This window comes from Arachis stenosperma, chromosome 10, assembly GCF_014773155.1.
Source record: "Arachis stenosperma cultivar V10309 chromosome 10, arast.V10309.gnm1.PFL2, whole genome shotgun sequence".
NCBI lineage: Eukaryota > Viridiplantae > Streptophyta > Magnoliopsida > Fabales > Fabaceae > Arachis > Arachis stenosperma.
The window spans coordinates 111,999,248-112,060,195 of record NC_080386.1 but is presented as its reverse complement, the minus strand read 5'-3'; the positions used below and the strand labels follow the sequence as shown (position 1 = coordinate 112,060,195).

At 35.0% G+C, this 60,948-nt stretch overlaps 3 protein-coding genes and 1 non-coding gene across 4 annotated transcripts; 1 reads left to right on the top strand and 3 right to left on the bottom strand.

The window, feature by feature from the left end:
* Positions 1-777: 777 nt before the first annotated feature.
* LOC130955026 (dirigent protein 4-like) lies at positions 778-1,344 on the top strand. Its single transcript, XM_057881800.1, has one exon. It carries the CDS (start codon positions 778-780, stop codon positions 1,342-1,344), a length of 567 nt encoding a protein of 188 aa, XP_057737783.1.
* A 14,708-nt stretch (positions 1,345-16,052) lies between these two features.
* LOC130954884 (ankyrin repeat-containing protein BDA1-like) lies at positions 16,053-18,290 on the bottom strand. Its single transcript, XM_057881659.1, has 2 exons — positions 17,557-18,290; positions 16,053-16,991 (listed from the first exon to the last, which is right to left on the bottom strand). The coding sequence occupies exons 1-2, from the start codon at positions 18,154-18,156 to the stop codon at positions 16,197-16,199; spliced, it is 1,395 nt and encodes a 464-aa protein (XP_057737642.1). The 5' UTR covers positions 18,157-18,290; the 3' UTR covers positions 16,053-16,196.
* Positions 18,291-20,610: 2,320 nt separating this feature from the next.
* On the bottom strand, positions 20,611-24,121 carry LOC130954109 (uncharacterized protein At1g32220, chloroplastic). Its single transcript, XM_057880848.1, has 10 exons — positions 23,885-24,121; positions 23,667-23,784; positions 23,479-23,567; positions 23,339-23,394; positions 23,188-23,243; positions 22,387-22,480; positions 21,890-21,969; positions 21,626-21,668; positions 21,336-21,427; positions 20,611-21,077 (listed from the first exon to the last, which is right to left on the bottom strand). Exons 1-10 carry the CDS (start codon positions 23,938-23,940, stop codon positions 20,898-20,900), a joined length of 864 nt encoding a protein of 287 aa, XP_057736831.1. The 5' UTR covers positions 23,941-24,121; the 3' UTR covers positions 20,611-20,897.
* A 30,537-nt stretch (positions 24,122-54,658) lies between these two features.
* Positions 54,659-54,766, bottom strand: LOC130959653 (small nucleolar RNA R71). Its single transcript, XR_009078723.1, has one exon. It is a non-coding gene; the product is annotated as a small nucleolar RNA R71 (small nucleolar RNA).
* Between the last annotated feature and the right edge of the window lie 6,182 nt (positions 54,767-60,948).

Sequence of the window (60,948 nt, the reverse complement as noted above, 5' to 3'; positions counted from 1 at the left end):
TTAAAAAATATCTGTTTAAAGTAAGAATATATAAAATAATATTTTAATTATTTTTAAATTTATAGTATTTATTATTTGTGAATCCTATTCTTTTAATCAATCATTTTTGAGAGACTATGAAATTAATTTAAATAATTTAAAATTATTTTATTTAACATTTATTAATTATCGATAAAATAATTATATAATTTTACGGTTCCGCTACGTTACCAACAGCATATCTGCCAACTTCTGCCAACTCTTATTTATAATTGTGTTTTATAAAAGTGTGTTTGTAGATGTGTCTAATAAAAATGTCTTTTTTATAACTGTATTTAATAGAAGTGTCTTTATAGATATATTTTCTGTATGTGTCTCTTTATATATGTATTTAAAATATATTAATTATTAGACATATTTACGAACACAGTTCCATAAAACACAAATATAAATAAGAGTTGGTAGAAGTTGGCGAATAATATGATGGTATCCTATACTTTTCCATAATTTTAAATATAATAAATATATAATTTAAAAATTATCGGTATAAAAAATATAAACATAATATTATATAAGATAATTTTAGATATTAAACATTTTAATTCATTAGTAATTAGAATATCACTTTATCATGTTTTTGTCTTTCCATTTTAGAGGAAGTTGATCTATATCAAATTAAACCACATATATCATCCATTGCGGATTTGCGGTTGACCAAAAATCTAAGCATTAATTACTAGTTACTACTATCACTAAAATAAAAACCCCACACAATTCAATTGTCCATGTATCAGAAAAATGGAGAAGAAAACAATCCTCCTAGTTTTGGCTTTGTTATTTTGCTGCATGAGTGTCCAAGTTCATTCGAAATATCACTCGGAGAACAAGAACGGTTTCCATTACAAGGAGAAAGTGACCAATCTCCATTTCTACCTCTTTGACTTCCTCACTGGGAAAAACCCCTCCGCCGTGGAGATCGCGCGACCCAACCGTCCCGTGGGGGCAAAAGCTTCCACTCCATTCGGCCATATTTATGCCATTGATGATCCACTGAGAGAAGGGCCTGATGAAAACTCAACCGTCATTGGCAATGCGCGGGGTTTTTACTTGTCAACAAGCCAAAGTGAGGATCTAACCCTTCTTATGAATGTGGATTTTGGGTTCACCAAAGGAGAGTTCAACGGGAGCTCCATCAGTGTGGTTTCGAGGAATCCGGTGACGGAGCCGCATAGGGAACTGGCTGTTGTCGGAGGGAGAGGCAAGTTCAGGCTCGCTAGAGGCTTCGCTGAGCTTACAACTTATTATCTCAATACAACAAATGGTGATGCTATTATTGAGTATAACGTTACTGTTTTACATTATTGATAAGGTGTAATATTATCCTAACCTCAAATATGACGGAATGATTATCATTATATTATTTTCTCCATTTTAATTTAGGCTGCAGTTAACTTGACGTTGATAATTGAAAATCGTTAAATGAAATTTTAGTCAAATTAATCAAATTATTTAATATCTTTTAACTATCAAACATAAAATTGACTGCACCTGAATTTTCAACTTTAATTTATTACGTTTCATTATATTGTGTTAAAATAATAAAATTAATAGTAAAAAAAAGGAAAAAAGTTCAGGAGAGGATTCATAGATATCATGAAACAATGAGGTTTCCTTAATTTTACTTATTGGAATGTTATCATAATATGTTATTATGGATTTGGAAGGAAAATCTGCAATTAAGGACACTACGTTAATGTGTATCTTCCTGATTTAATATAATGAGTAACGTCTTTTTGTTAAGATTTCGTCTTGTAATATGTATTAATTGGCTATTCGATATGGAATTAATGGCGTATATATATTCCTTTGTTCATCCGTTGAGATTCCGTTATGAATTTCTGATCATTTGTAATTTTGCTGCGCTTTGACAACGTCTATAATTCCAGATCAGATGCCTTAACGAACAGTTACTTTTGATAAATCACAATTAGCAGTTTAACTTTTACGGAAACAAAAAATTGTGTCTCAGACAATGTATGACATATATGTGTAAAACACAACATGAGAGAGGCAAAAATTAGTTACAAATATTCAAATACCTCAATTCTCATTAATATAGATATAGATTTATATATAATTACTTACTATATTTCTATCCATAAAATTTAAAAATATATATATAGACAAAGTTGAAAATGAATTACTCTAATTAAGTATTTAAAATACACTACTAGAAACATACAAGTCGTATTTTTTCTTAATTTTAAAAAATATGGCATAATTCTTCTTGAGGACCAGTAGATTGATTTTCCACAACTCTTTTTGAATGGTAAATTTTTGTTCTGATACTCTTTTTCTATCATTTTATATTTTAAAGCTTAAACGGCCTTATTTTACGGTCAAAATCACATTTATTCTCCCTCTAGAAGCAATATAGTATTTGGAATTAAATATTTGAGATTTCATTTCCAAATTACTATTTACAGATAGCATTGAAAATTTGAAATCCAGCAAACCGCTTTCAATTTACATGGAAAATAATCTGTGTCCCTTCTCCCTTAGATAAAAATGAAGCTTGGATATTTGGAAGGATTGTTGATGTCTTAGTAGTATTTAATTTTTAGTAATTTTTATATTTTTTATATTTAAACTAAAATATTTTTATTTTAATTAAAGTTTTCATAACTGATTTATATATTTGGAGTTGCTTTAAAATTATTGTATATTCAGAATTATTCTTTAAAAAATCAGATAAAAAAATAATAAAAAATAACACCATGAAAGAACTAAGTTGAACGTTTAAAAAAATGGGCACCCAGCGTCCAACAATCAATCAAAATGGGTGCCCAGTACCTACAAAGAAAGAAGAAGGAGTGGCGTCTAACTTCAGGATTAGACGCCCAACTCCAGTAATTATACATAGTATTGGACGCCTAGCGCTTATGCTTTGGTGTCCAACTCCAAATAATTTTTTACTACAAGGGTCCAAAGTCAAGCGCCAAACCTTGGGGCTCAACGTATTCGAAGAAAAATTGGACTAATTCCATACATATAATGATCTCATGCATGCTTGTTATATGGTGATGTATTTGCATAAATGTCTTCATGAGGAGCTAATAACATAACAAGTATTTAAGCACATTTGTCATAAAAATTTATGATTCGGTTTGAAATTAGAATGCTATGAGAAATTGTTAGAATGCTTTGAAAGTTAGAATATTTTGATTGTCTATATGCTGTGACTCAAGCTTTATTAATATAATTACTGTGTTGAGTGTATTAGAATGCTTTCAGAATTAATGAATTTAAAATTATATTTTTAAAATTGTTATAATAAATTATTTTTGAAATTATATGTATATATTCATTCTGGTTCTTATGAAAGAAAATATGCTACATTGCAATTAGTGCTTGTTATGTTATTATTTGTTGATGCTTTTTATGTTAATAGTATATTGTTAATATATTCGTTGTATAGACATGACAACAGACAACAGAGATAAGTTGAGTGGAACACGTGTTCGTGGTAGAGCTGGGAGGACTTCCACCGAATCTTCCAGCGCTGCCTAATCATCGCTCTCTACCCCGACTTACCCGTCAACCCCTATGATGTGGCAGGCGGATCCTGATAAACCACTATTTTATGGTCTATCTTGTGCTCAATTGGATGGTTTTTATCAAGTCTTTGTACACTTATTCATACTAATTGCATGTTTTACATTTTCCTTCCTAATTCTGTACTTTGATTGAAAACATGCTTCTTTAGCCTTAGATTTGCTAATTATTAATCCTCTCTTATTACCATTTGATACCTTGATATGTGTGTTAAGTAATTTCAGAGATTACAAGGTAGGAATGGCTTGGAGAACGGAAAGGAAGCATGCAAAAGTGGAAGGAATACAAGAAATTGAAGGAACTGCAAAGCTGTCAGCCTGACCCTTTCACACTAAATCGATCATAACTTGAGCTACAGATGTCTAAATAAGACGGTTTCAGTTGCGTTGGAAAGCTAACATCCGGGGCTTCGAAATGATATATAATTTGCTATAGTGCCCATACAGCTAGGTGACGTGAACGCGTGCTCTACGCGGACACGTCACAGTGACGAAAACCAGCATGACAGAATTCGCAATCAGCGATTTCTGGGCTATTTTTGACCCAGTTTTCGACTCAGAAAACACAGATTAGAGGCTATAAAGTGGGAGAATCCAAAAAATTCATCATCCTTCATTCATAATTCACAATTTTTGTTTTTAGATGTAGTTTTAGAGAGAGAGAGAGAGAGAGGCTCTCTCCTTTCTCTTAGGATTAGGATTCCTCTTAAAGGATTTAGGATTTCTTCTTCTTAATTTTCAGGTTTAATGTTCCTTTTATTTATTTTTCCAATTTAACTTATGAACTTTTCCATGTTAGATTTGATTTCTTTTATTAATGCAATTTGAGGTATTTCAGATATATGATTTTTATTTAGCTTTGTATATTATTGGTTCTAGTTGATTAATTGGTGACTCTTGAGTTGTCAAACTCATCGTGATTGATAATTGTTATATATGCTGATTGATTTAGATTCCTATAACTCTAGTCTTTTCTTAGGAGTTGACTAGGACTTTAGGTGTTAAATTGATTTGTCCACTTGACTTACCTTCATAGTTAGAGGTTGACTGAGTGGGAGCAAAAATATAATTCTCATCACCATTGATAAGGATAACTAGGATAGGACTTCCAGTTTTCATACCTTGCCAAGAGTTTTCTTTGCTATTGATTTAATTTCCTGCAATCTATTTTCCTTGTTCAACCTTTCAAAAACCCAAAAATATTATTTTTCATAACCAATAATAAATCATATTTCCCTACAATTCCTTGAGAAGACGACCCGAGGTTTGAATACTTCGGTTTATAAATTTTACTGGGTTTGTTACTTGTGACAACCAAACTTTTGTACGAAAAGATTCTCTGTTGGTTTAGAAACTATACTTACAACGCGATTATATTTGTGAAATTTTTTACCGATAGAAAGTCCAATCGTCAAAACGGCGCCGTTGCCGGGGAATTGCAAACGTGTGCCTTATTATTGGTTATTGTAAATATTAGTTTTTTTTGCTTGTTTGTTAGTTTTTGTTAGTTTTAGGACTTTGTTGCTTATTTTTATTAGTTTTGTTTTTATTTTCTCTTATTACTATGAACTCTCACCCCTTTGGCTATGAGTTTGGTTATAATCATGTTGCAGGAAGAGGAGATTACAATAAGAACATGCATCAAGGATAGGAGAATCAAAGGTGGGAGGAGCCACAGGGATTTGATCAACCCTCTTGGCAACAGCCTCTGCCAACATACTATGACCAAGAGCCATTCCAAGAAGCATATCAAGATAATGGCTATGGTGAGCGCTCTTTTGATTATCAACAACCACCACCATACGCCTATGGACCCTCTCCTCAACATAGCTTTGAACCACCATACTTACAAGCCCCTTACCACCAAACACCCTATATGACCCTAATCTATATCCACCATACCAACCACACTATGAGCTGAACGAACCATATATAGAATCACCCCAATTCCAAAATAATTACTCTCATGAACCACCACCTCCATATTTATCATCTCCATAACCTTACCAAGAAGAACCACCTTCCTATTATGAACCATTTTTCCAAAATAATGAACCCTCCTATCCACCCCAACCTCCACTGGATAACAACACTCTTAGTGTTATGCACCAAAGACAAAAGACCATGGAAAACACACTTACTGGTCTGACCTCTACTATACAAGCTCTCGTCTCCCAGATTGGGTCATCGAATACCTCCAATATTCAACCCTCAAGCTCTAGTGCGCTTCCTTTTCAACCACATAATGATCTTTCCATCCCATTACCATTCTCCATGGAAGAGCACCCACATCCATCAATCCAAGAGCAAGATGATCCCAATTATGCTATTAATATGGAACAAGAAAGAAGGAATCATCTTCACAAATCCATACTTCATAAGAAGCTAGAGGAGGCCCTAAGGGTAGCGGTAGGAGAGACCCTTGAAGATGAAAGAATAGTTGAAAAAAGTTGTCATAGAAAGAAAATCATCAAGGAGGAGTACGATTTTATACTAAAACAACTGAACAAAGCCGCAATAGTTAAAGAGGAAGTGGTTGAAGACTTAGGAGATGCTGAACCTCCATGGGAAACTCAAGTCATAGAGCCTCCTTCAAAAACGTTTGAATTTGTTGTTGAGGAGGGTGTACAACCTCCAAGGCATATCATGGTTGAAGACTTTGAAGGGGATGATCAAGAGATGAATTCAATCGTTAATGAATTCTTATCTACATTTGAATCCTCTCCCATTGGACTTGACATGGAGATTAAAGAAGAAGAAGCACAACATCCCATGCTTTTGGTGAATAATGAAGAAGAAATGGAATCGGAAGAAAGCTACTAAGAGGAAGAGGTTGAAATTGAAGAAGCTTGCAAAGAGGTGAAAGTTGTCAGAGAAGAGCACAAGGGAGTGGAGCATGAAAATTCATTAGAAACACCTCTCCCAACGCCATTACCGTCCAACACAACGTTCAAGTGGGTAAAATTTCTATCCTTATCCTTTACTTTCCCACTTGAATATGGGCTACTGCAGACGGATGGTCAACTTAGAGCTCTTTGTGGCATTAAGAGTAAGAGGAAGATGGTTAGTGTTTGGAGTTGTCAAGCAAGGTTCAACATGGTTGTGTGCTCAAGGTTTAAACACAAAGGTTGGTGTAGAGCTCAATTGAATGGGTCTAGGATGTTGTTTGGCCGCTTCAGTGAGAATTCAGACTGCTTGCCACCCAGATGGAACAATATTGCTCAACAAGAAGACGGGTGCAAAAGCAAGATTTGGGACCCCGGAATTCAGTCTAGCAATCAATACTCTTGGGTCCTTGTCACTTGCTTTAACTTGCTTGAAGGCTTTCTGCGCCTAGTTTGGGATCCCGGAGGCTACTGGAATCCCAAACATTGGTGGAGATTTTTGGATGAATTCAAGCACAAGCCACCATAGCAGGGAGCTCACCAAATGTCCAACTTAAGGACTTTAACTAAAAGTGCTAGGTGGGAGACAACCCACCATGGTATGATCATTCCTTTTTCAATTTCAATTTTTATTTCGTTTTGTTTGTTTTTAAGTTTTATTTTATTTTATTCTATTTTATTGAACCTGGAATTATTCATAACATCCATATCAGCATTGCATTCTGCATACTACACAAAAAAAGGAAGCACGCGACGCGCCAGCGTCGCTGACGCGTCCGCCTCATAGGTGCGTTTTGAAGAAAAGAGAATTGAACAGAAAGTCACACGAAAATGTGGCTGGAGGCGTGCCCCAGGCACAAACACGCACACGCGAATGCGTCCCTGACGCGTCCGCGTCATTTGCAAATCCAGCCCTCCACGCGTGCCCCGTGAAATCGACGTAAATGGGTGCGTGGCAGAAAGTTAGGATGGAGTGGGGATGGAATGGTGCTAGAAGCACAAAGCCCCATCGCGCGAACGCGTACCTCACACGTCCACGTCAATTTGGAAGTAAGGGCATCCACGCATGCGCGTCACCTACGCGCATGCGTCACCCTGAATTTTGGCAATATGTGTTGGAGACAGAGAGTTGCACGAACACGAGGCTGCTCTCGCGCCACTAGCATAAATCAAGTCATACGAACGCGTGACCCACGTGTCCGCGTCACTTGAAAATATTGCCAATCACACGAACGCGTGACCCACGGTCCGCGTCAGCTGCGCCGCACATCTTATCCAGATCAGCGCCACTTATTTTATCTTTTCTTTTCTAATCCTAATTTCTTCTATTTTCTCTTCTTTCCTCCTCCTTTCTTCCTTACTTCTTCTTCCTCTCTTTAACTTCTCATCCTTCTTGACTTCCATTCTATTTTACTTAATTTATTTGCATACTTTCATTCATTGCATTTTAATTTTGTGCATATTCTTATTTTCTTCTCTAAGTTGTTATTTTACCATTGGTGTTAAATGTTCTTATTCCACTGTTGTATCTTTTCTGGTACTATTTTGGTACTTAGTGACTTGTATTACACTGTTGGATGATATTAATTATCTGTCGATGCCAATCTTTTTTATGATCCTAGTATTCCTTTTGCATTGACATGAACTTATACTATCTTGCATTACCCACACTCTCTCCCCCTTTGTTGCAACTTTTGCACTGTTGATATGCCATGTGCCCCTACTATTTTCTCACTTGCATGTTGTAGCTATCATGTAATTAAGACCCTCATTTTTTGGCTTTAATCCACCCATATTTTATTTGTTTCCTATCCTTGTTTTTGGGTTACTTTTCTTCTTTTCCTTTTCTTTCAGGATGGCCACCGAGAAAGGGAAACAGAAAACTCTTACATGGGGCAACAGACAAGTCCATCTGCACATTCTTTGGAGAGAAAAGCGTCAGTTGGAGTAACCCGTCCACTTGCACATCCAAGCATGCACCGAGGACGGTACAATCTTTAAGTGTGGAGAGGTCGATACCGACTTCCATGGGTTAGCCATTTCCTATTTCAACACCAATGCTTTATTTTCCTTGTTAATTATTGCATTTGCATGTTTGTTTGCATATTTGTTTGATTTTGTGCATTTAACTACTACTTGGTTGAAGTAATATTTTCTTTTTCAAGAAACTTTTTATAGCATTTCACTAATTTGAATTAAACTTTTTGAAAAACTTGTTTGAAGAAATTTTATTTTGGAACATGGTTTTAGAGCTCGAACACACAAAACCAGTGAGATTTTGAGCCTATTTGATTGTTTGCATTTTATCAACCAATATTTTATTTTTAGTGTGTGTTTTTCTCTCTAAAATTGTTATCTTTGTCTTGCTTAATTTTGTATGTCCATTATTTGATGTATGCATGCACTTATATGATTGAGGCCTTTGTTTCACTGAGCCTACATACCCATATGGCCTTACCTTTCATTACCCTTTGCAAACCAATGTTGAGCCTATTATACCCCTTTGTTCTTTAATTTAGCTCATCACTAACTCTAAGCGAAAAATAATAATGTCCTTAATTTGAATCTTTGATTAGCTTAGACTAGTGAAAGTGCTCATGAATTAAGTGTGGAGAAAGTGAGTTTGGAAACGTTTGGTTTGGGAATTGAGTATGTTAGACTTTCTGTGAAAATGTGAAAAATATTGAGAACATGTTTATGCATTTAATACCTTAATCATATGCATTGAAAAAGGAAAGAAAAAAATAGATTAAGAAAAGAAAAAGATAAATAAAGAAAAAAAAAGAGAAAAAGAAAAGAAAAAGAGCAAACAATAAAAAGGGGACAAAATGCCCCAAAGTAAATGGTGAAAGCAATGCATATGTACTATACTCGAATCAGGATGCATGAATATGTGGAAAACATGGTTAATGGGTAGTTAGGTTTTGTATTGTGATTACATGGATTGTCTTAAGTTAGGTGGGAAAAGTTTAAGTTAATTAAGGATTCGGAGTTTAGTCCACTTGGCCAAATACAATCCTACCTTGATCCTAACCCCATTACAATCCTTAAAATACCTCTTGATTTGTGTATTGGTGCATTAAATTTTTGTTGATTGTTAGATGAAGAGCAAGCCTTAGAAATCAAGATTAGTAGAGAATTGAGAGAATCGAACCTCAAACACCTGAGCGATTAGAGTGTATACACTTCCAGTGAGGGTTCGATGCTCGATTCTTTGTTCCCGGCTTTCATGAGCTATTTTCTTCTGCAAGTTTACCTGTACTTTATTTTATGATTTAAATTAGTGAAATTCAGTTCATATTTGTTCTTGAAGGATTTGTTTACTTTTAACCAAGTAGAAAAAAAGTATTCTGCATTTAGTTGCATTCATAGGTTGCATTTCATACATTCTACCATTCCTCTTCACTCTCTTATAGCTTCTCTTGAACTTAGCATGAGGACATGCTAATGTTTAAGTGTGGGGAGGTTGATAAACCACTATTTTAGGGTCTATCTTGTGCTCAATTGGGTGGTTTTTATCAAGTCTTTGCACACTTATTCATACTAATTGCATGTTTTATATTTTCATTCCTAATTTTGTACTTTGATTGAAAACATGCTTCTTTGGCCTTAGATTTGCTAATTATTAATCCTCTCTTATTACCATTTGATACCTTGATATGTGTGTTAAGTGATTTCAGAGATTACAGGGCAGGAATGGCTTGGAGAACGGAAAGGAAGCATGCAAAAGTGGAAGGAATACAAGAAATTGAAGGAACTGCAAAGCTGTATGTCAGCCTGACCCTCTCGCAATAAATCGATCATAAATTGAGCTACAGAGATCCAAATGAGGTGGTTCTAGTTGCGTTGGAAAGCTAACGTCCGGGGCTTCGAAATGATATATAGTTTGCTATAGTGCCTGTACAGCTAAGCGACGCGAACATGTGCTCCACGCGGACACGTCGCAGTAACGAAAATCAGCGTGACAGAATTCGCAATTAGCGATTTCTGGGCTGTTTTTTGACCCATTTTTTGGCCCAGAATTCATCATCATTCATTCATAATTAACAATTTTAGTTGTTAGATGTAGTTTTAGAGAGAGAGAGGCTATCTCCTCTCTCTTAGGATTAGGATTCCTCTTAAAGGATTTAGGATTTCTTCTTCTCAATTTCCAGGTTTAATGTTCCTTTTATTTATTTTCTCAATTTAACTTATGAACTTTTCAATGTTAGATTTGATTTCTTTTATTAATACAATTTGAGGTATTTCAGATATACGATTTTTATTTAGCTTTCCTTATTCTTGGTTCTGGTTGATTAATTGGTGACTCTTGAGTTGTCAAACTCATCGTGATTGATAATTGTTATCTTTGCTGATTGATTTAGATTCCTATAACTCTAGTCTTTCCTTAGGAGTTGACTAGGACTTTAGGTGTTAAATTGATTTATCCACTTGACTTACCTTCATAGTTAGAGGTTGACTAAGTGGGAGCAAAAATATAATTATCATCATCATTGATAAGGATAACTAGGATAGGATTTCCAGTTTTCATACCTTGCCAAGAGTTTTCTTTGCTATTGATTTAATTCCCTGCAATCTATTTTCCTTGTTCAACCTTTCAAAAATCCAAAAATATTGTTTTCTATAACCAATAATAAATCATACTTCCCTACAATTTCTTGAGAAGACGACCCGAGGTTTGAATACTTCGATTTATAAATTTTACTGGGTTTGTTACTTGTGACAACCAAACTTTTGTACGAAAAGATTCTCTGTTAGTTTAGAACTATACTTACAACGCGATTATATTTGTGAAATTCTTTACCGATAGAAAGTCCGATCGTCAGGTCCATCAGACTAACAATTTATCATGGTCCCCAACTCGAACCGGGTGCCTCCTTCTGCTACGCCCCTGCAGATGCAGCGATCCCGCCGACATAGCCTGTAGTGGGTGAACCTCCAATGCCCCTGAGTAGGAAGTCCCTCCACTATCGCCCGTCATCCGGCTGAGGATTTGGCCCGATGGCATCGTGAGTTCAGTTTTATAATATTAAATTTGTTTATCTATCTTTAGTTTGTTTATGTTAAGTTTGTTTATCTTATGTGATTGTTATTGTACGGTTTGATCTATAATAGGTTTGCACCGAACCCCAATTTAGTAGTTACTTGAATTAGTTAGTAGAGTTTATGGTGTTTAATGTCCTTTATCATTATCATGTTACCCAATTTAGTTAGTAGATTTTACGGTAACTAATTTTCAGTTTTAGTGGAGTTAGGTGGTTAGGATAGGTTAATTAAGATAGGTTAGATTAGGCTCTGATATTGCTGGAAAATATTGGATTATTTAATTGTTTGCTGATTTCTACTGCTGAAATTGTTTAAAAAATGCTTGACTGTAAAAATAATGATGTTAATTTGGTTTAGATGGAACCCTTCAATGGTGGCTAAATCTGAATTTCAAGGGAGAGTTTGTCAAAAATTTTATAAGATTTTCATTTAAATCGAAACAATTAAAATTATGTTTACAAAATTAGAATAGAGATTTCCAGCTTCATATATATATTTCCATTATTGTTTAATTTGTTCATTTATTTTACTATTTAGTTGATATATTAATTTGTAATCTAAATCATTGGATCGTGAGGTGACACTAGTAGGGACCTTCAAGTATACCTAAATTTTAAAGGCAAATAAGGAGAGATTTGCTTACGAGCGGTTGGCGGCCAATTATGTGAGTTTAAATTAATTTTAAATTTCAGCTTGATTTGGTTTAAAGTCAATTATTTAACTATTATCTTAATCATAACTAACGTGTGTGACACAGGAGAGTATCAACAGAGATTGGAGGCCGTGACCCAGCAATCTTAGCTGCCTGGTGGAGCCGAAGTCCATTCCGAGAGCTCAGTCGTGGATCCTGACAGGATTTGGCGCGAGACTGCCTATAAACACCCAAGAATTGCCGCTTTGGGTTTGGTTCGTTCTTCGCTAGTGGCTTCCGCTCCTCCACGTTGGTGGGTTCCTCTGTCTCTGCCATCAACCCTGCTAATCCCCAAGAAGTTATCGACCTGAGGGAGGAGGTGCAGAAGCTAACACGGGAGCTTTACCAGCAGCAGGAGCAGTCTGAGCAGAGGTATCAAGAGATTCATGCATGCGATGCTGCCAGCTCAAACCTGAGAGAGAAGCTAGAGCAGATCAAGCGGCTGCGATAGCAAATGGAGGAGTACAGCTAATAGATTGCGGTGGAGGCAGCGGTGCTGCTGCATCCAGCGACGACGCTACTAATGGGACACCAACGGCAGCACTTACTCCGCCGCCTCAGCAGAGAGACCACGACGCCACCACCGCTGCCGACGACAATGATTATCCGGACCTGTACTTATTATTGTTTAGGGTATATTACTCTACTTCTGTGACATTTTATTGTATACATACCATTTATTTTTAATAAAATAATTTATTGATTTTTGCTAATTTTAAATTTTTTATAACAATTTCGTTTACAAGAGTTTTAATTTGATTTGACTGTTACTTATGGTTAAAGCGTGCCAAAATAAAAAAGAAAAAAATCTACCGGCGAATGTACCGTCAGATTAATCTGACGGTAAGTTTTGGCACCATTTGAAGTGAAATGGCGCCAAAGTTACCGGCGGATTAATCTGATGGTAATCTTTAACCCAGGCTCGACAATCCATTGAAAACACCGACGGAAAATTTGCCGGTAGTTAGCGTCGGACTAAAAAAATCTACCGGTAAGGGGTTTTCGGCCATTTATACCGTCAACTATAGGACGATGGTAAATTCGCAGTAATGTACTTAACGGTGAATTTATTTGATTAATCCGACGATAAATCCCACGGTAATCAGCATTTTTCTTGTAGTGTATTTTTCTTAGTTAATTGACAAAAGAATTGACGATTAAATAAGATAAAGAGAAATTTAATGGCCAAGAGATTGGAGTTTTATTATATATGATTTGTCGTGAAATTATCTTGCATGAATCAAGGTAAATAAACATGAACGTTTCCTATTTTGAAAATAGGAAACAAAACTTCTCCGAAGCCTTAATATCTCCATTTATTATTTATTTCTCTAATAATTTATAAGCATCCATTCATACTATACATTATTGTTATTATTTCAAGACCTCATCCACTACAAAGGTTCGTTGATCTAATTAGAGATTCGATTAAAAGTTACTTGCTCAATCCTTTAATTTTCGTGAAAACGATATTTACTCACAGTGGTATTACTTGAAATGATTTGATACACTTGCTAATTTAGTCCATCAAATTTTCGACTATCATTTGTCCACTTTGTGCTTCTGCAGAACCCAAAAAATTAGTCATTGAATTTTCAGCATGGTAGATTTTCCTGGTGCAAACCAAAAACAAGAACAGATATTCAAACCAAATGTATAGTAGTGAATGACTACTACTATGTCTATAAAATCACCTACACAATTCAACTTTGTATAAAAAAGAATGGAGAAGAAAATAACCCTCTTAGTTTGGCATTATCATTATGCTGCATGGGCCTTCAAGTTCATTCAAAATATCACTTTGGGAACAAGCATGGTTTCAAACACGGAAAAAATGACCAATCTCCATTTCTACCTCTTTAACATCCTTAGCGAAAAAACCCCACGATCGTTGAGGTTGCGCAACTCAGCACAGCCACGGAGGCAAATTTGCCACTCCATTCGATCATATTTATGCAATTGATGATCCATTGAGGGAAGGGCCCGATGAAAACTCAATCGTCATAGGTAACACGCGTGGTCTATACATGTCTTCAAGCTAAGGTGAGGATCTAACCCTTATGTGTGTGGATTATGCGTTCAAAGATGGAGAGTTCTGAAGAAGATGGATCAGTGTATTTTTTAGGAATCCATTGATGAAGCCGCATAGGGAACTGGCTATGGTCGGAGGGAGAGGCAAGTTCAAGTTGGTTAGAAGGTTCGTTATTGTGTTACACCCTACCACACAGAGTCTTACGCTATAGTGATAAATTAAAGGTAGTGAGGTATCACGACACATAAAAAGAAGATGCATACATATTACTTGAAGAATAATAATATAGCTAGGAGTATGTGAAGGAAAGATAAACAAAATCGAGCACCGACATTTACACACAAAATAATAATGTAAGAAACCTCATATACAGGAGCAAACATATATATATATATATATATATATATATATATATATATATATATATATACACACATAAGTTTCGGAATAAGATACATAAAAGTCATTAGTTTTGATCCACGAAGAAAAAGCCGACGAAAATATTACAAAACTGAAAAAATATACAAAATAGAAATCCTGTTTTTCCAAAGAAAAATCTCTAAGAGAAAATATACAATGAAGATCTCAAATGCGGAAAAAGATTTAAATAAATCAAAATAAAGTTTAAAAGAGTCTTCTTCGCTTCACCAAATAGAATCTTGCACTCTCAACGAGATGTGTTACGTCCTACATCTGAAAAACAAAAAATCTATGATGAGTGAGAACTAAAAAGTTTCTAATAAGATAATAATTTTAAATAGAGACTATATAAAAAAATATAAACCCACTAAACAATTCTAATTTCTAACTTAACCAAAGTTTAAATCTAGGGTTCAACTAATCTATCCAGAATTAGTTTACTAAAATCTCAGTAACTATTTCTAGTCTTAGACTCTTAGTCATTTCCAATGCTGCATCATCATCATCGTTTCTTTTTTCTGCTGAAAATTACATTGTTTGATCATATTATATTTTTTATTAAATAGTTTAGTAAAATATTTATCTAAATCTTAGCTATTTTCATTTTCACGTGAATAAATTCTTTTAAATATTGTCTAAATGTTTGATGTCCGAACCCTCAAAGAGATTTCTAATGTTATGATTGTGTGTACTAAATTGTGATCACAACTTTAAATAATATAGAATTCTAAAGAAAAAGATTATATGAGTTTATGAAGTAAGAAACTAAAATTATTATTATTATTATTATTATTATTATTATTATTATTATTATTATTATTATTGATACTATTCCAAAATTTATCGGTACCAAAAAATTTGTCTATAATAAAAATTAAATTTATCTGTAAATTTATCTATAATAAATAATTTTTTAATTATATTTAATTTTCGAAAATCCGAACTCTTGCGTACATATCCTCTAATATTCCACGTAATTCAATTTTAACTCTTAGCAGAATATATAATATGTATACTACTATTCTATCACTGTCTTTGAATCTTTCTTTTTTAGCTTTTAGTGATATATTATAAAATTAATAATTTAGTTTTCAACTATTTATTTATATATTAAAATATAAAATATAAAAAAACTAAATTATAAATATATTTATTTATAAAAATATTATATTTACATTAAAATTAATTATCATATATTTATATAAAATATATATATTTTTTAACTTATTTTCAATATATATTGTATACTAATAATTAAATTTAACGATAAATTTTAATATATACGTAATACAGTTGATATACATAAATATATATTGGTTAATTTTAATAATGAAAAAATAGATTTTGTTTATTTTTTATGTATGGTTAGTAAGTAAAAATGTTAATTAGCAAAACCACAATAAACTGAGTCAATTTATAACGGATATCTCTGTTATGTTACAATCACAAAAATGGTTTAAAAAAAGAGGTTAATTAAAGAAAAAATAAAATACATATATACGGTTTTTTTTCTTTGTTAATAGATGTGATCACCATTTGTTTCCTCCTGAGAATCTAGATCCATCTTCCTGTTTAGAACGATATCTTCTGAGCTTTTTTGCTAATCGAATGTATACCGAACCTCCCCAAAAGTTCAAAACCAAAAGAATGCATGGTAGAGCCACAGCTGCTATGCCCAATTTACAGCTTGGCGATATAACGAGCATGGATAACACATAGCAACCACAGAATAGAAACAGCGGAGAAGCCACTATAACACTAACACGCCCTCTCGGCATTAACAAACATATCATCAAAATCGATAGATAAAAAGCGCACGTGTTAAATGACCAGAACCAAATGAAATCTTGAACCCTCATCACCGCTTTCCCAGCACCAACATTGTTATTATGATGATGGTTAAGCCTGAAGTGGATGCTGAACTTGCTCGAAGGTGGTGGCGGAGATGGTGGAGATTTGGCCTCCGCCTGGTACACCCCGCCGGGGGGGTTAATTGCGGCTTCGTAGGTGCTTGTTGCGAAGAGTATCGCCACTACTAAGAGCGCGTTGCGCGTGTCGTTTGAGATTCGCCTTCTGAGGCGCGTGATGTAGATTGCTACTCTCTCGTGGAAAGTGATTCTTGATCTTAGGTCTTCTTCCAGGGGTGTGACGGCGAGTGAGGTGGCGCGTAAAGCTCCTGCTCTAACTAACATGTTCCTGATCTGAGTGATATCTGAAGTGTTAACTTGTTGCCTTTGATTGTTCTCCACAATGTCTAAAGCTGTTGAGCCCTCTAAATTCTTGATGTTTAAGTCAATGTTGCTGTCTATCAACAATCTAACCGTCTGAAAAAAATATTATTAAAGTTAGCATTCTCGTGCAGTTATATTTATATTAAATTAATAGTTAAAAATTATTAAATAATATTTTAAGATAATATTAAATATATACTAAAATTAAATATTAACATAAAATATATATTAAAATATAAAATATATATTATAAATTAATTAAATAACACATATATTTATTTAAAAATATATAATAATAAACAAATTTAATGACTAATAGAATTTATTATTTTTGGTTAACAATTTTAGTTTCCATCCCAATTTATTAGTATAGTAATTTAATAATATATTTTTATAAAAATATTATTTATTTATTAACATATATTTTATACTAATAATTTTGATGACTAATTTTAATATATATGTAGTATAATTAATATTTTTAACTCATATTTTAAATATTATTGATTAATTATTAATAAAAAATAATAAAATTTAATCATTTTCTAAAAAAAAATAAAAAATTTAGCTAATATTTTAATCAAACAAGAGAAATGTTCTGTGAACAACCAACCTTTTTTTAGGTGATGAAAAATTGTTGTGGAAAAATTCTACCTACCTGTGGTGGTAAGGCTTTGAGAAGTGCAAGGTGGAGAACGGTGTTGCCTTTATCGTCCACCCAATTGAGTACCCGTTTCTCTGTTGCGTGAGCACACTTGTGGCAACTCCTACGAACCCAACCGACCAGAACCTCAAGAGCCTCAAGCTGCTTATACATAACCGCAATATGCAAAGCAGTCTCACTCCCCACATTCACATCTTCAATGGAACTTGAGCAAGCCGACAAGAATCTCGCTACAAGATCGGTTTGCCCAATCTTAGTCGCTAAATGCAAAGGTGTGAGTCCCTCTCTTCCCTTGACCCGGACAAGGTCTTTGTTGATGTCTATAAATCTGCACAACGTTCTGTAGTTTCCGTTCTGTAATGCAAGGTGCACGGGGCTAAACCCATACAGGTTCAGCTTCCATGCAAAGATAGGCTTCAGTCTCATGATCTCAGTGGCAAAACTGGTTTGACCCGCGGAGGCTGCAAAATGCAGAGGTGTATTGATGAATGGTACGGAAGCAATGCGGTCCAAGAGATATGGATCCACCTGAAGAAGCTTGTAGAGCAAGTCTATGTCTCCCATTTGTGCCGCTACATTCAATGTCTCATTCATTGTTTCGTTAATGATCTAAAGAAGAAGAAGGAGGAAACAATACGGATGGAAATAGAAGCCTATGATGAAGAATGGATCCTATTTGAAGAAATGGCGTGCCGCCGTTTACTTTTATTTTGACCCCACAAAACATGATGATGTGATCATTGCTGAGTCTATACGTTCTTGTTTTGACTATATATATATATTCAGTTTGTTAGTAATAGTATGTGCGCGTGTTTCATAAGTCGTGTGTTTTTCCACTTTGAAGTTATCATGCAACGTTCGTATGAATTTTCATATCAGCTTCGCTACTGATAAGTGACCCTGACACGTAGGCACACGTGCGGATGGAGCATGGTGTGCAGTTGGAATCATTCTTGTGCCTTGCTTTCCTAGGATCTGCTAGGAAATTGGGGTATGTGAAAGTCAAATGAACTTTCAAATTTCTATAGTGTGACCAATATTCTTGTGGGGATATTCATTCAATAATAGTCATCATTGGAGGTATACAATACTAGGTCTTCAATCATTCAAGTCAAATTCAATTCACCAAGTTTAACTTCATGACTGGACTGGGATTATGTAAAAAATAATGGATGAAATTTTACTTTGTGGATTGTCACAGTACAGTGAAATTAACAATTCGTAAAGTAAAAAGTGAAAAAAAAAAACGAGATTATAATCATCAACCCTCACACGAATTTTATTCGGGAGGTCACACTCACATGCCTTTGCTATCAAAAACAGTGAGTGAACTTTGACCAATGATTTGGTATAGAGGGATACCGGTAACCTTTCCTTTCTGAAATAATATTTATAAATTCGATTTTGTTAGGGAGACAATCACCCGTAAATAATGTGAATAATAAACTTTAAAATTGGTCCAATAAAATAAAAACACGTTACACCCTTACAAAAATCATAAAATGGAGAAGGAAGATTACTATGCATTACTGCATTATTCACTCAACTCATTGTCTCTTTATACTTTTCTTTATAATTTTTATCCTTACACATTCGTTTCTTGGAAATTACGATTCGTTCTCTTTTTTCTCATTTTCCAATTTTAATCCTCCAGCGGCCACCGTGAGTTTAACGTTCTTGTGAATTTGGTCAATTACGTCGAAGGCATTGCATCCATGTAGTTTTGGTCTTTCATTAGTTCCACCGAGATTTGATCCTTATCTTCTTCTTGGACGTACTTCTTTGAAACTTTTTAAAGCATTTCCATTACACTCCTATGATGGTGGAGAAGAATTAAAAGAAAAAATGATATTATTGTTGGATTATCAGTGAATGATTCTGGTTCTCTTGCAATGTGAGTTTAAAATTAAAACAGAATCAAGAATGGTAAATTGAAAATGGTATTGAAGATAAAAAATCAGTTAAAATCGAAAAAAACAAAAAATAATATCATGAATTTTAGAAAAGATCATGAAAAACTAAAAAAGAGTGGCTTTGATGAATTTCGCTAGCTTTCCTTTTGTGAATTGACTAAACAAGATTACCTGACCAATTTGTGGGGTCCTCTCATGCAAACCAACCAAAAACAAAAAATAGAGCCCACCTTAATTGATTTATGCACAGTAAAAAGTGATGAGAAAGAAGGAAAGTACACTATTTTAACAGTACAATTATTGTGTAACATGTGCAACATATTAAAATACCGGCCATGTTAAGGAAAATTTACGGTAATCTTTTTCGGAATAGTTCAGCATTTTGCTCATATTGTGAGTAAAGTAGGAGAAAGGATTCCTTCATTTCATTCGATCAAATTGAGAGTGCAACTACAATTAAGCTGCATGATGTGTTAGTAATTCTCAAAGAGGATAGGATGCAAGTTTATACACACTATATTTGGATCACATCTCTAAGAACTTTTACTAGAACATAATATATTTTACATCGTAGCTGCGAGAATCTGAGAATAATAAAATGTAATTATTTTAAATATAGTGATATATTTTGTGTAGTTTGCCCCGTAGTTTTCACTTTTCTTTTTTGGTATTCTTGAATTTTCACATTTTAATACCATTGTTGATGTACTACGATTTTGCTAAAATTTTTCCGCTGGCTCTAATTAGTTCGCGATACAATTCTGTCAAACATTTAATCTGAATACTATAAGATATTTAAATCAACATGATATCTTATAAAAAAATGGCACCTTCAAACATTTGGCATTCAAGAAATGATCCAGCTTAATGTTATACATCTGAATTTTCTTTTTCAGAGTCTAAGAATGTTCTGCTCGCTATTTCATTTTTTTTTCTTTTTTCTTTCTTTTTTTTCCCCGTTGATCATCCATGCTCATCCGGTCAAAATTTATAAAACAGGAAACTTCATATCAAATACCAAAAGAATATTGACCAACGAAAACAGAAAACTAGAAACTTCTGGGGACAGTAGAAAAAGTATTGGAATTTGAATTCAAGTATCGAACAAAACAAGTTAATGTAAAGGTTATGCATGAAGTGTGAAGTGATTGTTTTATTTACCTTGAAAATTTTGAAAGCATACAACACGTTTACGTTCATCAAAATCTCTCCCTCTCTGACAAGATATAAAGTATATTCAAACCCACTTCAGGCAACAGAGTTTGTTCAAAAAGAAGATTATGAATGCTGAAACTAAAGAAATCGGAAAGAAACACCTATGGTTACATACACACGCCTTTCAGACATTATTCCGTGAAAGAGATGGCATCTGGTAGAAGCAAACCGCTCCGAGTGAAGTAAAAAAAATGTGGAAGAAAATTTCTACTTTGATTTGTGCTGACTATACCGTTGAATTCCATAAACATCAATGATACCGGGAGGGAAAACAGGGTCCGTTGCAGCTCTAACCGCGACTTTTGCAACTGACGTAACATTGACCGGAGGTGTCATTAGAGGTCCAACAAGTGGGATCTGGCTCAATGGCTTTGCATGTTGGAGAACCTGCGTACTCCAAGTGAATTGCATTACACTCAGAACCAAAGGACAGTAATGTATAATGTGGCATCAATGCAATCATACTGATGCTCAAGAAAAATCTGAACTTTAATCATACTAGTAATTTAGTAAACAATGACTCAAACTTCAATATCATGATGCTTACATCTAATGTCAATTGATTAAAGAACAAAAGTTATTCACACTTTATGATCGGAGGAGGTATCTCAATGTCACAAATACTAGGGAAAAAAATGAAATTACCATCTCCATTGGAGATCCAATTGCACCAAGGGGTATCTTCATGCTCCCAACAGTTCGAGTCCCATATATAAACCCAGGCCTCAGAATCACTCCTGGAAAATGCACATAGAAGTTCCATTAGGTAACACAAATACCCACACTGAGAACTATTCCCAAACTTCCTCTAAATCTCTCAGGCATAAGGGAGATTTTTTTTTTTTTTTTACTAAGGAAACATCTTTGGAAAAGTCAGACCATAAAGATGGATGAGAATGAAATGTCACTCAGTAATGCCAAGACAGAAAATTTACCACCGTAAGGAAATCTGGTCAGAAGCTCTGTTTCAGCAGCTCTCTACATCAATAAGACAATATATTATTTTAAGGATCATGAAATAAAAAATGGAAATGACCATTTAAATAATTTTGTTTACTCCTGCCTAAAGAGAAGCATATGATATGTTTTATTTTATTCAGCGGAGTTTTACCACAAGGAAAAAAAGTTTCTGGCAAATTTCTTCAATGGATGATATGTTCCTCAAAATATACTTGATGATGAAGAGTTGGACATATTACCTTTCCTTCATAATAACCCCGCAATAAGAAATTAACTACGCCAAAGTCAGCAGCAGAGATATAGACAAATCTTTTAACACCTGCAAAACCACGCATAAATCATCCAAGAACAACAAGTAACATGGACTCTGAAAATGGAAAATAAAACTACTGCATAGTTAGCCAACCACAAATAATGAAAGCAGTTTCTGCATAAAATATATGTAACTGATAGGAAATTGGATGAAAGTGAACCCCTGTATATCCGTTGAAGATTAAATAACTGTTATGTATATATACTTCTGTTGGAGTTCAATTGTGAATAGTACATCATTTTCATTTCAATTTATGTTTCTTTAAGTGGAATGTAGCATTCATTCTTATTCTAAGCTCAAGAGAAAGATATTTGCATTGCATGGGCATTGACCCAGCTACTCAAAGCAATAGTAGTAGAAAATAAGGTTGGCAAGAACATAAAAGTATATCAAAAATGACAAATGTTTTGAATCTTCAATTACCTTGATCTGCAGCTGCTCTAATTGCATTGATGTTAGCAGTTCCGTTAATTTTGTACATGTATGAGTTGGAGCCAAAACCGCCAACACATGAGATCTTAGAAAAGAAACATAATTAGCACAATGAACCTATGAATCATGAGGAAAACCAAAGAAGAAAAAGATAAAGCATGATCACAAACATTTACTTCTCCTTTCCATTTCAAACTATGAGCATCTTCGTCTTCTTTTTAAGAGTACTACTTATACCCGCTTCCCCCATCCCTTTGCTATCCAAAGTCAGGACCCACTACTCACACCCCATTATTGTGATTCACGATTGTATTCGTACTTAGTTACACATCCTCTAAAACTGTTCAGTTGTGTCTAATAGTTTGCTACACCCTACAATAGAAAATCCTTTTACAAGAAGAAAGGACAGCCCGGTGCACAAGCATCCCGCATTAATGCGGTAGGGTCCAAGAAAGGACTGCATCCAAAGGGTGTAATATAGGTATCCTAACTGATAATTACATCAGTGTAACTAATTCCAAGACTTGAATCCGTGATCTTGACATCACACAGAGACAACAAGACTGTTTCTCCAGGACTCAAATAAACACTTGAATATAAAAAAAGAACTGCACATATTTCTCTGTTTAGAAACTAAGAGTGGTTGGTATTGGATATCTGAGCCACACTGCTATAAAAAATTGATCAAAACAGAGGTGATTCGCACCAAACAGATGAGTTGGCTTTGAGCTTCCTCTTACTTATGATTATCTGTATTTACTAGGCATTTTAACAAGATAAGTGAAAACTTACGACAGCAGTGACCCCATTGAGAGCTTCATTCAACGAATCACCCGAAAGGAGGTTCCCTGTTTACACAAAAACAATTGAGATATATTAGGCCATAATAGCACCGTGAAAAATGCAGAGTCCACAAGGAAAATAAAGAAAGTGAACAGCAGACCTTTATACCAGATGACATTGGTAGCCCATGAATCATGCAAGGATGACCTGCCAGACCTGCAACAAGTAAAACACAAAGTGAGTGGCATGAAATTGCACCAAACAAACAATTCTAGTGGGAATGAAAGTGGGATTTGGAACCTGCTAAGACTGGCAACGGACAAACCGCGATCTAAGGCTTCTCTACAAATATGTGAGCCAACAAATCCATTGCCTCCCAACACAAGCAACTTGAATTGCATTGAGTACAGATTAGGTTAAACTTACACACACGAAATTAAGTAAAAATAGAGTGAAAATAAATGCCGGTAGTAGAATAGAATGAATACCTTGTCTGTTGGGGGCGGAGGTATGTTTACCGTTTCAGCTTCTTCGACCTTGAAGGGTTCATCAACCTGATTGGAATCGGTGGTGAAACTTCTGGCGATCTTTGACGAGGCAGTTACACTTGAAGGAAAAACAAGCACACAAGTGAGCATAGAAATAATAAATTAGCGAATTGCATCGGTGTGGAACCAAATAGGGGAAAAGGGAGAGAGGAAGAGACTTGAGCCTGGAAAAGGAAGGGTTGGAATGGATCAATCGAGAGACTAATGTCCTCATTTGAACCTCGAATGTGGCTGCACTTGCTGGATTCGTTGCTTGGGTTTTGAAATCAGAGTAAACCAAGGCAGAAGCAGAAGAAGAAGCATTAGAGCAGGAACCAAGAGGAACACATGGCTACTCTAATTTCTGCCACGTCTCTAACCATATGTGGCTCCATTCCAGCCTCATTCATTTTCACTACGCCTTCTCCAGCTAACTAATTAGTAATTACCAATTCCTATAAGCCCAACCCAAACAAAATACCATGCCCAATTACTACATTTTTTTTAACTAAAAGTGTTGGCCCTAATCTTTCGAGTAAAGTATTATTTTTGCCCAACATTTAGGGTAAGTTAAAGTTGTCCATAATATTTCAATCGTTCTATTTAAGTCCCTAACATTTCAAAATTGACTCAATGTTATCCTGTTATTAGGGATTCGTTAACAGAATTGACGGAACAAAATTGAGACGATTTTAAAACATTTGAGACTTACATAGGACGAAAATGTTAGGGACAAAAACGATACATAAAAATAAATTTTAATTTAATTTTATCTTTTAATAATATTAATTTTTTACTGTACATAATATTCAATTATTTTTTAATTATATCTAAATAAATTACATTTAATCACATTACTTTCATTTTAAATGAATTTATTTTTTTATAATTTTAAAGAATTTTGATATATTAGAGACAAAATGTATAATTTATATTTTATTATATATATTTTTTTCTGCAAATTTATATACTAGTCATTCTACAAATATTTCATGATAACTAAAAATCTTTAAGAATCTTTAAGAGTAAAATTATAAAAAAAATTAATTTATTTAAAATGAAAATAATATGATTAAGTGTAATTTTAGATGTGATTAAAAAATAATTGAATACTATATATAGTAAAAAATTGATATTATTGAATAATAAAATTAAAATTTATTTCTATGTATCATTTTCGTCCTATTTAAGTCCCTAACGTTTCAAAATCGTCTCAATTTTGTCCCATCGTCAATTCTGTTAACGGATTCCTGATGGTAAGACAACATTGAGCCAGTTTTAAAACGTTAGGGACTTAAATAGGACGATTGAAACGTTAGGGACAATTTTGAGACTTACCCAAACGTTTTAGAACAAAAAGATACTTTGCTCTAATCTTTTTAATAAATAATTTGTTATTTTATTATATTTTTTTAATACACCATCAGCTTTTTTTTATTTTTTATTTTTTTTGAAAAAAAATAGCAACAATCTTTATATCAACATATAATTAATAAAATAAGAGTAAATTATTATTTTTATCTATAAAAGATGAAGGCATTGACATTTTTATTCATAAAAGACAAAAAATAAAATTATATATATGAAAGATTGGTTTCGTATCATAAAAAGAAAAGTATAGGTAACTAATAACAATATGAATTAATAGAGTTAAAAGAATAAATTTAATGAGTAGCATTAAATTAAAATGTAGTGTACTTATATTTAATTGGTAATTGTTCATGTTGTTCAAAAGAATTATTGTTCCCCTAGCACTCCCCATCGTAAAATTATCTACACCCAAAAATCCTAAATTACCTTGTCACCACATTATTCTCTCTCTCTAAATCTTCATCATCATCACTGTTAATAACACCACCAACACCCAACTCTATTACTACTAACACCGCCGGCTCCAAGTTAAAGGCCATCTTCTATTTAAATTCTCAAGGATGAAGAAGTTTTTCACCTACTTCATTGTTACGCCGTTCAATATTTCAATTCAATTAAAATAAAATCATGGATTTTTCTTCTTTTACACCACAGAAACAACAAGACCCTATTCTCATGTCAATTAATCCTACCACCACCACTTCGCCCCTCATTCGCAGCTGCCATATCACTGGCGGCATTGTCAATGTGTCTCTTGTCATCACTTGTCTTGCGTGTCTCTCACGACAGTTTTTATCTTCTAAGCCTTCTAGTCTTGTTGATGCCACTCTACTCTCTTCGGTAGCCACTCTTTGCTGCCACTTTATTCTTCTCTCCGTTTACTTACTTTTCGTTCTTCTCCGTTTTGACAATATCCATAAAAAGCTGCCTTTAAAGCGATTTTGGAAAAGAACCCTAATTCTTCATTAAGAAAAAACAAAAGAAATAAGCATCTAAATCACAAACAATCTCTTTCAACTCACATGACTAGGAACGAGTTCCGCTTCTTCCTTTCGTGCAACATTAGTCTCCCTAGCACCTTTTGTGTCGACCGCCTTCAAGGTCATTTGTCCATTTTCAACAAATCTTCCAATTCAGGTTCAATTTACCACACTTCACTAATATTACTAGTTTGAATTTTTTGTAGCTTTGTTTTTTTTTTATAGAAAAAAGAATTGGTTAATATTACCATATTTGATTGATTTTTTGAGTTTGGTGATTGTATGTTGTATAGTATAATATAGTAGGATATTGTGAATTGGTCCTATTTCTTGATTTTATTTGAATTGAATAGAAATATTGAATGACGTAATAATAGAGTGGTGAGGAGCTTCTTCAAGTTTGAGAATTTGAATGCTCTTTAGTTTGGAGTCGTCGGTGTCGATAGTGATTGTAGTAGTAGTGGTGATGGAGAAGAGTGTTGGTGGTAATGCTGGTGTTGAGAGAGAGAGAGAGAGGTGATGAGAGAGACAATGATAATTTAGGATTTTTAGATAATTTTTTAAAGTTTGGATAATTTTATGATCTTTCATAGGTATAATTTTAATTTTTGTCTTTCATAAATAAAAATGTCAATATCTTCATTATTAATGAGTAAAAATGATAATTTACTTGGTTAGTTATTTTGTTTTTCGTTTTAATTATAATAAATTGATAACACTTTTTTTTTTGAAAAAAATCAAGATTCCAGAGAATTAGAGCTATATTTATTTTTAAAGACAAAATACAATGACGTAAACAATAAATGTCTAAAAATATTTAAAGGCAAAAATATAGATATTAAACACAATGTCTTTAGAATAATTCTTTTAATTTTGTGTCTATTTTTTTATGAAAGACTTTCATAGACACGAACTTTAACAAAATGGATACACTTTTTTTAATTTTTTTTCATAAATATTTTTATTATTCCAAAATTATTTTTTTTATTCTCATATCAAAAAATTATAAGTTGATTTATTCTCTGCCATACCAATCTCATCTTAAATACTCTTTTATTTTTATTCTCTATTTCTATTTTTTTCTCTTCTTAAATACTCTCTTTTTTTTACTCTTTATCTCCCTCTTCTTCTTCTTTTTCTTTTTTCTTCTTTCTCTTATTGTTTTTCATCTTCTTTTTTTTTTCTTTTTCTTTTTTATTTTTTCTTTTTTTCTTTTTCTTCTTCTTTTTCTTCTCTTCTTTTTCAATATTTTTTTTATTTAACTAATTTAAAAACAACATTTAAACAACTAATTACTCATTTTTCTTGTCACAAATTTTAGAAATTACATACTTTTCTCTTTTTCAATCACATAATTAGGTATAATTTTGCCACTCTTCTTTTTGCTTCTTATTTTTATTTTATTTTTATTTTTAAAATTATTTTGTTTCTCTTTGTCTCATTCTTTTATTTTTCATTTTTTTATGATTTGAAAATTTAAAAATTTTATATAGATAAGAGCAATGTTCTTTCTCATGCAAAATCTTAAATTTTAACAGTGATGTTGTGAATAAATAAACGGAACAAATTTTATTAATTTTCAATATGTTGATGTATTTTGTTTTTAATGAAAGAATAAATAAAAAAAATTGTATTAAACTCTTCTTATTTATTTGAATTTAAAAAAAATAATTAGTGAGTTATGTTATTGTTATTCTTATTGCTACGGATTATTTTTAATATTTGTGTTAATTTATAATCATTTATTATTTATATTTTTGACTTATTAATTAGAGAAGAATGGAACTATTGAACCATTTTGAGTAATTTAGACGATTTATTTTTTTATTTTATAATTCAAACTGAGTTTGAAGCAATATTTTGATGTTTGTATTATTATATTTGAGAAACAGAAAAAAAAAACATTTATTGATTAGAAATAAAAAAATTAATACATTCTTTACGACAGAATATATTAAATAGCATAATAGAAGAAGGCCATGAGAATTGTATTTTTTTTTTTTGGTGACTCGATGAGAATTGTATTTGATAATTAAGAATAAATATAAATGCATTAAAAAAATTATGTGAGTTACTTAAAGTTTAAGGTAAATTAAACAATAAATATTGTATAAATATACCTGTAATAATATTAGCTGGCCCGTTCTAGTTGTGGGCTGTGACTTTTCAAACCTTCTTATCTTCTTAGGCTCAAAGTTGGTTTTGTCTTACCTAGGATCAAAGTTGGTTTAAGATTCTATACAAGCCAAACAAATAAGTAGGCTCGGAGTTTTGGGCTGTGAACTCTTGCTATTATTGAGCCTCAGAACTCCACCAACAAACAAAAACCTTGAAAACGACCAGTTAGTATACCAAAGAAAAAAATAACATAGTTAGTAGATTTAGTAATTAGTTTACTAATTTGTTTAAATAAATATCGAAAAAATTTTTATATATATAATAATTTATTGGTTAATTTAAAAAAAATAATAAAAAAATTAACTCTTATAATAATATTTTTATTTGATAAAAATATTTTATACATACAAAAAATTAGTCATTATTATATATTTTTAATATATATTATATATTTTAATATTATTTTATATAAATAATTAATTTTAGTGTACATATAAAATTATTCATGTTTTAGGAGGTAACAAATTTAATTGATGTTTTAGGAGGTAACAAATTAATTCATAGCTTGAGAACCTATTTTCGAAAAACACATAAACTGAGCGCTTTCTTGTTGAATAAACTTACATGAAGAGTTTAGTGGGTCAAATACTCAAATTTTATCTTTTTTGAAAAAAAAAACTACAAGCTAAGTCTATTTTTCTAAAGAGAGAAAAAAAGATAAGACTTTTTTGTAAAGATATTTTTTTAATAATTAAAATTTAACACATATAATTGATTAAATTATATTATTTTTGTCAAAATTAGACTAGACAAATTGATTTGACCGAAAAATGGTGAAATAAATTTGAATTAGTCTAAATTAATATTATTTTTTTATAGAAAATGACTAAAATATTCTATTATAGAAAATAACTAAAATACTTCTATTATATATATTAATTTTGAGAATCTTAAATTTTAGCCTTTTATTTTTCTACTGCTGGATTAGAATTTAGAATTTATATATATATATATATATATATATATATATATATATATATATATATATATATATATATATATATATATATATATATATATAATAAGAGTATTTTAATCATCTTTTATAATAAGAGTATTGTAGTTATTTTTTATAAAAAATAATATTAATTTAGACCAGTTTAAGATTTGATTCACCATTTTTTCGGTTAAATTAATTTGTCTAGCCTAATTTTAACAAAAATAACATAATTTAATTGATTATATATGTTAAATTTTAATTACTGAAAAACATCCTTAAAAAAAGACATTTTAAATGTTTTTATCTAAATAACTTCCTAAACAAAATACTGTTATTTTTTCATATCTAAAATAATTTCTGATAATTAATTATTATTTCTTTATATAATGATAAATAGATTTTATAGGATATTCACAAAACGAATTCTAGTGTGTTGTGGAGGCCCTGGAAGCTTCCTGAAGCAAATGCGAATTAATAATTTATTCTTTGAAAGTCGTCATGTATGACAATCAGGCAGCTACCAAACTTTCTTGCTCATAAGCTTAATTCTAGCTACATCAAGAAAGTTCTAGCTAACAGATTCTTTGATAGTTTATTATTCAAAAATCGCAGGTAACATTATTTTATGGGCATGCATGCAACTTAAAGATAGAATGTCAACCTATAAATACATAATATAGGTGGCATAATTAAAGGTGAGATGCAGCGGAATTGACCTTAAAGGTGACGGGCATGAGATGCCTGGTCGAAGAAGTTGGATGCTCTTTTATGTCCATGGCATGCAGTTTCTGATAATAAAGCTTTGAATGTGTCATCTCATGACTCATCATAGCAATAGCGCTCAACAAGGACTTGTCAGGAATATATTATTAGGGAATAGGGAATGAACATGCAGTATATTGGATACTCATCTCTCTGCTTTCTGATTAATAAGCAATAATTAGTAATGGAGTTGATCGTTTTATTTATATATATATATTTATAATTGTTGCTCACTAACGACCTGGGAAATTAAAGGTTGATATTAAAATTTAGCTGATATAAACTCACTCGTCGCTTAAATAATTGTCGAAAATTAGTGTTGGAAGTTTAAATTTTATTTTTTAAAGATATTTTTTAATAATTAAAATTTAATATATATAATCAATTAAATTATGTTATTTTTATTAAAATTAGACTAAATAAATTAATTTGACTAAAAAAGTTGGATAAATTAAATTTTAAATTGATCTAAATTAATATTTTTATAAAAATAATTATAATACCGTTATTATAGAAAATGACTTAAAATATTTTTATTATATATATATATATATATATATATATGTTTTGAGAATTCTAAATCCTAATCTTTTTCTTTTTTTTATGCCATTATAGGATTAGAATTTAAGATTTTAAAATTAATATATATAAAAAAATATTGTAGTTATTTTTTTATAATAAAAATATTGTAGTAATTTTCTATATAAAAAAAACTTCGCCTATGTTACACTTGCGGTACATAGCCAGTCCCAAACCCGGATAAAGGAGGAGGGTTGTGTTAGGTCTTCGGCAACCAACATAAAAATATAGCCGAACCCCCATAACATGAATCAAAGACATTATTGCGCTAAAGCTAGGTCGTTGTCCGGAAGCAACGCGCCGTATGGCTCGAGTACGCACTACAAAAAAAGGGTTAAAACGGCGGTTGTTTTGGGGAATTACCGCGGTTAGAACCGCCATTATTACCGAAAATGGCGCCCCCAAGAAACGCCGTTATTCTGGGCGCCATTCTGGTTATTACGGCGGTTTTCAAAAAATCGCCACAATTATCTTAGGATAATACGGCGGTTCTCTGAGGGTTAAAATGGCGGTTTGTAACCGCCATTATTTCCGTATAAAATGGCGGTTTCTGAATTGTTTAAAATGGCGGCTATAACCGCCGTTTTTTCCAGGATGTCGTGGCATCATTTCTGTTTAAAATGGCGGTTTTTAACCGCCATTTTTACCATTATAACCGCCATTTTTACCAAATTATAATGGCATCTTGTCTGTTTAAAATGGCAGTTTCTAGCCGTCGTTTTTACCAGGTTATAATGGCATCTTTTGTGTTTAAAATGGCAGTTTTTAACCGCCGTTTCTACCAGCGTATAATGGCATCGTTTTCATTTAAAATGGGGGTTTCTAATCGCCATTTGTACCTAATTATGATGACAATTTTATGCTTTTTAAAATAAGATTGAAACTACCAATTTAAAGTGATATTTTCGAAACTCACTTAAAAATCTCGTAATAACCAAAAGGCATAATCATAAATCAAACATCATTAGATGATTTTTAATTCATACATGATTCAAAAGTTATAATCCAAGTCATAATTGAAATGTCATAATCCAAAAACAAAGTATCAAAGTAACATTTTTCAATAATAGGTCTTAACATATAATTCTTAATATACGTCTTAACATATCAAGTAAGATCATGCTTCCTTATTGCTTGCTCCAGAAGACCTACTTCCTAACTCTTTTGGTGATGGAATCTCACTCTCCTGATCCAATCCCTACAACAAAAATATAACTATTATGAGCACAAGAAATGCAAGGAAATGGCATATATTGATATACATTTATCATGTCTAATTACATAGCATTGATACAATAATGAAACCAATTTAAAATTATAGAGCCAACTAACCACTTGAAAACATTTAAAATACAAGGCCAGTCCAATCATTCAGAAATTCAATCTTTAATTGATGCTCTAAATCTCTAATACATAAAGTAAGGTTACATTTGTAAAACAATCCATTATGCTTACTTTTCAATAATATATCCCTAGCAGAGATCATCTAGGGGGTAAAAAAAATCATATCAATTTCTCACCACAAATTTGCCAGGTGACATTCAACAAATAAAATACCAGTTGAACAACACATATGGCAGAGGCAATCTGAAGAATACAATGTACCATAAATTCTTTAGTTCATGAAAACTGGATGGAGAAACCAGTACCAGTTTTTGTGATATTCACAGGGCCAAAGTCCTCCAGGTCAGAATCAGAACCCATGTAATTGTGATCATGCCACGGGGAGAAATCAGTATCAGTTTGTCAACTATAGTTCCTTAGACAATTTAAGCTAAGCTGTTTTGTGTTATGTTGAGCTTAGAAGGTAAGACTTTAATTTGCACCTTTACCCAAAACAGTGTTGTGTTGTGTTCCACTACTTGAACTATCTTATGTGTGTGGTTGAGGCTATACTATAAATTACATTCTAGCATAAGCTATATGCCTTTTGTTAAACTTGTGTTAATTATTACTATCACTCTAGCATAAGCTAGCACTACTACTAATTATATTAATAATAGGAATCTTAGGCAGAATATGAATGTACCTGTGAAACTTTTTGAGTAGGAAACATTCCAGTCAATTGTATTGGAATTTTACCTTCTTTCTTAGAAGCAATATAGGATACTAGCGCTTGCAATTGCGCTTTAACGGTATCCAACTCCTCTTGCACATTTGGACCACAAGTAGATGATGTGCCAACATCATTTGAAGAACCTAAATTTATTTGACTAATCCTTGTGGTGTTGTTCTTGAAAGCAATTGTTGGAACAGCTCCCATACCTAAACCTCGAACACGGCCAGGGTGCTCTTTCCCAAAAACTACTCCAAGAGCATCAAGAGGAGAATTAACAGTTAATTCCATCGGTTGTTGGCTGCTATGTGCTTCAATCTTCTCCTACATATATAAAAAGAAAGAGAAAGAATAAAAAATAGTATTATCTTATAAAAAATAAAGAAAAAGAAATACAAACAAGTTACTTATTGGACTTTAGTCTTACCGCTATTTCTTTAGCCTTTTCATTAACATAACTTCCATCTATTTTCTTGTGAGTGATGTCCCACATTTGAACTCTATTAACTTCTTTTCCTGTCTCTTCCGTCTAAAATTTAAGAAAAGTAGAAAGACTTGATAAACAAATAGCAGCCTAATAACTTAGATTAGATATGCAGAAAATTAAGAGATGATGCATGCATTATATTTGAGATAGATTAGATATGCATGTATTAATTGATTACCAATTCAGCCCTTCTTCTTGCAATTGATTTAGCACCTGAAGTATGAAGAATTATTTGTTTTTGCTGAATTTCTTGATTCCTCTTACAAAATTTCTGCAAGTTAAATTTGGACACACATAAGAATAGGGTAAAAATGTGCACTAACCACAGCAATATTCACTTCTGCATGTTAACCGCAAGAACCATCATCTTTCAAAACTGACTTAAATAGGGTAAAAATGTGCACTAACCACAGCAATTTAGGACTAAAATAAACAGAGAATGTACCACTATTTAAGACTGTCCCGCATCCAATAGTTCAATTGTAAAAATAAAGATCAGAACATCTGGCAACTCTAGAGACACCCAGAAATCAAAATCACTCTTCAACAACATTGACTACTTCATATTCAATTATATATATTCAACAACATTAACTAGGAGAGTAAGTACTTACCTGAGTTTCAGGCTTCAAACGATATTCTACGAATAAAGCCCATTGATCAGGAGCAATATCTTCTGGTGCATTATTTATGATCTCGATTTTACTCAACCTCGGATCATAAAAATCATTCCAAAACTTTATCCTATGTTCCCTCCATTTTTTGCCAAGCGATTGGAGCAAAAATCGTTTGGCCAAGTTATCACTCACTTTGAAGCAAAATCGAGCCTTCAATATTATAACAAAGAATATATATTATAACTGGCAAATATAACTAAATAATAGCAAAGAAATAAGCTTTAGAGTTTGAGTAATCTTCTTACTAGGAAAAAAAATATTCCATTGATTTTCAAAAAAGCTTGTTGGAATGTCTGACCACTTGTCAAAACTAATTGGAAATGCAACACAATCAGTGGCCAATTGCCCACAAACTCCTGCAAGGAGTCCAGCTGCTTCTCCTATTGCTGCATAATCTTTATCAAAATTGACAACTATGCGCAAACCTTCTGGCAAATTATGTACATCCTTCACTAATAAATGAAGACGTGTACTATCTCCGTATTCATCTAAAATAGACAAACGAGTATAAATAAATGAGTATCAGACCAGACCAGAAAAGCTATAACAGTGAACTGTATCAATCACATAAATTATTATTTTCTTATCAATTACTCATATATACTTTATGAACATTATTGTCACAATGTATAGTAGTGCTATAAAATGATAAATAAATAAGAAAATGGAAGAGGTGGTTCTTTTGGGATTCTGGACCAGCATATGAGGTAGTAATAGAACGAACAGAATCACAACTAAACATATATATATGCAGTCTTCCTGTCACAAGATACACGGTTATGTACACTCTATGTATTCAAATTTTCTTCTTTAAACATTCTATGTGAAGTTTTTAAACATAGGTGCTTAACAAAAAAAACATATACAGAAGAAGGATTATGGGAAAACAAAAAGAAAACATATACAGGAGAAAGTATGAGAAAGTGAAGAAACAAAATAAAAAAATAAAATACATTATAAAAATAAAGGAAAACTTCATGAAGAAACTTAAGTAACCATGAATAAAATCCAACTCCTATGGCATAGCCATACAACACAATATCAGTGAAAATGTAATTTAATTTATAGTTAATAAAACATCTATACATATCTATGGCATCAACAGTCCAATAATGTTTAGATTCACGTCCACGTTTACGTTTAGGTTCGGATGGATGCTCAGATATAGCTTAATTGAGCAATGGGAGATGGGAGAACACAATAATAATAAGTCCGAACAATGGGGATGGGAGATGCTAAAGCAGGGACCTTGATTGAGCCCACAATGTTAAATAATCAGCTGTGGATTAAGTTATAAGAGTATTTTTCTAAAAAATAATGTGAAAAAGCAAGCTAAGAACAACTTGTATTAAAGACTAGCTTCAAAACTCCCAAGCACTTAGATATAAAAGGCTAACTGTAGGGGTTGGGACGAAACAAAAAAGAACATGGATAATGAAGAAACAATCACTCACACAGTCAAAGAGGCAACCAAGTCAGCTTTGGTGAAGTTCACTCCAGCATTGTATTTTGTGAACTCCCCAATTTTGGTGTCGTAAGAGAGCTCAGAACCAATTGCAAGTACGTCAGTCCCTACAACACCAAAGACAAAACTGAACTAGTTATTTGTGTACATTCTGGACATTTGTTCTAATTTAGTACTAGTTATTTTACATTTCAGGCTAATATTGTAAATGGGGACCAAGTTCAGCAAGAAGGAAAAACTTGAAATAATAATGTATAATTTATAATCACCGGATAATTATAATTAATCCAAAAGGGAATGAAGGAATAATAAATGGTAAAAATTAATTAGTTAATGATGGTTTGATCATGTGGACTACTACTGCTTAAGTAAATAGCTATATATATATAGTTAGTATCCAATTGAATATTGATTGATGATGATGTATTATTATTGTAGCAAGAAATTAAAAGTGGTGAATAAGAGATATCTATATACCCTACTATGCATGCACATACTAAACTTCCACCTGTTCACCAACAGAGACAAAACTCAACTTATTGCCAATGAAAGATATAGTTCAAGGTTTAGTATAGTTTCAATGAGTTCATTTCTTAAATTTTATAATCCACTCTTGTCTATGGAGATGTAAGGTTTACACTGCAAATGAATGTCTTACCTTTCCAGACCTTTGATCAGGAACTCTGAAGTTAAAGATGGTTTTGAGACCAGGAGCAGGCTCATTAACAGTGATGGTTATGAAGAGCTGAAACGCAAAAGCATGATTAACATTAGTAAAGCATACATAACAGGTAAGTCCTAAATTGAGTTTCAAGAAAATTGACAATAGCAGCTACGAGCACACTATAATTAAAGTTTATATTGCCCAATATCAACCTCCCGAAAAGTGTATTAATATTGTCCAAACAGGGCACCCAATTAAAATACAGTGCCAAAATGGTAAACATAACACTAAGATAAATAATACCCCTTGAATACCCTTGGGTATTTCATTGCCCCAGTGCTTGTACTTGAATCAAATTTTAACAATAGGGAGTATTTGACATACTTGCTATAGGAAAATTTCAATAGTTATGTAGACAGAAATATAGTATATTATATGGCTGTCAGAATCGACTCAAGCCATCTCAGATCATGGAAACTGAAATCAAAATCAGACTATCAGTGGGAGGAAAATAAAAGTATTTTTCATTTAACAGTGTAATAACTTACAACTAATAACATGTACTATAATCAAAATCCAAAGAAAAGAAGGCAAGGAATCAGCTCATGTGATTAAAGTGACTCAATTCTTTATTAACCACGGAAATGATTAACTAAAGTGATAGATATTATGAACAGAATCACAGAACAGAGCCCTACTTCACTAAGCTTATTCAGTCTGAACTCATTCATCAATTCACTATATTAAGAAATAGCAGGATGAATTAACTAGAAAATCCAAAATAATAATAAGAGTGGCAGCAATTGAACCATTGACACATGCATCGAAGTAAATACATAAGGAAAGAGAAAGTGAAGTTACCGTAAGGAGAAATGAGGAGATGAAAAGAGAGGTTGGTTTTTTAGGTCAAATATAGTGCTGTTCCAAGATCTGAGATCGTCGACTGGTTGAACACAAGACCTGATCGGCGTCAATCACCCTCACACCAACGTCAATGGAATGCTTCTACACAAAGAAAACGATCGCGGAGCTGCAGAGAAACAAAAACCCCCAAAAATCAGCAACAAAAAACGAAGAAATCAGTAACTGGCGGAGAGGGAGAGGTACCTAGAGAACTTGAGAGGGAGCTGCAGAGAAACAAATAAGTAATTGGCGGAGAGGGAAAGGTACCGGCGGAGAGAGGAGAAGCCCGAGAGGGAAGAACGGCGTTGTCGGAGCACGGAGGAGACGAAGGAGAGAGAAGGGAGATCGAGAGCGCCGTTACTGTGTTTCGTTTAATGAGGCTAGGTTTGCAATTCTTTTGTTTTATATACGTGTGAAAACAGCGGTTCAAAACCGCCATAATCACCAGAACCGCCCAATACATAAAGTTAATTATGGCAGCAACCAAACATGCCATAAAAACTGGGTATTACGGCGGTTCTTTAAAACCGCCGTAATGTCAATGCCATTTTAAACTCTTTTTTTTTGTAGTGACGGTGTCAAAGCAAGAGCCGCTGCATCGGTGCCCGGATGTAGTATTAAATGAGCAAGGGTTCTCGCGTTTTCGTGAACGGACGAGGGTAAATAAGCTAGTTCAAAAAGTAAAAGGTAAAGGTTGAAGCGACAGAAGGTTGAGATTTGGGACATGGAACATAGGCACTCTAACAGGAAAGTCCATGGAGGTGGTGGACACCATGACAAGGAGGAAGATTAACATTATGTGCCTACAAGAAACGAAATGGGTTGGTGCAAAAGCTAAGGAGTTGGATACTTCTGGTTTCAAACTTTGATATACAGGAAATGTGAAGAATAGGAATGGGGTTGGAATAATTGTGGATAAACAGCGGAAGAAGGACGTAGTGAATGTCAAGAGGGTGGGCGATCGGATCATCTCTATCAAACTTGTGGTGGAGGGAGGTGCTTTCCATGTGATTAGCGCCTATGCACCGCAAGTAGGTTCGGACGAACAACACAAGATAAGGTTTTGGGAGGATCTAGAGAGTTTGGTTCAAGGCATACCTTTGGGAGATAAGATTTTCTTAAGAGGAGATTTAAATGGCCATGTTGGGAGAGAAGTGACTGGATATGGGAGTATTCACGGAGGCCATGGTTTCAGGGTGATCAATACCGAGGGTAAAACTATTTTGAACTTTTCCTCAACCTTTGATCTTCTCATCGCAAAAACATGTTTTAAAAAGAGAGACGAACATCTTATAACCTATAAGAGTGGCATGACAAGCTTTCAAATCGACTTCTTCTTGTTGAGGAGAGTCGACCGGAAATTTTGCATTAACTGTAAAATTATCCCGGGAGAGAGTTTGACAACACAACATAGGGTGCTCGTCATGGATTTTTGCGTTGAGTAAAAGTTGAGGAAAAGACATCATACGAAGAACCTAAGGACGAGGTGGTGGCGGATGAAAGGTTAGGAACAAAGAAGCTTCCTAAGACGGGTAGGAGAAGAGGCAAAGTGGGATGGGAATGGAAGCACGGAAGAGATGTAGAGGGAGATGGCAGAAGTTATTAGAAGAACAGCAAAAGAAAGTTTTGGTGAATCTAAAGGAATAGGACCAAGAGACAAGGAGTCCTGGTGATGGAATGCAAGTATACAAGAAAAGATAAAGATAAAAAGGGAATGCTTCAAAGAGTGGTCTTTATGCCGCAATGCAGATAACTGGGAAAAATATAAGGCGGCTAAGAAAGAGACAAAAGTGGCTGTAAGTGAAGCAAGAACAAGAGCATATGAGGGTCTCTACCAGTCTTTGGGCACGAAAGAAGGAGAAAAAGGTATATATAGAATCGCAAAGAGCCAGGAAAGAAGAACGAGAGATTTGGATCAGGTTAAGTGCATAAAGGATAAGGATGGAGAGGTGTTGGCTCAAGAGGAGAAGATTAATGAAAGGTGAAAGAGCTACTTCTACGAGTTATTTAATGAGGGACAGAAGACTCTTTCGAGCCTTGGTCGATTATGCACAAGGGAAGAAGATAAAAACTTTGACTACTATCGAAGGATTCGAGAATTCGAGGTAAAAGAGGCTCTAAAGCAGATGAAAAATGGCAGGGCAGTAGGACCTGATAATATCCCGATTGAGGTTTGGAAGGGTCTTGGAGAAAAAGGCATCAACTGGTTAACCAAACTTTTTAATGAGATTTTATGGTCAAAGAAGATGTCTGATGAGTGAAGAAAGAACACCTTGGTATCTATCTACAAGAATAAGGGGGATATACAAAGTTGTGGAAACTATAGAAGGATTAAGCTTATGAGTCATACTATGAAGTTATGAGAAAGGGTGATAGAACGGAGGTTGAGAAAAGAGACACAAGTAACAGAGAACCAATTTGGATTTATGCCAGGCAGATCTACCATTGAAGCGATATACCTATTAAGAAGGATGATGGAGAGGTATCATAGTAATAAAAGTGATCTACATATGGTGTTTATTGATTTGGAAAAAGCGTATGATAGGGTACCAAGGGAGGTCTTATGGAAGGTTTTAGAAAAGAGGAGAGTAAGGATCACATATATTCGGGCAATTAAAGACATGTATGATGGGGTCACAACTAGTGTGAAGACTCAAGGTGGTGTGACAGAGGAATTCCCTATTGGTATAGGATTGCACCAGGGATCATCCTTAAATTCATACCTTTTCACATTAGTCTTGGAAGTACTCACAGAGCACATCCAAGAGCCTGTGCCATAGTGCATGCTTTTTGCCGATGATATCGTCCTTATGGGAGAGTCAAGGGAAGACCTAAATAAGAAGTTGGAGTTATGGAGAGAAGCTTTAGAAGTGTATGGTTTGCGCATAAGCCGTAGCAAGACGGAATATATGGAATGTAAGTTCAGTCTGAGAAGGGAAAACCCCAATATAGAGGTGAAGATTGGAGAAAACATCCTACGAAAAGTTAAAAGTTTTAAGTATCTTGGGTGCATCATACAGGATAATGAAGAGATTGAACAGGATGTAAATCATAGGATCCAAGCAGGTTGGTCAAAATGGAGGAGTGCATCTGGTTTTATATGCGACAAAAAAGTGCCTCTAAAACTTAAAGGTAAATTCTATCGCACCGCTATAAGACTGGTTATGCTGTATGGTACGGAGTGTTGGGCGGCTAAAGGGGAGCACGAACATAAGCTTAGTGTGGCAGAGATGAAGATGTTGAGATGGATGAGTGGTCATACGCGATTGGATAAAATAAGGAATGAAGATATAAGGGAAAGAGTTGGAGTAGCACCCATTGTGGAAAAGATGGTTGAATCGCGTCTCAGGTGGTTTGGACATGTGAGAAGAAAACCGATAGAACATCCAGTCAGGAGAGTGGATAAGATGGAAGATGGACAAAGGGCGAAAGGCAGAGGAAGACCTAAGAAGACCATCCATGAGGTGGTCAAACGAGATCTACATGTAAACGGTCTCTCTGTAGACATGATACATGACAGAGCACAATGTCGTCGTTTGATTCATGTAGCCGACCCCACTTAGTGGGACAAGACTTTGTTGTTGTTGTTGTTGTAATTTTCTATATAAAAAATATTAATTTAGATCGGTTTAAAATTTAGTTTATCAATTTTTTGGTCAAATTAATTTGTTTAATCTAATTTTAACAAAAATAACACAGTTTTTTTTTTTACCAAAGATAGGAGACTCGAACCCGCAACCTCTTAATTGAGTATGGGGAGACTATGCCATTTGAACTATTACTCATTGACAAAAAATAAAAATAACACAGTTTGATCGATTATATAAGTTGAATTTTAATTATTTAAAAAACATCTTTAAAAAAATAAATATTTTAATTTTTTTTTATCTGAATGATTCCTTAAAAAATATCTGATATTAATAAATAAATCGTCAATAAATTACACGATCATCAATAAAAAGTGTCCTTTTTTTTCCGGAGGCTTGGCGTTACCAACCTAATGGTTTGGTAAATATATAATAAATAATTAAAATTAAATTGATATTTTTGTAAATACATTATCGATATTGAGACAATTGATAATGAAATTTAATTTTAATTTTTAATTTTTAATTTTTTTATAAATTATAAATAAAATTTTTATAAAATTAATTTTTGTTATTATTTAAAAGATTTTTTCGTATTACATATCCCACTAATATTAAGATTGAAATGTTTCTTTTTTTTTTATTAAAAATAATATTATTTTTGTAAAAAAAAAATAGAGATCACATTGAATTTCTACTCTATTTGTTGCAAGTGTCCTACAACTATATTATGTTCTTATTTCTTCATAGACTTATCTCATGATTATTCCTGCTTAATTATTTTTAATACAAATTATCTATGATTCTTATCGTCTAGCTAGTCTACTATTAAATTGAGATCTTGATATATAATAAGCTTAATTAATTTATCACTGTTTCATTTATTTTCATTGAGTAACATTCAAGCCAAACAAGTATTAGCAAATCTTCTATCAAATAAATGGTATAATATATACATATATAGTATCAGTTAAGTTATTAATTATGTTAGACATACATCCACCCAAGTTGGAGGGATCTCTCTCTTTTCCTTCTTATTAAACTTAAAGAAAGAATATAGGTAATTAAACAGTAAAAATATTAAATAATATAAATAATGAATATATTAGATATTTAATTTATAAAGTATGTGAATAATTATTTTAATATTAAAATTTAAATAAATAATTTAAAAATATAATATATTTTTAATTTATTAAACTAATTTAAAATTTATTATTTATATTATTTATAAAAATTATTGTTTATCTAATAAAATTCTAAATTTAATAAATCGCATCACAAGACTAGTGCTCCTGATTCAGTTATCCAAATCGCAAAGTTTAAAATATCTTAAGTATATATCTTTACAATAAAAACACGCTAATGGTTAAAATATGAGATCACAAACTATTGTTTTTTATGGCCAAGTATATTACTATTTACTACATCGCTAATATTGAGACTTTTAGCTAAGTGTACATGAATCTTGCTAGCAGAAGTGTAGTAATTAAATATGATACCAAAATCTTAATTTGTGATTAACAAGGATATAGCACAGTGGAAGAGTGGGGAATAATAAATGCACAATAATAATCCAATCCAATATAACCAGATTAGAACACAAGAAAGTGATTTGGTATATGAAAGATGATTGACATGTTCAGTATATAGGAATTAAAACTAACTTTATCGGTTAGTCTAATAATTAGGTTATTAATCCGATTAACTAAATATAAGAAGTTTAAATTTTATCAGGTGGACGGAATAATTTATTAGTCAATAATAAAATATTATTAAATAGAGTTTTAATTTGTGATCAATTAATCTTTAATATGTCATGTTAAAGAATATTATGTACAAAAAAAAGTAAAATATTATTTTTGTCTCTAACATTTGGAATAAGTTCTAAAGTTGTTCCTAACATTTAAATCGTTCTATTTAAATCTCTAACATTTCAAAATTGGCTCAATGTTATTCTGCCATTAAGAAATGGACGACGAAACAAAATTGAGACGATTTTGAAATGTTAAGGACTTAAATAGGATGAAAACGTGAAGACAAAAACGATACATAAAAATAAATTTAAATTTTATCACTTAATAATATCAATTTTTTATAGTACATAATTATTCAATTATTTTTTAATTTTATTTTTAATCACATTATTTTTTTAAGTGAATTTATTTTTTATTAAAAACAAAATTAAAAAATCAATGAAGTTAAAAAAGTTATTATTAAAATTTATTAAAAAGTTAAAAAAAAAACTTTTTTTCAATAATTTAAATTTTTAATAAATTTTAATCTTTTCTTTAATAACTTCAATTTTTTAAAGACAAATAATTACTTAATTTATTTTTTAATTTTGCTCTTAATAAAAAATAAATTTACTTAAAAAAATAATGTGATTAAAAATAAAATTAAAAAATAATTGAATAATTAGTTATTGTAAAAAATTGATATTATTAAAAAATAAAATTTAAAATAAAAGATACAATTTATACTTTATTGTATATATATATAATTTTTTTTGTAAATTTATGTACTAGTTATTCTACAAATATTTTATGATGAGTAAAAACTTTTAAAAGTAAAATTATAAAAAAAATTATTTAGAATGAAAGTAATGTGATTAAGTTTAATTTACTTAAATATGATTAAAAAATAATTGAATAATTATGTACCATAAAAAATTGATATTATTAAAGGATAAAATTAAAATTTATTTCTATGTATCATTTTTGTCCCCAATATTTTCGTCCTGTTTAAGTCTTTAACGTTTCAAAATCGTCTCAATTTTATTCCGCTGTCAATTTTGTTAACAAATTTCTAACGACATAATAATATTGAGACAATTTTAAAATGTTAAGAACTTAAATAAAACGATTTAAATATTAAAAACAACTTTAGAATTTATCCTAAACTTTAAGAACAAAAATAATATTTTACTAAAAAACAAAAGTATATAAGAATTAAAAGTATACACAGAAAGAGATGCATAACTCATGAATTGGTACTAATAAAAGGAACCCTATCAAACTGAAGAATAAAGTTAGAGGGCATTATATATATATATGGAATGGACAAAGAATATATTTCTAAGGAAAAGAAAAAGCATGAAGGAGGACATTACATGCATCATTATTCATGCATGATGCCAATAAGGGAGTAAAATGGGTTCTTATTTTGGTCACTTTTATTTTTGGACAATGTTTGCTTATAGAAGGAAACCAATCAATCAAGGTAGACAGAATACGGAATCAGCTGCGTCACAATGCTACTAGAGATAAAAGTAAATTAAAAGAATAATTTCGACTTGCATGCATACAACAATGCCAAAATATTCAAATTATATACCGATATTGCATATAGATATATAAATATGATATACATGAATATCTATGTTTAAATGAGTAAACAAGGCCAATTGTATTGTAGTGTATCAATAATATGCTGAAAAGACTCAACTACCATGGCAACGAATTAAACAAAGTTCAAAGAATCATAGATTATATTCGTTGCAGATAAGCGAAGAGGTAGGAAAATTGTTAATAACTATGCGCTAAAGAGAATATATGAGCCAGAAATGAATAATTTATATGAAGTCGACATTAATCGAGAATTCGAGATTCAGGGGGTAAGGAAATAGGAATGAAAATAGACCGAATCGAATAGAGTTTTAATTTAGACGAGGCTTATTTTGTAAATAGATGGGTCAAGATTAAGTTTGTTATTTTTTATATTTTTTTTAGTTTGAATTCGGTCTATTTAAAAATCTGATAAATTTACGAATTTATTTAAAAAATTTATTTCATAAATTATAATTTAAAATAATAAATAAAAAATTGAATTGACATTAAATAAAGGATAAATAACTATATTAAATTAAGGAGAGCAAAAAATTACACAAATCTACCAAACCAAAAATTATTTCATAAAAGAAATGTGCATTGGTTGATTCATGAAATAATTTTTGGTTTGGCGGATTTGTGTAATTTTTTACTCCTCTTGGCTTATTTAAGTAATTTGTCCTTAAATAAATTTTAAAATTTATAATTTATAATTTATAAAACATAATTTATTTATATATTAATTGTTAATCATATATCATAATTATATTTAAAAATAGTAATTATGATTTTTTTTAAAAAAACTACAATTTTAATTATTGATTTTTTTGTTTTGTTTTATGAGTAAATAGTTACAAATTTAAATTAAAAATAATTTATGTTTATAAAAAAATTATTTTGATAAACCAATCTAATAAAATTTGTAGTTTTTTTTAAGTAATAAATTTTTAAAAAAATTAATTTTAGTCTGTTGAATAAAACCAACCGAATCGACCCGAATTTAAAACGAGTTGAGCTGCAAGTCTTCGTGGAATAGCCTTATCTCTAGTTCACCCTTATAAAGAAGGCACATACATTGCTTTCAAATCGGAGGAATTACTTATTTTATTTATTTATTTATGTATTTTGATAATCTATCTTTGAATTATATATATATGGCTAAATAAGAAGCAGATTATTCTGTTGAAATCAGGTGCAGCAAAAAGAATAAAAAGAAAAGTGCTAGCTAGCTGGGTAGTAGCTAGCAATGCATGCAAATATTAATTGATCGGAGTATTATTGGACCACATCCATCTTCTCTAAGTTCGATATGTGTTAGCTATACGCTAGCGACGACGAAACTTCCGGAAACGTGAAAATCTTTGCGGAGATAGTCTCAAATCAAGATTTGAAAATATATATATATATATATTTTTTTGCAGGAATAAATTGAGGAGGTAAAATTTCTCTAAAGTAGACCTGAGAATTTGACCGAGAATCTCGCTTTGTCTTTGCTAATTCCTAAATTATTAAATTTATTTATATATTTTTAATATAAATTTTTTAATTATTTTACATAATAATATATATATTAAAAATTTAATTTTAATTTATTTTTTTTTCTTTCATAACATTTTAACACAGTATTATACATTTCATATTTTTAATTTTCTCCTGATTATAGTGTATTATTTTATATTTTTAGATTTATAATTTTAAATAATATTCTTTTTGATATATTTTAATAATATTTTATAATTTTATAATTTTATAATTTTTATTAAAATTTTTATATAAATTATTAATATAAAAAGATAAAAAATAGAATCCTATAAAAAATAAAAATAAAAACAATAGATGAGAACAACGACAAAATATAAATCTAAAGATAAAAACAGAAAAGAGGGAGGTATCTTCTACCTCCGTCTTGCTCCCCTGTCATCTCTACTATAAGTAACAGTATTAGTATTGTGTTTTTTTTTTCTTTTTCTTTTTTTTTTAAAATTTATTTTAGTTTTAAATATTATATGAAAAGCAACAATTGATATAATTATTATATAAAGACACGTAAAAGGACTACGTACATAAATGCTTAGTTAGCTTAGAGTTATATATTACCTCCACAATATAATAACTTGATATATATGCATCCTTCAATTCCTTAATTAATTATTCCCATTTTAGAAACAGTATGTATAATATATAGTACTTGTACCGAAGAGTTCTCATACAATCTAGGAGGAGGATCAGGAACCCGCGGGTCGAGTCAGATGTTGGTTTATCCGGATGGAGAGGAGGGGAGGTACCTGCAAAGACACTCCGACGCCCAAGTCAGAATATATCTAAGAGGTGTAAGGTATGAGGAATGAATGAATACCTGGAGGGATTTGGGTCCTCTATTTATAGATAATGGTGGTTATCTTATCTTTATCTTATCTGGCTGAGATAAGAGGGACGTTTGAATTTCAAAAGTCAGTTAGGAGCTCTAGAGGGCCGATGCGGGGCCTTCTAGAGAGACGAAATGGGTTGACCCGGTAAGCCGGGTTTGGGTTCGGTCACGGGTCTGGGATTCGTGGGCTGGATCCGTAACAGTTGCCCCCGTAGCGGGAGAGCGAGTGAGGTCGGTTTGTCGCTAAGAGTTCGAGACGTTTCTCTGCGTCTTCGGCGCTGGTCGAGTGTTCGTTTGGTGACGAGGTCGGCTTGTCGATTTCGTTTGGTGAAAGATTCGTCTCGGCCGTATTTTGGTCTTGACGTGGCCTTTCCGTGTCCTGCTGCGCCTATTGCGTCCTTTGAGGCGTAATTGATTAGTTTGCTTTTTCCGAGGGGGCATTTATTGTGGAGGGGGTTTTCTCTCTTTTGCCCCCGTAAGTTTTCATTGCTCTCAGGGTTAGTTACGTCTTTTTGCTTTTCTTTTTGAAACCGTTTTGCTTCGGTTTTTATTTCCCTCGTCCGTTTTTTCTTTTTTCCAAAAGGGAACTCTTCATTTTCTGGAAAAACTCCTTGTTGGTTTCTGCTTTCTAGTGCCGCTCTGCTTCTTCTTGTTTTCAAGCCTTCTTTTCAAGTTTTCCTTCAGTTTCATCAGGTTGGTATTTTTTGCCTTTTTCTTTCATACTTGTTTTGTGTATGCCTGTTCTGTTTTTGCTGTTTGTTTTGCCTGCTTCCTTTTTTCGCATTTTGTTTTGCCGCGTCTGGTGTTTTTGTTGGTTTCGGGGAAGGGGCTGAGCACCGCCGTTTTTACCTTGATTGTGGTGGTGGTTTAAGGCGTTTGGGTTTGGTAGTGGTGTTTATCTTTGACACTGTTAGAGTTGGTAGGCTGATGGTGGTGCTCCTCCCTGTTTTAGGTATGCAGCGTCGGAGAAATGAGAGTGTGGGTGCCCCAGTAGCCCCTTCCAGGGGCGTTCCCAATCGCTATGGTTGGGTAACTAGCGATGTATGGGGTGTTCCGTCGCGGATGACGGAGGGTGATCTCCAACGGCTCCGCGATCAGGGGGCAATCTGCGGTGGTGGTGAAGAGGAGGGGCGATATGAGCTCGTGCTCCCTGATGCCGACGAGCGCGTTTGCTATTTGAACCTCCGTTCACCCACCGTGCCGGATTGGATGTGGGTTTATGAATCCATGTTCACTCGGCTTGGTGTGCGGTTCCCATTCTCGCCATTTGTTCAGGGCTTACTTAGTCGGTGTTCCGTGGCACCGTCTCAGCTTCACCCGAACAGCTGGGCAGCCGTTCGGTGTTTTGAGTTGGTTTGCCAGTATCTCGACCTCCCGGCTTCGGTTCCCGTTTTCCTTTTTCTTTTCTTGTGCACTCTTCCGACTAAGGAGGGGAAGCATAAGAAAGGATATATGTCTTTCCGTGCTCAGCCTCATCGTCGGATCTTCGGGTTGTTTGAGGATTCGTTCCATGGGTTTAAGTGGGAGTATTTTAAGGTGCGTCCCGTTCGGGGCCACCACCCGTTTTGGCTGACCTTGGAGGGCGAGCGCTGGTTTCCGACGTACTGGAATTTCGGTGCCGGGCCGTCGGTTTTGACTAAGATCTCCTACGATGATTTGTCTCGGGAGGATAAGGATATTGCCAGTGTTTTGTGGCATTTGTTTGGCGAGCGTCCGTTGAATCCTCGGGACGTTATGGGGGATCCCGAGGCTTGTCGGACTTATATTGGTGTGTTCCCCCTTCTTTCCTTCTTTTCTTTTCTTTTTTTTTTTTTTTTTTTTTGACTCTTCTATTGATTTCTTTCAGTTGAGATGGCTAGCGGGCTGACTACCTTGGCAAGGCTGAAGGCAGCGTTGGTTCGGGAGGAGGGATCGCCGTCTCCGTCGACTCCTGTTTCGAATCCGGCTGTGGATTCTCAGGTTCCCTCTCAGGGGGTGGTTTCTTCGGGGGCGCCTACTGGGGCTCAAGTTCCTCCTGGTTCGCCTGAAGTGGTCGTTTTGACAGGTGTCGAGGCTTCTCGGAAGAGGAGTAGGGCTGAGGAGCCGAGTAGCGAGACCTTTGAAGGGGAGGGTCTGGTCCCTAGTGTGATGGACCGACGTTTCGACGCCACGGGCTTTATTGATCAGCACTTGATGCCTGGAACGGAGTCATTTTTTGATGGCTGCGACGTCTCGTTCCAGGCTGAGTCGGTTTACCGTGCCCTTCTTCGCTCTGCTGTGGTTGTTCGGAAGGCTGAGCCTGTGATGGCCCAAGCGGGTTTGTTGGAGAAGAAGCTTCGGCAGGCTCAGGCTGATGTGACTAAATTGAAGGAGGAGCTCCAGGTCGCAAATACTGCAAAGGAGAAAGCGGCGAAGTCTTCGGAGGATGCCGGGGCGGAGATTCTCCGACTTGCCGGTATTGAGACTTCGCTTCTTTCTCAATTGGCGGAGGAGCGCAAGCGAGCCTCGGATGCGAGTTCTCAGGCTGCCTTGCTTCTCGCTGAGTCGGAAACTCTGAAGGCTGAGGTCGAAGCTCTAAAGAAGGAGAAGTCGGCTCTGTTGGCTGATGCTAGGGATGCCGTTGCTGCTACCGAGGAGACGATGAAGGCTCAGGCTCTGGTGTTGGCCCCTGGTGTGGATGTGTCCGTGATGGGAGCGTTTAAGACCGTCCGTGATGGTCAGATTGTTGATATTGAGTAGTTTTCTTGTATTTTATTTTGAACTTGTTTGTTTCTGAATATTTTGGATGGCCAAGGGCCGTGACTTTTTGGGGATCGTTTAATGGTATTTTCGGCCGTCCGGGCCTTTTGTATGATCCGTTTGTGGCTTTTATTTGGCCGTTCGGGCCTTTTGTTTTATCGTAACCGTTCGTTTGGTCGGTTTTTTGGATATCCGTGTGTTCGGCCTGGAGGGTGATCAGTCCTCCAGTGATGGCCGTGTCTTCGTTCCGTGCTTTGAGGAACAGTAGTGACTTGTAATGGGGATGAAGTGAAAATAACTTGTAAAAATTTATTTGAATAGTTTGGGCCTCGTTAAAACCTTTCGTGAGGGAAAGAGTGCCCGAGGTTCTAAGAGACAATAAAAAATAAAAAATAAAGGAAAATAAAGGGTGTTTAAAAAATAAAGAGTGACTTATTTAAGTGTAGTATCTTCGCAAGTTGGATGCGTTCCAAGTTCTTGGTATTTCGCTGCCGTCTAGTCGTTCGAGTTTATATGCCCCTTTTCCAATTACGGCCTTGATTCTGTATGGTCCTTCCCAGTTGGGGGCGAGTTTTCCTTCTCCTGGGGTCGGGGGACCGATGTCGTTTCGTCGTAGGACGAGGTCGTCGTCCGCAAATTCTCGTCGGATGACGCCGTGGTTGTACCTTAGGCTGATTCTTTGTTTGAGTGCTAACTCTTTGACGTGAGCTATGCTTCTTTCTTCGTCCACGAGGTCTCGTTCTGCTTCTTCGTCGTTACCTCCGATCGTTTTCCTGGGGCTGGGGTCTCCGATCTCCACTGGAATGACTGCTTCCACGCCGTATGTTAGTCGGAAGGGCGTTTCTCCCGTGCTCGTTTGGGGTGTTGTTCGGTACGACCATAGGACTGATCCCAACTCTTCCGCCCATAGTCCCTTGGCTTCGTCGAGTCGTTTCTTGAGTCCTTTAACGATTATTTTGTTGGCGGATTCTACCTGTCCGTTTGTTTGGGGATGTTCTACCGAGCTGAAGCGATGGGATATGTGCAATCCTTCTAGGAGTTCTCTGAATTTTTTGTCGGTGAACTGGGTTCCGTTGTCCGAGATGATGACTTCGGGGATTCCAAATCGGGTAATGATCTGCCGCCAGACAAATTTTTGGCATTGGGTCGCTGTTATGGAGGTCAGGGGCTCGGCTTCAATCCATTTGGTGTAGTAGTCTATGGCGACGATGAGATATCTGAGTTGGCCGGGTGCTGTGGGGAAGGGCCCGACGAGGTCGATTCCCCAACTGCCGAATGGCCGTTCTGCCGATATAATGCTGAGTTGGTGCGGGGCGGCTTGGTGCATATTAGCGTGCCTTTGGCATTTGTCGCAGCTTTTTGTTAATTGTATGGAATCTCGAATGATCGTTGGCCAGAAATAGCCAGCCCTGATGATTTTTTGAGCCAGCGTTTTTCCTCCGATGTGGTGACCGCAGCAGCCTTCGTGGATCTCGCGGAGTATGTATTCCGTGTTTCCGGGTTCGACACATTTGAGTAGGGGCTGCGAGAATCCGCGTTTGTATAGTTGTCCTGCTATGATGGTGTAGTTGGCGGCTTCTCTTTTTATTCGCCTCTCCTCTTTTGGGTCTGCTGGTAGGGTTCCGTTAAGGAGGTACTGTAGGATTGGGTATGTCCAGGACTCCCGGTTTGAGGATGTTAGGTGTGCGCTGATTGTTGCTGATACGGAAGGCGACCTAACGACCTCCTGGATTAGCGATCTGTTACCGTGTCCCGATTTTGTGCTGGCTAGTTTGGAAAGCAGGTCTGCCCTGGCGTTTCGTTCCCTGGAGACGTGTTGTATGGTAATGTTTTCGAATCCTTCTTTTAATTCATTTACCTTGTTGAGGTATTGTTGGAGTAAGGGCTCCCGGGTTTGGTAGCTTCCGTTTATTTGGGAGCAGACCACCTGGGAGTCGGTATTTACTTCGAGTACCTTGGCGTCGACTTCCCGGGCTAGGGTCAGGCCTGCCAAGAGGGCTTCGTATTCTGCTTGGTTATTGGATACTGGAAAGTCGTATCGTATTGATTGTTCAATTATGATCCCGTTTTGGTTCTTGATGAGCGGATAATTTGTATACTTTTTGGCATTGTTTTTAGTATGTTTTTAGTATGATCTAGTTAGTTTTTAGTTAAAATTCACTTTTCTGGACTTTACTATGAGTTTGTGTGTTTTTCTGTGATTTCAGGTATTTTCTGGCTGAAATTGAGGGACCTGAGCAAAAATCTGATCCAGAGACTGAAAAGGACTGCAGATGCTGTTGGATTCTGACCTCCCTGCACTCGAAGTGGATTTTCTGGAGCTACAGAAACCCAATTGGCGCGCTCTCAACGGCGTTGGAAAGTAGACATCCTGGGCTTTCCAGCAATATATGATAGTCCATACTTTGCCCAAGATTTGATGGCCCAAACCGGCGTTCAAAGTCACCTCAAGAAATTCCAGCGTTAAACGCCGGAACTGGCACCTGAATGGGAGTTAAACGCCCAAACTGGCACCAAAGCTGGCGTTTAACTCCAAGACAAGTCTCTACACGAAAATGCTTCATTGCTCAGCCCAAGCACACACCAAGTGGGCCCGGAAGTAGATTTTTATGTCATTTACTCATCTTTGTACACCTTAGACTACTAGTTTTCTATAAGTAGGACCTTTTACTATTGTATTAAAAATCTTTGGATTAGTTTTCGATCCTTTGATCATCTTTGGACATCTAGTTCTTAGATCATTGGGAGGCTGGCCATTCGGCCATGCCTAGACCTTGTTCTTATGTATTTTCAACGGTGGAGTTTCTACACACCATAGATTAAGGTGTGAAGCTCTGCTGTACCTCGAGTATTAATGCAATTACTATTGTTCTTCTATTCAATTCCGCTTGTTCTTTTACCAAGATATCACTTGTTCTTCAACTTGATGAAGGTGATGATTGACACTCATCATCATTCTCACCTATGAACAAGGTGACTGACAACCATTCTTGTTCTACAAGCATTCGAGGCTTAGTGAATATCTCTTGGATTCTTTAACCGGAGTCTTCGTGGTATAGGCAAGAACTGATGGCGGCATTCAAGAGAATCCGGAAGGTCTAACCTTGTCTGTGGTATTCTGAGTAGGATTCAATGATTGAATGACTGTGACGTGCTTCAAACCTGTAACCTACTGGGCGTTAGTGACAGACGCAAAAGAGGGATTCTATTCCGGTAGGGGAGGGAACCACACCGGTGATTGGCAGTACTGTGACAGAGTGCGTGCATTAGCTTTCACTGCGAGGATGGGAGGTAGCCATTGACAACGGTGAAACCCTACATGAGCTTGCCATGGAAAGGAGTAAGAAGGATTGGATGAAGACAGTAGGAAAGCAGAGAGATGGAAGGGAAGGCATCTTCATATGCTTGTCTGAGGCTCTTACACCAATGATATACATAAGTATCCCTATCTTTATCTTTTATGTTATTTTCGTTCATCACCATTATACATTTGAGTCTGCCTGACTGAGATTTACAAGATGACCATAGCTTGCTTCATACCACCAATCTCCGTGGGATCGACCCTTACTCGCGTAAGGTTTATTACTTGGACGACCCAGTGCACTTGCTGGTTAGTTGTGCGAAGTTGTGTTTATGCCATGGTATTGAGCACCAAGTCTTTGGAGCCATTACCGGGGATTGTTCTGTGTAAAAGTATTGATCACAATTTCGTGCACCAAGTTTTTGGCGCCGTTGCCGGGGATTGTTCTTGTGTATGGACAACTGACGGTTCATCTTGTTGCTTAGATTAGGCATTTATTTTTTCGAAATTCTTGAAGATGAATTCTAGAGTTTCATGATGATTTGCTGAAATCTGGCTGGCTGTAAAGCCATGTCTAATTTCATTGGACCGAGGTTTCAACTTATCATCACAAGAGCTTGTTGATCTTGCTTTTGGAGCAGTGATCTGCTAAGGCTTGGCTGGCCTTTGGCCATGTCTAGTGTTTTGGACCGAAGCTTTCTTTGGAAGCTTGGCTGGCTGTGAAGCCATGTCTAATTCCTGGACCGGAGTCTTAGACTAGCATTGCACTGATTCCTGGAATTCTCATTAAGAATTTTGATGTTTTCACTTAATTTTCGAAAATCACAAAAAAAATTTAGAAAATCATAAAAACCAAAAATATTTCTTGCTTGAGTCTAGTGTCTCATCTTAAGTTTAGTGTCAATTGCATACATTCATTCATGTGTCTTAAGGGTCTTCAAGTAATTCTTGATGATTTCTTACTCTGATCTTTGAATTCTTTTGACTTGAGTGTTTATGTGTCTCATATAGTGTCAATAGTATACAAACTGCTAAGTTTGGTGTCTTGCATGCATTGTTATTTGATTCTTGTTGCATTTTGATTATTAAAAATCCAAAAATATTTTTTATTTGTGTCTTTTCAAGTCAATAATACAGAGAATTGAAGATTCAGAACATACTGCAGAGGAATTATACAGAAAAGCTGGGCATTCAAAAATGCCCAGTGAAGAAGGCAGACTGGTGTTTAAACGCCAGCCAGGGTACCTGGTTGGGCGTTTAACGCCCAAAAAGGGTGCATTTTGGGCGTTAAACGCCAGAATGGATACCATTCTGGGCGTTTAACGCCAGGATGGTGCTAGGGGGAAGATTTTGTTTTCAAATCAATTTTTTTCAAGTTTTCAAAGTTTTTCAAAATCAAATCTTTTTCAAATCATATCTTTTCAATCAAATGTTTTCAAAATCAATTTCTTTTCTTTTTCAAAGATACTTACTAACAATTAATGATTTGATTGAACATTTCAAGTATGTTGCCTTTTCTGTTGAGGAAGGTTTTATGTTTGAATCATATCTTTTCTTGCTAGGCAAGTCATTAATTTTTTTTTAAAATCAAATCTTTTAAAATTGTTTTCAAATCAAATCATTTTAAAATGTTTTTCAAATCATATCTTTCCAATCACATCTTTTTTAAAACCAATCATATCTTCTTAACCACATCTTTTTCAAAATAGTTTTCAATCAAATCTTTTTGATTTCTAATTTAAAAATCTTTTTCAAAAAATCACTTGATTTCTTTTCCACTTTTATTTTCGAAAATCAATTAAGTGTTTTTCAAAATGTTTTCAAAATCTTTCTAGTTGAATTTTCGAAAATCTTCTTCCTTCCCCCCACATCCTTCTATTTATGGAGTACTACTCCTTCTTAATGCACAATTCGAACCTTATCTAAGTAAAGTTCGAATTCTTATTCTCCTTCTTCTTTCTATTTCTCTTTTCCTCTGACACCTTAAGGGATCTCTATACTGTGACATAGAGGATTCCACACTTTCTTGTTCTCTTCTCTTTCATATGAGCAGGAGCAGAGACAAAGGCATTCTTGTTGAAGCTGACCCTGAACCCGAAAGGACCTTGAAGAGAAAGCTAAGAGAAGCCAAAGCACAACTCTCTTTAGAGGACCTGACCGAATTCTTCAAAGAAGAAGAAGACATGGCAGCCGAAAATAACAACAATGCAAACAATGCAAGGAAGGTGCTGGGTGACTTTACTGCACCTACTCCCGACTTCTATGGGAGAAGCATCTCTATCCCTGCCATTGGAGCAAACAACTTTGAGCTTAAGCCTCAATTGGTTTCTCTAATGCAACAGAATTGCAAGTTCCATGGACTTCCAATGGAAGATCCTCATCAGTTCTTAGCTGAATTCTTGCAAATCTGTGACACAGTCAAGACTAATGGGGTAGACCCTGAGGTCTATAGACTGATGCTATTCCCTTTTGCTGTAAGAGACAGAGCTAGAATATGGTTGGACTCTCAACCTAAAGAAAGCCTGGACTCTTGGGAAAAGCTGGTCAATGCCTTCTTGGCAAAGTTCTTTCCACCACAAAGATGGAGTAAGCTTAGAGTGGAAGTCCAAACCTTCAGACAGAAGGATGGTGAATCCCTCTATGAAGCTTGGGAAAGATACAAACAGTTGATCAGAAGATGTCCTTCTGACATGCTTTCTGAATGGAGCATCATAGGTATTTTCTATGATGGTCTCTCTGAACTGTCCAAGATGTCTTTGGATAGCTCTGCTGGAGGATCTCTTCATCTGAAGAAGACGCCTACAGAGGCTCAAGAGCTAATTGAGATGGTTGCAAATAACCAATTCATGTACACTTCTGAAAGGAATCCTGTGAACAATGGGACAAGTCAGAAGAAAGGAGTTCTTGAGATTGATGCTCTGAACGCCATTTTGGCTCAGAATAAAATATTGACTCAACAAGTCAATTTGATTTCTCAAAGTCTGTCTGGAATGCAAAATGCACCAAGCAGTACTAAGGAGGCTTCATCTAAGGAAGAAGCTTATGATCCTGAGAACCCTTCAATGGAAGAGGTGAATTACCTAGGAGAACCCTATGGTAACACCTATAATTCTTCATGGAGAAATCACCCAAATCTCTCATGGAAGAATCAAGAGAGACCTCAACAAGGTTTCAATAATAATGGTGGAAGAAACAGGTTTAACAATGGCAAACCTTTTCCATCATCTTCTCAGCAACAGACAGAGAATCCTAAGCAGAACCCCTCTGACTTAGCAACCATGGTCTCTGATCTAATTAAAACCACTCAAAGTTTCATGAATGAAACAAGGTCCTCCATTAGAAATTTGGAAGGACAAGTGGGACAGCTGAGCAAGAAAGTTACTGAACTCCCTCCAAGTACTCTCCCAAGCAACACAGAAGAAAATCCAAAAGGAGAGTGCAAAGCCATCAATATGGCCGAATTTGGAGAGGATGGAGAGGCAGTGAACGCCACTGAGGAAGACCTCAATGGACGTGCACTAGCCTCCAATGAGTTCCCCAATGAGGAACCATGGGAATCTGGGACTCAAAATGAGACCATAGAGATTCCATTGGACTTACTTCTGCCTTTCATGAGCTCTGATGAGTATTCTTCCTCTGAAGAGGACGAGTATGTCACTGAAGAGCAAGTTGCTAAATACCTTGGAGCAATCATGAAGCTAAATGACAAGTTATTTGGAAATGAGACTTGGGAGGATGAACCTCCTTTGCTCACCAAAAAACTGGATGACTTGTCTAGGCAGAAATTACCTCAAAAGAGACAAGACCCTGGGAAGTTTTCCATACCTTGTACCATAGGCACCATGACCTTCAAGAAGGCTCTGTGTGACTTAGAGTCAAGTGTAAACCTCATGCCTCTCTCAGTAATGGAGAAGCTAGGGATCTTTGAGGTACAAGCTGCAAGAATCTCATTAGAGATGGCAGACAACTCAAGAAAACAAGCTCATGGACTTGTAGAGAATGTTTTGGTAAAGGTTGAAGACCATTACATTCCTGCTGATTTCATAGTCCTAGAGACTGGGAAGTGCATGGATGAAACCATCATCCTTGGCAGACCCTTCCTAGCCACAGCAAAAGCTGTGATTGATGTTGATAGAGGTGAACTGATCATTCAAGTGAATGAAGAATCCTTTGTGTTTAAGGCTCAAGGATATCCCTCTGTCACCATAGAGATGAAGCATGAAGAGCTTCTCTCAAATCAGAGACAAGAAGAGCCCCCACAGTCAAACTCTAAGTTTGGTGTTGGGAGGCCACAACCAAACTCTAAGTTTGGTGTTGAACCCCCACATTCAAACTCTAAGTTTGGTGTTGGGAGGTTCCAACATTGCTCTGAACATCTGTGAGGCTCCATGAGAGCCCTCTGTCAAGCTACTGACATTAAAGAAGCGCTTGTTGGGAGGCAACCCAATGATTATGATTTATATAGTTTCTTTTGTTATTTTATTTTTTTTGTAGGTTGATGATCATAAGAAGTCACAAAATCCATTGAAAAAGCAAAAACAAAATGAAAAACAGGAAGAAAAACAGCACACCCTGGAGGAAGAAGCTGCTGGCGTTCAAACGCCAGTAAGCCTAGCAGTTGGGCGTTTAACGCCCAGTCTGGCACCATTCTGGGCGTTTAACGCCAGAAAGGGGCACCAGACTGGCGTTAAACGCCAGAAAAGGGCAAGAACCTGGCGTTAAACGCCAGGAATGGGCACCAGCCCGGCGTTTAACGCCAGAAATGGCTCAAAACGTGATTTTGAGCAACATTTGGTGCAGGGATGACTTTTCCTTGACACCACAGGATCTGTGGACCCCACAGGATCCCCACCAACTCCACCACCACTCTCTCTCTTCTTCCCCCATTCACCAATCACCTCAACACCTCTTCCCCAAAAGCCCTTCACCTATCAAATCCCATCTTTCTCTTCACCACTCACATCCATCCTTCATAAAACCCCACCAACCTCACCCTTCAAATTCAAACCCACCCAATATGGCCGAACCCCATCTCCCCTCTCTCCTATAAACACCCTTCTTCACTCCTTCATTTTCACACAACCAAAACACCACTTCTCCCCCTTCTTTGGCCGAATACACCACCATCTCCCTCTTCCTCATTTCTTCTTCTTCTACTCTCTTCTTTCTTCTTTTGCTCGAGGACGAGCAACCATTTTAAGTTTGGTGTGGTAAAAGCGTTGCTTTTTCGTTTTTCCATAACCATTATGGCATCCAAGGCCGGAGAAACCTCTAGAAAGAGGAAAGGGAAGGCAAAAGCTTCCACCTCCGAGTCATGGGAGATGGATAGGTTCATCTCAATGGTGCATCAAGACCACTTCTATGAAGTTGTGGCCTTGAAGAAGGTGATCCCCGAGGTCCCCTTTTCACTCAAAAAGGGTGAATATCCGGAGATCCGCCATGAGATCCAAAGAAGAGGTTGGGAAGTACTTACCAACCCCATTCAACAAGTTGGAATCTTGATGGTTCAAGAGTTCTATGCCAATGCATGGATCACCAAGAGCCATGATCAAAGTATGAACCCGAATCCAAAGAATTATCTTACTATGGTTCGGGGGAAATACTTGGATTTTAGTCCGGAAAGTGTGAGGGTGGCGTTCAACTTGCCTATGATGCAAGGAGATGAACATCCTTACACAAGAAGGGTCAACTTTGATCAAAGGTTGGACCAAGTCCTCACAATCATATGTGAAGAGGGCGCACAATGGAAGAGAGATTCAAGAGGCAAGCCGGTTCAATTGAGAAGGCATGACCTCAAACCCGTGGCTAGAGGATGGTTGGAGTTCATCCAACGCTCAATCATTCCCACTAGCAACCGGTCCGAAGTTACTTTAGACCGGGCCATCATGATCCATAGCATCATGATTGGAGAAGAAGTGGAAGTTCATGAGGTTATAGCCCAAGAACTCTACAAGGTGGCGGATAAGTCCTCTACCTTGGCAAGGTTAGCCTTTCCTCACCTCATTTGTCACCTCTGTTATTCAGTTGGAGTTGACATAGAGGGAGACATCACCATTGATGAGGATAAGCCCATCACCAAGACAAGGATGGAGCACACAAGAGACCCCTCTCATCATGAGATCCCTGAGATGCCTCAAGGGATGCACTTTCCTCCACAAGACTATTGGGAGTAACTAAACACCTCCCTAGGAGAATTGAGTTCCAACATGGGACAACTAAGGGTGGAGCACCAAGAACACTCCATTCTCCTCCATGAAATAAGAGAAGATCAAAGAATCATGAGAGAGGAGCAACAAAGGCAAGGAAGAGACATTGAGGAGCTCAAGCACTCCATAGGACCTTCAAGAGGAAGGAAGAGCCGCCATCACTGAGGTGGACCCGTTCCTTGATTTCCTTGTTCTTTATTCTTCTGTTTTTCGAATTTTAGTGCTTATGTTTATCCATGTTTGTGTCTTATGATCATTAGTGTCTTAGTGTCTATGCCTTAAAGTTATGAATGTCCTATGAATCCATCACCTCTCTTAATAAAAACGTGCTTAATTGAAAAGGAGAAGAATTGTATGAATTTTAAATTTTATAACAGTTTAATTATATTGACGTGGTGGCAACACTTTTGTTCTCTGAATGTATGCTTGAACAGTGCATATGTCTTCTGAATTTGTGGTTCATGAATATTGGCTCTTGAAAGAATGATGAAAAAGGAGACATGTTACTGAGGATCTGAAAAATCATAAAAATGATTCTTGAAGCAAGAAAAAGCAGTGAAAAAAAAAAAAGAGAAAGAGAAGCAAACGAAAAAAAAAAGAGAAAAAGAAAGAAAAAGAAAAGAATAAGAGTTGTGATCCAAGGCAAATAAGAGTGTGCTTAAGAACCCTGGACACCTCTAGTTGGGGACTTTAGCAAAGCTAAGTCACAATCTGAAAAGGTTCACCCAATTATGTGTCTGTGGCATGTATGTATCCGGTGGTAATACTGGAAGACAGAGTGCTTTGGGCCACAGCCAAGACTCAATAAAGTAGCTGTGTTCAAGAATCATCATACTTAACTAGGAGAATCAATAACACTATCTGGATTCTGAGTTCCTAAAGAAGCCAATCATTCTGAATTTCAAAGGATAGAGTGAGATGCCAAAACTGTTCAGAGGCAAAAAGCTAAAAGCCCCGCTCATCTAATTAATACTGATCTTCATAGATGTTTTTGGAGTTCATTGCATATTCTCTTCTTTTTATCTTATTTGATCTTCAGTTGCTTGGGGACAAGCAACAATTTAAGTTTGGTGTTGTGATGAGCGGATAATTTGTATGCTTTTTGGCATTGTTTTTAGTATGTTTTTAGTATGATCTAGTTAGTTTTTAGTATATTTTTATTAGTTTTTAGTTAAAATTCACTTTTCTGGACTTTACTATGAGTTTGTGTGTTTTTCTGTGATTTCAGGTATTTTCTGGCTGAAATTGAGGGACTTGAGCAAAAATCTGATCCAGAGACTGAAAAGGACTGCAGATGCTGTTGGATTCTGACCTCCCTGTACTCGAAGTGGATTTTCTGGAGCTACAGAAACCCAATTGGCGCGCTCTCAACGGCGTTGGAAAGTAGACATCCTGGGCTTTCCAGCAATATATGATAGTCCATACTTTGCCCAAGATTTGATGGCCCAAACCAGCGTTCAAAGTCACCTCAAGAAATTCCAGCGTTAAACGCCGGAACTGGCACCTGAATGGGAGTTAAACGCCCAAACTGGCACCAAAGCTGGCGTTTAACTCCAAGACAAGTCTCTACACGAAAATGCTTCATTGCTCAGCCCAAGCACACACCAAGTGGGCCCGGAAGTGGATTTTTATGTCATTTACTCATCTTTGTACACCTTAGGCTACTAGTTTTCTATAAGTAGGACCTTTTACTATTGTATTAAAAATCTTTGGATTAGTTTTCGATCCTTTGATCATCTTTGGACATCTAGTTCTTAGATCATTGGGAGGCTGGCCATTCGGCCATGCCTAGACCTTGTTCTTATGTATTTTCAACGGTGGAGTTTCTACACACCATAGATTAAGGTGTGAAGCTCTGCTGTACCTCGAGTATTAATGCAATTACTATTGTTCTTCTATTCAATTCCGCTTGTTCTTTTACCAAGATATCACTTGTTCTTCAACTTGATGAAGGTGATGATTGACACTCATCATCATTCTCACCTATGAACAAGGTGACTGACAACCATTCTTGTTCTACAAGCATTCGAGGCTTAGTGAATATCTCTTGGATTCTTTAACCGGAGTCTTCGTGGTATAGGCAAGAACTGATGGCGGCATTCAAGAGAATCCGGAAGGTCTAACCTTGTCTGTGGTATTCTGAGTAGGATTCAATGATTGAATGACTGTGACGTGCTTCAAACCTGTAACCTACTGGGCGTTAGTGACAGACGCAAAAGAGGGATTCTATTCCGGTAGGGGAGGGAACCACACCGGTGATTGGCAGTACTGTGACAGAGTGCGTGCATTAGCTTTCACTGCGAGGATGGGAGGTAGCCATTGACAACGGTGAAACCCTACATGAGCTTGCCATGGAAAGGAGTAAGAAGGATTGGATGAAGACAGTAGGAAAGCAGAGAGACGGAAGGGAAGGCATCTTCATATGCTTGTCTGAGGCTCTTACACCAATGATATACATAAGTATCCCTATCTTTATCTTTTATGTTATTTTCGTTCATCACCATTATACATTTGAGTCTGCCTGACTGAGATTTACAAGATGACCATAGCTTGCTTCATACCACCAATCTCCGTGGGATCGACCCTTACTCGCGTAAGGTTTATTACTTGGACGACCCAGTGCACTTGCTGGTTAGTTGTGCGAAGTTGTGTTTATGCCATGGTATTGAGCA

Excerpts from the sequence above, each read along its gene's own strand:
- LOC130954109 (XM_057880848.1), bottom strand. The coding sequence starts at position 23,940 with ATGAGGACATTAGTCTCTCGATTGATCCATTCCAACCCTTCCTTTTCC. Across the intron at positions 21,428-21,625 it reads GACCAGATTTCCTTACGGTG|GAGTGATTCTGAGGCCTGGG; the intron begins GTAAATTTTCTG and ends TGCATTTTCCAG. Across the intron at positions 21,078-21,335 it reads TTGGATCTCCAATGGAGATG|GTTCTCCAACATGCAAAGCC; the intron begins GTAATTTCATTT and ends TGGAGTACGCAG.
- LOC130955026 (XM_057881800.1), top strand. The coding sequence starts at position 778 with ATGGAGAAGAAAACAATCCTCCTAGTTTTGGCTTTGTTATTTTGCTGC.
- LOC130954884 (XM_057881659.1), bottom strand. The coding sequence starts at position 18,156 with ATGAATGAGACATTGAATGTAGCGGCACAAATGGGAGACATAGACTTG. Across the intron at positions 16,992-17,556 it reads TCAAAGCCTTACCACCACAG|ACGGTTAGATTGTTGATAGA; the intron begins GTAGGTAGAATT and ends TATTTTTTTCAG.